Source organism: Strongylocentrotus purpuratus, unplaced genomic scaffold (genome assembly GCF_000002235.5).
Source record: "Strongylocentrotus purpuratus isolate Spur 01 unplaced genomic scaffold, Spur_5.0 spur5_scaffold_21, whole genome shotgun sequence".
In the NCBI taxonomy this organism is placed as follows: Eukaryota; Metazoa; Echinodermata; class Echinoidea; order Camarodonta; family Strongylocentrotidae; genus Strongylocentrotus; species Strongylocentrotus purpuratus.
The window spans coordinates 21,890,097-21,962,185 of record NW_022145607.1 but is presented as its reverse complement, the minus strand read 5'-3'; the positions used below and the strand labels follow the sequence as shown (position 1 = coordinate 21,962,185).

The following is a 72,089-nucleotide window of genomic DNA, read 5'->3' as shown; positions in this document are numbered from 1 at the left end:
ATGATATGATACTGTTATGATCATGCTGTATGATTGAAATAAAATGTTTTTATACGCAATTCAAGGCGTCCCGATATTTTTCTTTTCAGTCTTGCGTCAAACAGTTGATGATTGTTTTATGAAACTTAACTAAAATACAGGTTTAATGATTATTAAACGAAATGTCAAAAAATAACATATAAAACAGGGAAAATACAGAACTATTATAATCTATTTATTCTATAATGTTGTTGTAAAGCAGTTTAAGAAATTGATTGAATAACACTTTATGGTATTGTGCCTTGCAGTGTATGCCCAATATTATGAAGGATGTTGCAAAAGTTAAGAAAAAGAGAGAGAAAAAAATTCATTATAGAGGTTTACTGATTGTACTTCCATCAAATCATCCGGAATAACGTTTATAATAGCTGGAAATGGGTGTAAAACAAGCACACGCTATCACAGAAATATGAAAATAGGAGGATAAGAGATAGGTAGAGGAAAAAAAAAACAGATTTTATGAGTAGGCGAGAGAGAAAGAGAGAGAGAGAGAGAGAATGAGAGAGGGAGAGAGAGAGAGAGAGAGAGAGAGAGGGAGAGAGAGAGAGAGAGAGAGAGAGAGAGGGGGGGGGGGCGACAGAAGGCGATCGTGACTCTCGTTACCTCAAGATTAATTAAGTCGCATCCTTATTGGAAATATCCCAAAAGACCAACAATCAACAACACCGAAATCCCATGAGACCGTCGAAACACCGGAATGCATAAGAAAATGTAGAAAGAAGACGGTTCCAAGAGATCCACAAGACTGATATCACACGAGACCGAAAAGAAAGAGAAATACATAAGGGAAATATATCACATTACTGATGTTACATGTATTTATCCATTGCATACAAGTATTTAAATCGGCCCAACAGCCCCGATCATCTTTTAATCATCAATAGAGCATTTTGAATAAATAAATAAACAAATAAATAGATAAATAGATATATGAATTTAAAAAAACCTCAAAAAAAAAATGCGAGAAAGCCCACGAGAGAGACAGTTCGGCATCGTCGGTTTCGTGGGATACCGGTCCGTGGGCTGTATCCAGCCTTATTTCTATCTGTCATTAGTATGAATCAACAATGTATCATCAAACTTTACGACTGGAGAGGGGGTGGGAAGAGGATCCTATTTGGCACTGACAAATGATTGGACCGATACCTTTAAACAGCTGCCATAGGACGTGACAGTGATGACCACTTGGACGATGCTTAGCTTTGAAAATTAATTTGTTCTCAACTTCGAATTAACGATTTTAATTAATGACTGATCCCTTTACACGACTCCCTGCTTTACTGTGACAGTCCCTTTCTCTTACTAAATCCTCTGCTCTGAATTTCATGTCCACTGAAATATCCACTGGAAATAAGCTCTCGAGCTTTTGTGGGTTATCCTGTTCAAGCTGACTTAATTTTGATCTGTTATTATTGTATATTGTTGTATGTTGGAAGCTTGGCGAATAAAAATCAATCAATCAATCAATAAAGGAATAGATTTGTGTCATATATTATACAGGGGTCGTGTAAAAACATATGTGTGCATGGATGTTTGAAAAAGGCTTGAGAACATACAAATTTCTAATTTCTTTTATTAGTCGAGAGCAAACGGGAGAGGACTCGGAAGATACGTCACAAAGAGGCTGTTCACACCGGCAGAGATAGCGCGCGCTAGACCGCGCTATCTCCGCGGTTTGGAAGGTACAACGTCGTTTCGGTCCGCCCAACAGCGAGCCACGGCGAGCCAACACTGGAGCACCTCTTGGGGGTGGTCCACGAGAGATAGCGCGGGCTAGCGCGCGCTAGAAAAAAGGGGGTGCTACGATAGACCGCGCTATCTCATTGCGGTGTGAACAGCCTCATAGTTGCCATATTGTGTTTGATCGAATGCAACTTCAATCCAAAACTTTTTTAATCGGGCTTTTGCTCAAGTTTTCACTGGTCTGTTTCTCCTTAGTGTTTCTTCATCAATTTTTTACCGCTTTTAGAGAGAAAAAATATCCAAGCATTCAAAACTGAAAAATATCAGCAATACTGCCAATACAACCCTAAGTCGTTAACCTGCGCACAATAAATTAGTTATGCACAAACAAACTTTAGTACGCAAATCTATCACTAAGCACGGAAGTGCTTTCTTTTTTTATCTGGCCTTCTTACTATTGCCTTCCGACCCCTCCCAGTGAATTTCTTTCTTTCCTCTCTAAAGAAATACAAATAGACTTCCGATTACGTGGCACTACTCTTACCTTCCCATCCTTCTCATCCTTTTTTGTGTTTCATCACATGCTTCTTTTTTTCATTTCTTTTCTTTTCTTTTATTGTCATCTATTTTATTTTTCTATCGTTCATTATACGCTTGTACAAAATACTATTGGACCATCTTAGGCGTGTGTCCGGTTTTCGCGTGTTGTTCCCGGAGAGTCTCCGGACGCGCGGGTTCGGCTGCCTATGCCGGATCTTTGTGTTTCTTTTGTCGGGGCCTGTTCGGTGCGCAATATTTTATGTTGCTCGTTGCTAGGTCGGACAGACCTTGAGCTTGCTCGACCTGGCAACGGCAGACTGTTGTACGCTGAATGGGCCTTGGCGGGGGGGACCCGGGGATCTGGCGCGGGCGAGTGGGTTCGTGCGTCTCTGGTCTCTCTGGGAGCGGACATGTGTAGAATTTGATGCTCGTTGATGATGGTCCATTATTTAATTTATACTGGGAATCTCGCTCAACAAGTCTAGCTTTTCTGAGATTCCTTTTTTTCCCCTCTCAGTTAAATCAAGCAATTTAAAATATGTTGTTTAATTCTCAAACATAAATGTACTTTGTAAACTTATTTGATTACGAACATACTTGTCAGTTTTTCGTTACTTGTATAATTCATTTGTTCTATTATATATTGTATTACTGTATGGTTTATATATGTCATTTAATTTGTGGATATTTGAGTGGAAAATAAATAAATAAATCAAATCAAATCAAATCAAATCAAATCAGAGAAAAAAATCCGGCCGACCGATCTACGTTTTGGCAACTAAAGGGCAAGGGGGCGGGTGCATGTTATTACCCTACATGAGGATGTTACCTACATCTATTATTTCGGCCTATCCAATTGTAGTGTGCCCGCTATGGGTAGATTATTCCAAGCTTGTGTTCATGATTGCCAAAGTCATTTATTGTCATCCATGATGGCTGTGTCCTCGCTAGGTAAATCTACCCGTTTCCTCTTCATTATGATTATTTTGGCGGGAAACCTTGTTACCATTTTGTCACTTAATGTTTATCGTCTGCTTGATCTAATTTTCATGTTTAGGGGACAGAAACAAAGCACCCAGTGTTCACGATGGTGTGGGAAAAAATGGGCAGATGTTTTTTTCATGACACTTCGCTCGGAGACAAGAAGAGGACTCATGACACTAATGATGCGTATGACGTAGCCTTGAATCGAGACTTTCACACGCACAATAAGCTTCCTACCTCCTTGGTTTGTTCGAGGTTTAAACATTTACATCCAACATTGAAAATGGAGATTGTTATCTGACGGGTAACCACATGCGTATAGTCACGATTTTCCAAGATGGTTGACGCCTCTTGTCAGAATATAAACTTGGGTTCATGAGTTTCCCAAGCGAATGAAGCATACGAGGACAATTTGTTACATTATTTTTTATTTTAGTGACAGAGTGCGTATGTAGTATTCTTTTCAAATAGCCCTTTCGATTTAATTTTGTCAAAACTAGATTCGGTAAGGAATATGCAAAGAGACTACTGAGCTGCCAGAAAATGGGGTGACTGTTACCTGAATCTGACTGAGGTTGGGGGGGGGGGGTTGTATCTTAAACGAGAGTCGTGCGATGATGAACAGTAATGAGGGGGGGGGGATAAGATAGCATAAGAAGGGGGTGGAGGGAGGAAGAGGAGGTGGAGGAGGAAGAAGAAGAGGAGGAAAGGTAGGGAGTCGGGATAATAGGAAGGACGAGGGATGATAATGATTGGTAAACCGAGAGAAAAATAAGCCGAGAGGGTGATAGGTAAATCTTCTACTCTTAAATGTAGCGTTTTATATGTTCTGAGAGGGAGAGAGAGAGAGAGAGAGAGAGAGAGAGAGAGAGAGAGAGAGAGAGAGAGAGAATGAATGAGAGAATGAGAAAGAGATAGGGATGCATCCAAAGGGGCGATGTGAGGGGGGGGGGGTGTCTCATTGAAATCTAAATGCCCCGTTAGTTCACGTTTTAAACGTTGATGGCGGAGTTCTATAATTCCCCTTCAGTCAAAGTCAAGTTCATCCCTGGTTTGCCAGGCTCGTAAGATGTGGGGGGGGGGGGGGGAGAATTGTCAGACAATTTGACTGGTACAAGCGTGCAAGCGAACATGTTTGTATTTATTTACATATATTATCTTTACTTGCTTGTCAGAAAAAGCGTTCACGTAAAAAGAAGATTACCTCTGTTCGTTTGTTTGTTTGGAGGAAGGGATGTTTATTTAGAGGCTTGTCAGAGAATTTCGGACGATTGAAGAAAAATAAAGATTTCCGATCATGCGCGCAATACCTCGCACTCACCCCCCCCCCCCCCCTCTCCCTTCAAAAAGCTTTGAGAGATGCCATGACTTTTTAATACAGCTTATCTATCTCATCAAAATAATAAATTTTACGAACCTAAAGTGAACGGTCCAAAGCGAAATCCTAAGAGCATTTGGCAGGGCATTTTTAACAGAGAATTAAAAAGCAAGGGTAGGGGTAAATATCAAAATAACGCACAATTCATAATGATCATGGCCCGACTGGAAATGGCGGTATCCGGATGATTTGATTCTGAAAAAGTAAAGAAGCCTATAATAACTTGATTTTATATTTCATTCTCCGGTGTCATGTGCCCTATGTAAACAAAATCTACCCCAAACACTATCAAGAAGGCAAAAAGAGAGAAAGAAAGAAAGAAAGAAAAACAAAGAAAGAAATAATTTCATGTCGCCGCTTATTCTAACATACTCGGACCGCAAAGCGTTCTCCTATTCTTTTCCTCGCTATAAATAGAAACAGTTACTTAAAGTGTTATTATATACGTCAACAATGGCCACAGGTGCTCAACAGAAGCAAGTGTCTTTCTCGTTTCATCCCTTTGTGAGCCAGGTAAACAATTAACCGAGGTCCTAAACAGTAGCACCCGTTTGTAGCACCAAAAATTACCAGTGCGAGACACGTTAACAGCACATAGTTTACCCGCGTTACATAGCAACTACAGAGCGGGCAGGTAATCGGCTGGTATTTCTAGTGCCCACCCTCCCTTAACCCTGGTCTCGCAAGGTTAATATTCGATATCAAAACATATATTTTTACGAAATTCTTCCTTACTTATGATGAAATAATATGTAAACATATTAAAGAAAGCAATTTAATGTATTGGAAAGTGATTTTTTGTTATAAGATTTGTAACCTATTTTTGAGTATGTTTAATGCTAGGAGAGGGAGGTGAAAAGTTAGAAGAGATCACAATACACAGACGGTACGGACCCTATCCCATCCGTGGTGTGTAGGCAAGCGTGAAGAAGTATTACCCCTCATTTAATGAGGAATTCAAGGGATACTCGTCATGATTTAATTATCCGTGGAAGACGTTATATCGACTACCAATCGTCATTCTAACTTAATTTTGGAATTAATCAACCTTGGAGAAACTGGAAGGAATATAGTGTGAGCCAGATTAACTGAATCATCAAAACAAGCAATAATTTCTTCAACGAAACAACAGATTTGTAGCTGCGACGAACAAGCGAACGCTCGTCCGGTCGCGGTCTATGACGTTTTCGGAGCTGGTTTCGAGGTTTGTTTGAAACTCATCCACTCAAGTTGGATCTCAAATTGATATCATGAATACATAACCATGTAATACTTTATTAAGGAATAAATAAAATAGTCGGGACAGATTGATGGTTTTCGCGAAAACGATGCCTGTGAAGGGGCACTCGTACGCCCAGTCGAAATCAGCTCCAGTCAAGTCGCATGAAGCCGTCAACGATATTTACCGTACCGCGGCGGCGGGCGGACACTTCCCGGAGTTCTGGCGGTGAAAGAGGATGGCGTACTCCATACCAAGCCCCTGCCGCTGAAGTCGCATCAAGGTCTACAAATTCTTGCACGATCAGGCAGCCATTATAACTGCGCCTCACCGGCGAGGGAAGATGTTTTTCATGATAATTATGCCCGAAGAACAAAACAGCTGAATGAACAAGGTTATAATTCTGTAAATCATAAACCTTATCAGGTTTTAGGAGGACCAGTTGTTCTGGATGAAAAACAGCTAATTCTCTCGGCGCTAGGTCAACTCAAACAGAATGTAAGTACTATCAACTTTCCCCCTTAATCCATATTCTCTCTTGAAATAAATATACGCTTAGTTTGTTCTCTAATAAACAGTGAAACAGGTCAAAATGAATGAGTATAATTTATATTTAATCTAACAGACACATGCAATTGATACTGAAAATGAAGGAACAGCAAAAATATGATTTTTCAAAGTTTACTCCTTGCAGGATTCTAATGAATTAGAGTTTTTATATATTAAAGAACGAACCAAAATGAGTAATAAAACCTTAAATCAGTGGTCCCAGTGGTCATCATTTTACCTATATAAAGCTCCACTAAAGTCACCCAGCCAGCAGTGGCTTACAATGTTCATAGATCAGTTAGAACAAGAGGCTTACTCCTGAAGATGACAAGGTTTTTTCAACTCATTTCTTTTCTCCTATTTAATGCGAGTACACTACTTGTTAATAATTGTATCGTAGTAAAGTTACCACACTTTTATAAATATATATTCATTATGATTATTATGCATAATGCATATATTGTTTGTCAGTTTCTGGTGCAAAGGGAAGCAAGCTGGATTTCAGCAAACAAAACACTAGTCATGGTAAACATTAGCTATTTTTTGGCAGTTAAAAAAAATTATTTAGCATTCTCAGAGGATGGTTATTCAATCATATAGAATCATCATGTCATGTTAATTGATAATAAATAAATTAAATAATTGCCTGTAATAAATTTTTATGTTTCTTTCCAGAACTCATCTGCATCCAAGTCAAAGGGTGTGTCCAGTGAGAAGGAGGATGACCAGAGCAAAGATGGTCAAGGTGGAGATGGGGCGGAGGAGAACCCTGCTGCGGTCAAGCCGTATAAGTTTGTGGTCAGGAGGAACAACAACAGCCATAAGTCTCTTCATAAGGAGGTGTCTACTGGCAGGTGAGTACTGTTGTACAGCACATGGAAGTGTGGTAGTTAAGAACCCATTGCACTAGTCGTGTAAGAGTAGGGGGAAACCCCGGTGTAATGGTCCACCTGCATACCCAACCAGGCCGAGTATACGGCATCTGCAAGAATCTTCAGTATTGAAGGAAGCAGATTATCTTGAAGAAGAAGAAGATATAGTCGGTCATTCACTTGACTGACTCTCAAAGGGTTGAGGGTTTGAATCCCAGCCTGGCGTTAACAACTTTTGGCAAGACACTCGGCATTTGCCACTCTCCACCCAGGTGTTAATGGGTACCAGATATGCTTGTGCGGTACATATTTCGCCCCTTCGGCTATAATTGGGTTAATAATGTTGTATAGCTTCAGGAGCATCACAGCATGATGGACATGTGCATTAACAAGAAGCCGCCATTGTTATAATAATTATTATTAATTTATACGCTTTGCTACTTTTCTTGCACTAAGCAAATTAATACTTCTAACTTAAATTAGGAACCAGCGCAACACAATACCTAACCCTGATCTTGGGTAATAATATCGAAAGCAATCTTGAAGCAAATGGGGACATTATTACATCATACCATTCTGTTTAATGTGCTATACTATACTGGAATGTAACATAATATTAACTGATAGTATTTTTTTCCTATTCTTTTACCAGAGTGATGGTGAAATGTGCTAAACTGGGTCATGGGGTCTTCACAATGATCAGAGAGCAAGAGGAACTAAGGGTAAGTTTCTCCTTTTTTTGTCATAAAAAGTTAATTGGCATCCAGAAAGTTAAAAAAAAATTGTTTGATATACCCTGTACATTGTACCCATTGAAATTTTGACCAATAATACTGTCTGTCTAGAGCCAGAATGCATTGAATCATATCATTTTACACAAAGTTATGGCTCCTCTAGCTTCATTTCAAATGATTGTTCCTGTACAACATTTATCATAGATGATATTATTTAAGTTCTGAATGATTGTTCTCCTACAACATTTCTCATAATTGATTTTTTTTTTTCATTTCAAATGATTGTTCCAGTTCAACATTTTTTTCCCTCATGGTTGATATTTTAATTTCAAATGATTGTTCCTGTATAACATTTATCATACATTGTTCCAGTACAATATTTCTTGTAGATGATATTATTTGATTTTTAGTGATTGTTCCCGTACAACATTTATCATGGATTGTTATGTTCCCATACAAATTTTTGATAGATGATATCATTTAAATTCTGAATGATTGTTCCCGTACAACATTTATCATAGATGATATTTTAATGTCAAATGATCGTTCCCGATATATAGGTGAATGCAGAACACAATGAGAGAAGGAGAAAAGAAGAACAAAGGAAGACAGAATGGCAACCAGCTGTTGTCGTAGTATCAGATGGAGAAGAAACAGATGAAGAGCTGGAGAAAGAAGAAAGTCTTAGGTATGCTTAAAGTCCCACTGCGCTACTTATAGCTACTTGCGCCCTCTATATAGCAAACAATGCCTAATCGGTGACCGTTGGTCACCCATGGTCCCCTTTTTCTTATGTTTATTGAGAGCTGATTTGATGAGATCACCACCTGTCAGTGACCATGCAGGGAGGTCTAATCCCTCCTGGCCAAACTAGTGCTGATAGGCTTTAAAGCCTTTACTTTTGCAAGGATTTTGTTTTGCAAAGTTGTAGAATTGGGGTAGGGACACTAATCTAACAACAGCAATTACATGAAATTAAGCTGGCAATGCATGTGCAACCATGTAATGTAAACATAGCCTCTGATCATGCACAATTGTCTTGTGTCATTGTCATTTGGAAATGGATGTATGCTATTCAGCTTAATGGATAATATCTTATTTTAGATTTGAATTTCATGAAGTAAATTAAACTTGTTGACAATCCTGTCATGTAATAATTCGTTTTATAATGTATAATATCTTTCATTAAAGATGATAATCATGTTTGTCATGTTTAATGTGTTTCTATGTTTGTATTTCAGTGTTTATATGGCTCAGGGGGCAGAGAGCAGAAAAGAAGTGTCTTTTGCATTGTAAGTATAGTCATGATCGTAGGTAAATAAGGTGGTGTGACATACTGTCCCCCTTCCCCTCAAGAATTTTGAAAATGCCACTGTAAGGGCTATGTTGACCTTATATCTAAGGAGTGAGGTGTCTTATTAATGTTTATGATAAACATTTTCATTATAAACTTTCAAAATTGTTGTTAATTTGCAAATTGTTCCGGTCAAGATACTGTACATGTTGCAACATTTTAAAAACATCCTTATTAATTGTCCATGTGATATGAGAAAATTGTTACACTTCTCTACGTTCATTCGCTCTCCACATATGATATATAATGTGCAATATGCTCTTAACAAATTGATATAATTTTTTGTTGTATTTGTTTATTACAAGCCTCAGCTCAATATAAATGGCCTAAAACTGGTGAAATTTGTATTACAAATTTGTACCCATATGAGTAAACATTAAATTGTAGATATGTGATGTAAGCTAGCTAGGTATCAAATTCTTCCAACATTTCTTCTCTTTTAAAAAACATCCTTGATTCTTGTCCATGTGATATTAGGAAATGTTCACACTCCCCTATGTTCATTCACTCTCTACATATTATATATAATGTGCAATATACTATGCACTCAACAAATCGATTTTTTTGTTGTATTAGTTTATTACAAGCCTCAGCTCAAAAGTTTGTATTACAAGTTGGAACCCATAAAGTATACATTAAATTGTAGATATGTGATTTAAGTTATCCAGGTATCAAATGCTTCCAACATTTCTTCTATACACAGCGATGCAGCAAGTACTACAGCCCCTGACAACCTGACAACAGAGCAGGGTGATGCAACTCGTCTCTCCACCGCCGCCATGACAACCACTGCCATGGCAACAACACCATCCAAATCCATCCTGAGCGGGGCGTCGTCACCCACCAAGAGGAGGCGGAACAAGCGACTGGTGGAGCCGGCACGCCCTTACACTCCCTGCCATACCAACATCAATATTGATCCGGAAGGAGATGAAACGGACAAGTAAGGCTTGTTAATGATAATCAATAATGATGATAATATGGTCTTTTTTTCTATCCAATGTACAAAGTATATAGGTTTGCTTGGACAAAATATTTGTTTCGGTACTTGAGCATAATTGATATATATGTAAAGTTCAATTGAGGACATTATTTTGTTGTTCTGATGGCATTAAACAGAAGATCCTTATATTTTCACTGTCATGCTTGCAAGTTCAGTCAAACAATTTCATAGTGCTTGGACGAAATCCTTGTATGATCAATTTACATAAAAACTGTATGAGGTACAATCCAGGCATTTGTTTCGTTCTGATGACATTAACATTGAGAAGTCTTTAACGGAAGACCATCTTGTTTTGATCGATACAGGAAAGCCATATTTCGTCAGATGTGTGCCGTGAACTGGATCCTGGAAGCCATGATGATAGAGCCCCCTGCCGCCATGGAAGCCATCAGTAAATGCTGGAAGATCAAATACAGGTAGGAGCCAATCTTTGTGAACTGAACCCTACAGTGATAATCACATGTGACATGGTATACTGCCTCTAAAATTTACCATGGCAACATTGAAACCTTTAACATGTTTAATAGCAAATGGCAAGTGAAGGTTAAAAAAGAAAGAAAAAGTGCCCCTATTGAAGTCTTGTACTGTTATGTGTATCATAAAATACAGAATTTCATACACTAACCAAATTCTTTTCTTCAATCGTGGACCTCCCGTATATCTTTGATGAAATGCTGCCTGTTTAATGTTTAATAGCAAATGGCAAGTGAAGGTTAAAAAAGAAAGAAAAAGTGCCCCTATTGAAGTCTTATACTGTTTTGTGTATCATAAAATACAGAATTTCATACACTAACCAAAATCTTTTCTTCAATCGTGGACCTCCCGTATATCTTTGATGAAATGCTGCCTAGACTAGTTGTTGCCAGAACATATATATGTTAGAATATCGAAACACATACATGTACATCTCTATGTGTATATTATTCATTCAAAGATTTAGTTAGAATTTCACTAACTTCTTATGTTGTTTTTTTGTGTGTGTAGGGATATGGAGAACAGATCATTTTGTAAGACCACTATTCAGAGATTGAGGAAAGATAAGGCGTTGGACACGAGGTGGAATGCGTTCATATCAGCTGAGGGTGCGGGTCATCTGGTAAGAATCATTATATTGTGTTCACATGTGATCATGTTGCTCTTCCCTAAAGTGCCCCACGCTTTCCTCTTGTAGTAAATTAGACCATGTACAATATTTGTTAATGTTACTTTGGCAGCTTTAGTACGTAGAATATATTAGCGCCACAGCTGATAGATATTTAATGTCCTCTCCGAGAGACAGAACGGACGTAGTGTTTTTTACCGTAACATAGCCTGCATGTATGAGACATGGGAGGAGCATTTTAACACAAAACATAGGTTCGTTCATCTGCTTGGGTTGGATTTGAACCCATGACTTTGATTTGATAGACAGGCGCTTCTACTGACTGAGCTATCTTGTCTCCCTCCGGTTGATAGCTTTTTTAAATGTTGAATAAATGCATAAGTAGTTTAGATCTTAAAGCAAAGCTTGCATGATTATTAGCATGTTTGTAATATTTCATTGCCTATTCCTCATTGTATTGTTCTTCAATTGCACGTGCCTGAATCATGGATCAACAAATTAAGTCCTATAAGTTTATAATAATAGTAATAATGTAAAATATTTAGGAATGCTAAATATATATATATATATATATATATATATATATATATCTGTGGCATGTTGATTCTCCCTCGTGATATATTTATCGTCACCATTATACAACATTCCCCTTTTAGTGATATATATGTGTGGCATGTACTTTCCCCTCATACTATATGTTTACAGTATTGTCATTATTATTATTATACGTCATTCCCTTCTTCACCCCTCTCCCCCTGCTGCCCCCTCCTCAGGCTGGCTTGCCTAGTGTATTCCAGGTAAAACATGTTTTATGCTGTGAATGTGTTTGTACTAACTAGTACCGGTACATGTAGTGTGTCATTTGCATGAAACTAATACTATCACATTGCATGCTGTTGAAAGTTAATTCTCTAGAAAAATGAAAGACTGTCAATTTCCTGCATGTAAAACATCTTCTTTTTGCTAAGAATTTTGTCATCTTTTTATTTACATGTAGATGTTCTTTCTTTTCCGGTCAATTGAATACATGGTAAAGGATGTGTGGAAAACTTCCAAGACTGTCAACTTCTTGCATGTAAAACGTCTTCTTTTTTTTGCTAAGAATTGATGGTTTGTTACGGAAGGTTGAGAAAATTACAATGCAAAGAAATTCAGCTAGTTGGGAAAGCTTTTGGCAAGATTCAGACAAAAAGTTAGCACATATTAAGGCTATTCAAGTGCGTACAATTTCATTCATGGTCACAACTTGCTATGATTATGAGAAGGGAAGCCATTTTGATTGATTTTGTGTTTTGTTTCAAGCACTGGAAAGGTAAATAAAGAAAAGAAGTGTTTCCATTCCATGTGCCAAGTACAAGAAAATTTGTGTGGGGTTGTAACATACATGATGTATGTATGTCTTTGTTTTGGTAATCTGTTTGACCATAAATGTAGGACTTTGCACATTATATGTACACTTCTCTTTAGCATGTCTACCTATAAATGTTTTATTGTGTGCTTCTTGCGGTTGGGAAAACACATCCTTTTCTTTTTAAGATTAGTTTTTATCGCATGCATCTGACAACATTAAATTGCTAATGGGTTGGATTTATGATGATTATGGTGATTATGGTGATTTATAAGTGATCAATCAAATAGTCTTGGTCTGAAATTTCTCTTAATTTTTTTGCTTGCATGCACCCTTTCATCTAAGAACTCTTGTCATTTTTGTACGAACCTTATCACTTATATTAACTGAATTGTTTTGAACTTTTCTTTTGGGGGTATTTTTCTCTGACATTTCACATTACATTTTTTGCTTAAACAATTGTTGAAAAAAAATGTCCCTTAATCTCAAAAGCAGTTTCCTATTTTTCTAACAGTTCTTGTTTATTTTTTGTTAATGCGATCACTAATATTAACTCACTTGTGATGAATGTCTTTCTGCATACAGTTAATGTCTTAAGACATTGCACATAAAACGTTTGTCTGTAAATTTTTTGATAATGTTACTTATTCTAAGAAGATTTTTTACCCTAAAAATGTATTTAGTTACAGTGAATTTTTTTGCTGATATTGTAAATCAGTGGACTATAATAAACTCAACCCATTTTATTCTTTGTAAAGTCATAAATATGGGTACTGGCCAATGAGTGCAGTAAGGGTCTCAATAACAAACGTAATTGGTTAACCATCCTGACAAAGACCCATATTATTTTCTCCATTAACATTAAAGCCCCTCTGCACTAGTTTGGCCGGGAGGAATTAGACCTCCCTGCATGGCCACTGACAGGTGGTTATCTCATCAAATCAGCTCTCAATTACCATTAAAAAAAAGAGACCAATGGTCACCGATGAGGCATTGTTTGCTATATATATGTAGAGGGCGAATGTAGCTATAAATAGTGCAGTGGGGCTTTAAAACTCAATATTCTACAACATTTAAGTCACTCTATTTATCTTTCATGTATTTATTTTTTCACAGAAATCTCGCTCTCCTGCAAGGGGCTTGCTGTCTACTCAAAACTCAGGATTTACGAGAACGCTGCGTCGTCTGTCGGCAAACAGCACCGTCAACCGGGCGGCGTCGGCGATGGGTCACAGTTCAGTTGACCAAAGTCCTCTATCACCCAAGGCCGAGGATTCCGCCAGTTCATTCTTAGAGGCTGCTGATAAATGTAAGAAATAACGACGGACATTTTGCAGTTTGTTGTAGCACGGAGGTGTTGTGGTCTTGCGGATAAGTCACCAGACTATAGATCACTAGGTCTGGGGCACTGATTCCCTTTGGCAAGATGTTTCATCTACATTTGCCACAGTCCATCCAGATCTGTACCTGACAGTTTTTAGTATTCTAATTGTGCAGTTACTCTGATGGCTTGACTATAACCGTGGTAATAACATTGAGAGGGCCATGAGCATCAGAGTAATAATAATAAGTGGGGAGGGGTTTCCAAAGTCAGGGTACAGCAGGAGTACATCCATCTCCTCTTTGTTCTGGGTTCTTTAAGCCTTGTGGAAACAGAGCAACTCAGACCTGTAAGTATAGTAGTTGAAATGAGATGAAGATGAAACTGGAAAATATACGATGAGGCAAGGTTATGAAGTGAATGGTAGTTTAGCAGTAACATTTTATATTCATATACTGTACCATGATGGCTATAAAAATCCTTTTGACGACATTGCTGTGCAGTCTTGTCTGATTTTCATCATTGTGCTTTCCTCTCTTCTCACACAGTGGCTGATATTCAAGACAGTGTTTCAATACAGGGCAAGCATGAGGATGGTAGAGGGGACACACCAGGGAAACTGCAAAGGTGAGAGATTGAGCTTAGCATAGATGTACTTACTGTTTACAGGTCGTAACCCTCACAACAGTAAACAAAATAATAATAATAATTGAGAAATATGGCTTAAGATTGTAATTCTTAAAATGACACTAAATTTAATACAAAGAAATGTCCTTCTGTATTTATTTTTCCAATTGCCTTTTCATTTATCAGAAAATATTACATGTAATCTATAGTTTCTATGCTCTGATAATATCTACTAACTTCGGAGTTGTACTTTGAATTGTAATCACTGAATAATTTTATGGTATGTTACTAGCTAATTGTATGGATACATTTATGTCAATGTATATCTTGTTGTCAGAACACACTTCAAGATATTCCAAGCATCTGGACATATTAGTTACTGACTTGAGTACAGTGATAAGCAGTTGAAGTGTGCTAATAATATACATAATTTGTTTGCTGTACATATAATATAACTTTCCCAGTCTTTTAGTATCCATTTTAATATTTACACATATTTCAAGATCTGTGGAAGATATCTATATTATATATCCAGCAAATGAAGAGAAACATATTTTTTCCCTCATAACTCTTATAACTAAAATATTCATCTCTTCCACCATTTAGGTCTCCCTCTGTTTTGAGTGACAGAACAGCAACTCCCTCATCAAAGAGAAGTGGATCAATTGTCAATAAATTATCTGTAAGTATCAAACCTTACCTCGTCAATGGCGCTGCTTTGTGTATTTCACTTCGCTGATACAGAATGATTAGGCTATGAAACTCTTCGTTTTGAATCCATCATGACTGCACATAGATAGTTAGCTGTTGTATAAATACTTACCTGCTGATTTCTGTTTTCTTGTGCAGTTAAAAATGTTTAGCCTTCTCTTAGTAGTGCTCTTTCTCCTTGGTTTCTGCCTTGTGTCTTGAGGAAAGTTTACTCATACCCTTGTAGCCCATTTAAGACAGCATTCCATGGTTTATGGATTAGCAAGTTAACTTTTGATTTATTCCTATCAGCACAGACAAGGAGCAAAATATTTGCACAACATGTGTCAATAATGGGTGCCAAAGAAAATATCATTTGATGCAATAAAATTTGGAAAATGGAAAATACTGTAAGCATTGAAATCTGCAAATTGGCAATGCATGGGAAAGTTTCTACTAATTTATTTTCCACACACATTTGCACATCTTATGAGTTTTGTATGAGGAAGTGCTGCCAATTTACTGAAGAAGAGCTGATTCTTCTCGCCTTGAAAATTTCCTGTCCTTGATGGATCATAAGGGATGGCAGCGGTGGGATATTAACCATTAATGGCAAAATGTATGAACATTTCTTGCACAAAAAATCTCTTGTTTTATGCGAATTAGATATTTTTTAACAGACCAAAAATCATATGGAACATTTTTACTTGAATTCAAAGGGATCCATTGGAAATATGAAATTGATGAAATCATTTTTTGACCTATATTATTAATATTAATATATTTTTTAATAGAAACATGACTTAGAGGAGAAAGACAAGCAAGAAAGACCAAGAGAGAGGCAGGTTAGCACATGGGTGGCCACAACTAATAGAAAACTGCACCGGTCACAAAGGTAAGATAACAGTTTTAATGTACATTCCTAAGGTTCCTATTCAACTATCCAAATGATAAAAGTAGAGTAGATAATGAAGGAAAAATATCCTGAACTTTGTTTTTACTCTTTAGTGTCCTGGATTGGAGATCAAGTAGTCTGATTGATTTGTCTTATCCTTCCAATATGTACAGGCGTATGTCAAATCATCAAAAAATAAATTGGTGTGAAAACATCTTTATTGCTGGCAAAATAATTACAGTTATGGTAATATGATTCAAATACTATGTACTGTATATAAATATATTATATAAAAATGAAAATTCTCAGGTAATAATATTATCATAGCGCTATTTCAGTATTTCCATATGATTTCGATTGAGCTAGTTGTAATTTAAGAACTGTGATATAGAAAAGAAAAAAGTGCCTGGTTGACTGTATCTCTTCTTGATATGAACAGTTTTATATTTTGAACATTTCGTTGTTTTCATATTTGACCTTTGACATTTCCCCTTTCAGTGCTCCGATTAGAAACCAGGAGTTCAAGCCAATCTTTCCAAGCCGGAAGCATCTCTACCTAGCCAAGGAGCTCAGGACTCAGTTTGCAGACGTCACTGAAGACCAAGCACTCATGCTTCACGATAAGCTAGAAGCCATGGAAAAGTGAGTAGCTGAAACTTCTTGCTCTTTGTCTCACATTTGTCTCTTTTTTTTCCTGCTTGGAATGTTTATATTCTTGCCCCTCCTGTTTTTTTACTTCTCCTTCCTCTTTTTCTCTTAAATATTTCTCTCCGACTATTTGTGAGATTCTTCATATCTTGTCCTTATGTGTTCATGCACATGCACTCCATAATTTTGATTATCCTCCTTCATTTCACATGGCCTGTTTGAAAGCATAGAAAAAGAGAAACAGTAAACGTTCACAGTGTATATTAAAGGGAATCGCCCTCCCATTCCTCCCACCCACCCCTAGGATTCTGCTTTCTTGTTTATAAGTTTCTGGACACGCCATGATCTATGAAAACCTGATATATGTTTATTAATGGTTTTCATCTTCTTCTTCTTCTTCATCCACTCTATCGGATATGATATTTACATTTTTGTCTCAGATTATTATGTACACTTTCTTTTCTAGTTTCAAAGAACATTCATTTCCTCATTGGTACAATCTTCTTTCTTTAAAAGTATCTCTGATAATCCCTACTGGGTAATCTTATTTTTCATCTTTTCTCTATTTTGTCTTTTAATCATACCTTTTAAATCATCTCCTCCATTTTAAAGTTGGCTTAAAGTTGTACAAAACTGACTAGCCCTTCTGCAACCATGAAGCTGTATTATGTTTTCTGAGAAAGGCTCTGTGCAACTGTAAAGAAAACATGGGCATTTAAAAATAATTCAATTTTACTTAGCTGATTGTTGCCTGTAGAGGACAGCTACTTATGAATTCCTTCTCTTGTCTGCCTTTTTCAGGAAACGACTTGAAAGGAGCGAGAACAAGTTCCAATCGATCCGCACCAACGTTCACATCAGCTCTCAGCTGGCTCTACTCAAAGAAGCCGGGCAAGACAAAGATGAACTGCTAGCAGAAGAAAATAAACGAAAGAAGAAATTGGAAGATGAAAGCAAATGGTTAGTAAAATGAGCTCTCTTGGTTGAATCAGTGCATTGAATGTTATGATTATTTTGGGGTCTTAAGCATTATTTGTTTTAATCTTACAGAAATTAACAACGTGTAGCATGTGACATATGATACAAGTATAGGAAGATGAAAAACTACACTGTAGATTAAGGTCCCTAATGGGTTGGGTTCATCTCATGTTGAAGCTGCTGTTAGTAGTATAAATATAAAATATGGAGGGGCAAGAACATAAAATTACAAGCAAAACAGAAGGTGCAGGAATCGTCTGTTCCTAACTTTTTTCCTGGCTGCCAGTTCTATCTTACGAAGCTTGAGTCCTGAGATCTTAGGCTAGGTAGAAATGCTTACAGCTTGGAAAGTTAGGCTTGAAAATCCTGGTTATTAAGTGAGCACTAAAAGGAAAGTGTTAAACACTACTTTTCTCTCTAACCATGCCCGCAGGTACCAAGAGTTGGTGCGGAACCTTCCAGCCGATATCAGTAATGACAGACCTTGCATGGCCATCCTGGACAAGCTACAGAGCCTTGGGAAGATTGAGAGTAGGAAAGCAACACCGCAAAAGTTCCTCAATGTCTTAGCTGGTCTCAGGCATTGGGAGATCTGTTCACCAGACATAAGTGCAGCTATAGAGGTAATTCACTTATATATTTTATTTCCAAGATGATAACAATACATAGAAAACATAATTAAACAGAGTTTTGAAGTGGTACAACATATGCTTCTGCAACAATCTCCACAGTCACCTTCCTACACTACCGAATTCTTAATTTTAACCCTAACTTTAAATGTAGCCTAAACTAAAGCCCTAATAGTATACTATTGATGACATAAATCTCAGAGCAAATGTTAGATCACCTTATCTGTTAGATAACATGTCCATAGAATTATAGGCTTCATTGTTATGTTTGCTTCCTTATAGAGTGAACTTTCTCTTTCAAATGATCAAATAGTAAATTTATCCTTAAATGTGGGTGAGAATGTTTATTTTTTTTTGTTATATCCCAAAATGATATGACAGGTTGAGGGAAGGCAGGGTGGGCAGTGAGGGTAAAGCACATTCAACATCAGCTTCCCTATCCCTTCTTACTATTTATATACATATCTAGTATCATTCATGATTTACACGTACAGTTTGTAGTAATCTTTATTCTCTGTCTCTTTCACAGTTTGTTCGAGAGAAGGTTGTTGGGATGGCTGTAGAGGAGTTTGAGGCCTGGTACCAGGCTGAGATGCCCAACATCGCTCGATCCAAGAGTGCCCCACCTGCTACGACATGATCTCATCATTCAAGGAATAAAGATTTGCCCTCCCCCCTCCTTCCTTCTCACCTTGGAGCAGATTTGAAGCATGAAGTTTGTCTCATTGGCATTTGATATCAAATTAGAAACTCTTGTGACTTGACACTTTGATCATCAATCATAAAAGATGATCCTCTTCATAGCAAGAAAATTCATAATAATTGAAAAATTCAGTATTGTGAATCATAATTTACAGCATGGAACTTCTGATAACCTTGACCATTCGCAAAATTGATCCACTTTTGGGGTTTAACAGTAATCAGAAGCGGATTCAAAAGAAGTGACACTACTGCCCAACTGGAAATAGAATGGAAGACAAAGATAGATTTCTGTAAATGGAAATTATGTAATTATTTATCTGCATTTTGAGAAATCAGAGAAAATTGCAAAATCTGGACCACTTTTAGAATTCATCTAAATTTCTAGTTTTACAGTATTTAGAAGGAGAAATAGTGTTTGCCCAACTTCCAATTGAGAAGCAACAAAGTAGAGAATTCTAGAAATGGATGTTCAGCCATTTTGTATCTGCAGTGTGGGGACACCAGGAAGTATTTGAGAATCAAAGAGTGCCTTTGGAAATATCCTTCTTCTGTTTGAACTTCTAAGATGAGGGGTGAAAAAAATCCCTTGTTCTTCTATAGTGCAATGATATAGTGAGGACCAGAGAGGTGTTATTGATCTCATTACGTCTTTGGATTTTGACATGCGTGTATATGATATATCTACTGTTATACATGAAAAGAATCATGTGAAGTAGAAAGATCATGTGACAGTAAATATTCTTACTGATGCATAAACCTAATGGTATTAAATTTCACCTTTAATTCAACTTGTAGCAAAAAGAGAAGAAGAAATAATCATAATCGTGTTATCTAAACTGAAAATTGAAAACTGAAATGTGTGAATTTGCAAATGATGGTGCATTATCTGAATTTTCAATCAAAATGTAATATATCATATGAATGTGGATCAGAAAGGACTTCTGGGTATGAACATACTGCAAAGGCAAGTGTTTCTTTTCTTGATCAAAGACCAAAGTATATCAGACAGAAGAGTGTTTATAAATTTCTTTTGATAGTAATGGTAACCAAAAAAATAATATTAAAAGAGATCTTTTTTATAATGCTGAAGTTAAAACAGGGTATAGTATGTTTTATACAACACCTACGTGGATCCTTGTCATTTGATTGGACAATTGTTGGTCACATGATATTCAATAGATGGTATATTGCACGGTCGTGCATTTTTGGTTATATGCGCCGTGCATTTTTGGTTATATGCAGACTGCGTACCTCTCTGCTGCATGTGCGCGTATCCCTGCGTGTACCTGACGCGAAGGCAATCTGCATGTAATCGAGATCGAGAAGGCTCGACTCCAACTTTAATTTATCTTTATAAGGAGTAAAGCAAAATTTGTTGATTAACGTTCTATTAGGTCTTCTTCGATGTTGTATAAAGCAAATAATGAATGTTTTTCATTCGTTTAATAGTGCAAATATGTTCATTCGTTGAAAGATTAACGTTAATTCTATTCAACTCGGCTGACGCCTCGTTGAATAGAATGTTAATCTTTCAACTCATGAACATATTCGCACTATTGAACTCATAACCATTCATTATTTGTATAATAAATGATGCACCTTAAATCTAGTTTTTTTTTTTTTGTAAGTAAAAGTAATATTTTCTCATGTCTTTTTCTGTACAGACACAAGAGTTCATCATGCTAAAGAGAATCGTATTTTTATTAAAAATTGTAAACTCCATCATCATGTTTCTTTAAAAGTATATATATATATCACCTTTAATATATGAAAGGTCCAATTATTGGAAAGCTGTATGCTGATTTGAAACGTGTGCTAAGACACTTTTAAAAGTGCAGTACAAGAGTCTGTCACATAAGGTTTACTGTAAGCTAGTTTTCTATATGATACACTTCCAAACAGGGTTTACGCTGAATATAAGACAATTATGCAAGCTGAAAAACTGAGTAGTAGTCGAGTAAAGAGAGACAGATTTGCTCTTGGTGTAAGGGGTTATAGGTTGATTTTATACTTGCTACCTATACACAATTTATTATTTTCAGATAATTGGTACACTTGAATGATGTGCAGAATGGCATTATAGTTATACTTATAAATCAAGGCATTGGTATAAGGAAACATTACCAACTTAACCACATGCTTTCCAGTATAAATATATGCAATGATATGAACAAGATTTGCTGCTCTTAGAAGCAATTTTTTAGGATTTTTCAGTGGTAATAAATCAATTTTTGCAACGCTTGGCACCTTGAAGTTGGTTTTAATAAGAATTTAATCATGCTTTCCATTTTGAAATGCAATTTTTTTTCTACTTTTATAGAAACATTTTTTTCTTATATAATAAAGGAACAGAGCTATTAAAACAAAAAACAAATGAATATCTTGTCTCTCTTAGAGCCTGAAGGGCATTATAATAGCCTTATTGCTCTCAATCAACATACAATACATGTATGTACTATTTTTCTGTTACATTTAAAAAAAGAGAAAGTATACCTGTACAAATATTTGTTATACTAATGCAACTACTAGTACCATTGTTTTACTTTTTACAATTTTAAAGATCAAATATTTATGCAGATTTAGATACATATCGAGTATTCTTGGTTAACATATCAATTAAGCTACTTTCCTTTTTTGTTGTGTAACAAGGAAAAAAAAGGATCATTTACTGTTCACTGCACAACTCAAATGTATATCATCAAGGTGAGATGACATTCTCCCCGTTGGAATTGAATGTGAGGGATATTCTAATTCCTCTTAACTCTCTTCATCTGCTACGGATTGAAGTCCTTGACTGCCACATTATTGGGATGATATGTATATGTGACAAAAGACAATTTAGGCAAAACTACATTTTCTCTTTTGGTTTAAAGAGCGCCACTTATGTTGGCTTGTTTCAGCTACATGTACATGCAGTAGGGAGAGTTGTGGAGGTCCACTATGTGTCTCATTAGTTGTTGAAAGCTAGCTGGTAATGAGTTAACTGTATAGTGATTGAAGATGTACTGTATGTACATTATATTTTCAAGTATGGCAGAGTTTTAGTAAATCTAAGGAGTAAATACATGTGTGTGTGTATATATATTGTTTATTTTGAAATGGCTTCCAAGAAAAGAATCTAGTCGACCAAATCAAAGAGTTTTTTCTCCAGGAATGTACAGATGTGCACCTTCTATGCAATAAGTGTGAACTTATCACTGATTGATTGCGGAGAGTGTGCCTGCACTTGTAAATTTTTGAATATTAAACCTCTGAAGGATAACATTGTGCCTCTCACCTTAGGCTTCTATGAGTATAGTTGTAGGAATCAGTGGCAGAGAATGAATAGTTTAAAGTTGATTTGGGACCATCATGCTTACCGTACTAAAAGTGCTTCTGATTCAGAAAATGATGAAATGCATACAAATTGAAATTTAATTCAGTGAATTCAGTCTCAGTAGATGAACAGTATTAGGAACATTTTACACAAAATTGAACTCTCCATAGATATTTTCCCTGAACATTATGAATATGATGACAAAGCAACGTCTTTAAACAAAATAGTATGGTCATATTTTGTACATTATTTTAGAGCTGTAATTAAAAATATCTGATTATGGGTTAGGGTTTTTTCTCAGCAGAGATATAGTACATACTAGAGTTAATTTGCAACTACTTAATTTTTTTTTCTTGAAAGGGGGGGGGGGATGTTAATGTTCATTTTCACCAATATTCTATTCTTGAGATAACAAATGAATCAATGTCAGTTTTGTAGGTAACTCAATCTCCATAATTCTTTGCAATATAATAATTACAGTTTGGAGTTGATGTGAAATCACGTTTGTTGTGATCAAAATGCTGCACAGAGTTCGGGTAATTGTGTAAATAAAAATTACATATATATCTTTCTCTTTTTTGTCAATATGTAATTATGTAACGGTCTTTCAAATATTGTATCAATAACAGCTTATAAGAAGAAACTATATTGCTAGAAAAGATATTCCATAGGGAAAAAAAGTATATTTTGTAAGTCGTAAAAATGTACATCATGTGGCTTGATCTTTCGCTGTAATTTTTGTGTTCTTCCTTTGATGTACTACAAGGAATCTTATTTTTTTTTGTTCATACATAATTCCTATTTTTTTCATGCTAGAATGATAAGTTGGACAGCTATCACGAAAATAATGACCTTTTCTGTATCTAAAGTCTCCAATTTTTTTGTTTAATTCTGTAATCAATGTGTATCAAATTGTAGCAGAGTAAGTATAGTGGAACAATTAATGTACATGTAGTTTTTTTTAACCTTTGTTTTGATAAATAATCATTTAGGAAAATGTTGGACTTGTACATGTAAATTGTAATAATCATCCAAGTGATCTTTTTTACTTGTGGCTGAAATAAAAACAGGGTCTCTATATAAAGAGGAATTTGCTTTAGTATAACACAATAATATCATTATTTTCTACTTTTGTTCATGTATTTTGTCTGTGATAATATTATAGCTAGCCAAATTGTGAATAAAGTCAATATAGTAATTCTCAAAATGTTCATTCATATAATCCTAAAAAGATGGCATTTACAATTCAAATCATTGTATTATATTCTTTTTGTAATGTGGAGCATAAAAATGGTTATGCATGTGATTCTTATATTAGTATAAGATGCTGTTCTTCTTATGTTTCCTTATTTATGTTTAAACTACTTTGGTTAATATGTAATTGACAGTAAATGTTTAGATTCTGAGACACAAATGTTTATGCAAGAATTGTAATATGATAAATTATTTTTGCAGTTCTTGATTTTGTCTTGTACATGTGTGTAATTTGATTTCACTATTTGATCTATCACTCCATCGGACACCACCAAACACAAATAAATACTTTTGCAAGGAAACATATCACATGTGTCTTTTATCATTTGAATTCATTATGACCATTTCCCTTGACGTATAATTATCATCTTGTGTGTATATCTATTCCCTTTAGACCATGCCCCTTGTTAAGATCAACAGGATAGCCTACTTTTAAGAAACTTGTAGAATCTATTCTCTAGAATAGTTTAATAGTTTTCTCCATCATTCTCTCCTCATCATTCGATCTCGATCATTTTCTTTCTCTCCACCATTCTGTTTATCATTTTCTCAATTTATTCCCTCTCTCCATCATTCTCCCCAGCATTCATTTCATTCTCTTTTCATCATTCTCTCCAGCCCATGAAAATAACATTCTTTAATTTGTTTTGCATTAAACTCTACGCAAAATTTGGGGGCTCTTTTATGACTTTCGGGGGCTATTTTGCCTGAGCCCCCGTGTATTTTTTCCCTGATTCTCTCCATTTTAATTTCCATCGACTCTGTCGATCCATTCTCTCCTTGTCATTCGATCTCTCCTTCAAATGTTTAGATCATCATTCTCTTCTCTCTATCATTCTCTCTTTCATTCGATCTTTCCTTTGATTTTCTCTGATCATCATTGTCTTGGTCTCTCTTCCAACGGCCATATCTCCATTTTCTCAGATAATCATTCTCTCAATATTTTTAATTTCTCCATGATTTTCTCCTTTCTCTATGCGTCAATCGATCTCTCCTTCAATTTCTTTTATTTCTCTCCATTATTTTCTCCATCATTCTCTCCATTATTTCATCCATCATTCTCTCCATTATTTTCTCCATCATTCTCTCCATTATTCTCTCCATCATTCTCTCCATTATTTTCTCCATCATTCTCTCCATTATTTTCTCCATCATTCTCTCCATTATTTTCTCCATCATTCTCTCCATTATTTTCTCCATCATTCTCTCCATTATTTTCTCCATCATTCTCTCCATTATTTTCTCCATCATTCTCTCCATTATTTTCTCCATCATTCTCTCCATTATTTTCTCCATCATTCTCTCCAGTATTTTCTCCATCATTCTCTCCATTATTTCATCCATCATTCTCTCCATTATTTCATCCATCATTCTCTCCATTATTTTCTCCATCATTCTCTCCATTATTTTCTCCATCATTCTCTCCATTATTTTCTCCATCATTCTCTCCATTATTTTCTCCATCATTCTCTCCATTATTTTCTCCATCATTCTCTCCATTATTTTCTCCATCATTCTCTCCAGTATTTTCTCCATCATTCTCTCCATTATTTCATCCATCATTCTCTCCATTATTTCATCCATCATTCTATCCATTATCTCTGATCATAATTGTCTCCAGCATTTTCTCTATCATCTCTTTATCAAACGATTATATCTCCTGTAATTTTTCTGATCATCAACTCTCCTTCATCATTTTATGATAATTATTAACCAGAATATACTTCCAAGCATACAAAGGCGCATGGCTCCAATTGCATTATCTCTATATGATTCTTCCTTTCCTCCGTTTTTTTTCTTTTAACGATTCTCCTCTTCATCATGATTCTTTCCTTTTCTTTGATCTTTATCCACAATACCTCCTTTGAATTCTTGACCAGGCTTCATTTCTTCCCATAATATCACTTATTCCACCATGCATAATATATACTCCCTTCATTTTTTCTTTTGTAATCATATATCATTGATTCTCTCCTATCTCTTTTCATCCATTCTCTCCTGGTCAATGTTCTCTCCATTATTCTATATATTGCTCTCTCTCCCCCCTCTCTCTCTCTCTCTCTCTCTCTCTCCCTCTCTCTCTCTCTTTCTCTTTCTCCCTATCTCCCCCTCTCTCTCTTTCTCTTCCCACCCCCTCTCTTCTTCATTTTACGTCAAGTCTGCCCTTCATCCATAATTATTCTCTTTCTCTTCATCACTTTATTTTATCCTTATTCATCAATATCATCATTATCATTCACCTTTCTTGTTATTAGTGTTCTCTCCATCATCCTTTATCTTCCATCGTCATCATCAGTATGGACCTATTCATTTGTCATTTGTCATTCAGTGGTATGACTCTCCATTATAGTTCATTCGTACTTCATTCTCTCTTTTTTTTTTTTTTTTTCCATTAATGAAAGAAGTATGTCAGTGAGATTTTCCTCAATATTTCTCTATCCCAGTTTCCATTCTCTTTAAAAAAAAAATTGTGTTTGTTTGGTTGTTGTTGTTGTTCTTCTTCTTATTCCCCCACCCCCTAGGGGGAGGTGGGGGGGGGGGGTTAAGGGTTTTAAGGTTAAAACAACACAAAACAAGACGAGTGGCTGTAAAATAAGGCCGAGTTTGAAGACAAAGATACGTCCGCGAGTTTGCACTTCATTCGGGTCGATTCGTCTAGATCCCATGTCCGTAAACATGGCGCTGCTCAGGCAAATTGCTGGAAGGCTGACTTCCATGTCATTGCAGGAATTATCTGCTTCTCAATCAGCTCCGATTATACATGGATCCAGACGGTTCGCTTCTGCATTTAAATTTGTTCCTGATGCAGCCTCGCCATCGGATGGTAAGGAAACTGTGTGTGTGTGCGTGGAGTCCAAATGAAATCTTTAAAACTTGACACTCTTTCCAATAGGTGGGACCTTGATCATAGTTGTGGGGAGGGATGGGGGGGGGGGGGATAAGCTTAGCACTTTGTTTTCATAGGCTAAATCGCCTAAGTATGCTCTAATTCAGTGTTGATGATGATTTAGTTATTTGTTGATCGGCATGATCTTGGTTCTGCATATTTTGAATGAAGATGACATGAAAAATCGGGATCAACATGACCGACAAATGACATTAATTAACGCAAAATATCAAATTATTTTGTAGGTCTATCTTAGACCGAATTTTCCGTCTCTTTCGTTCGTTAGCCTCTTATTGGGGTAGGGTCGGCTCTCTCTTTAGAGACGGAAGCCGTTTATACACATGTCCTTGCTAACGCCACGGCCAGTTCTGGTCGTAGCGTTTTGCCCCCAAAATCCCCCAAAATGTCATTTTACCTCGAGCATGTTATATTGTAAATTAGGCCTAGGCTATAATAAATCAGTTCCACTTACCAACTTGACTGAAATAATCAGTTTAATAGTCCCTTTTTAGGAAATTATGGGTCAAAATCGGAATCCATGTTGAAAAAGATTTTCAAAATGGATTTCGATTTTGACCCATAATTTCCTAAAAAGGGACTATTAAACTGATTATTTCAGTCAAGTTGGTAAGTGGAACTGATTTATTATAGCCTAGGCCTAATTTACAATATAACATGCTCGAGGTAAAATGACATTTTGGGGGATTTTGGGGGCAAAACGCTACGACCAGAACTGGCCGTGGCGTTAGCAAGGACATGTGTATAAACGGCTTCCGTCTCTAAAGAGAGAGCCGACCCTACCCCAATAAGAGGCTAACGAACGAAAGAGACGGAAAATACGGTCTAGGTCTATCTGTGTGATCTGTCATGATCAATTTGATGCCTGGTAATATTTGTTTTACTAAATGAAAGGTTCCTTGAGCTATGTAGTACGCACAGCTCACAGGTAATAAATGGTTACCAATCTTGATTTTATGGCAGACTAGTACGATCTAGTACGAGTCGAGTTGAGACTTGTAAATTTCACCTCGACTACCAATATGAAATGAAATCTATACAAATGTTTTGCCTTATTTGGGGGGCGAACCTCAATCAGTATATTAATATTCTTGTTACGGTAAGTTGTTACTTAATAAGAGCTTAGTTTGGCACAATTAATGTGTCACACTGCACATATTTGTGCATAGCTTATGGATCCTGATGAGGCCCAGATGTTTTGTTTTCCTTCTCTCTCTCACCTGGACAATTTTACGTGTAAGACAGAATTTTTGAATAAGGATGATGAAATATTGTATGTCTGATGTCAATACATTTTTTAAATTATCACTTTGATCAAAATATAATTTTTATGCTCTTTTTGGCTGGTGATTTTGTTTCTTTGAAACGATCTTGTAAGTTTGAGAACGCACTCTCGCCTGTGATAACCTGGTATATAATTGTGAGTGGTCCCTGGCTATCGGTTCTTCTTCTTACATTTCTTTATTTTCTTTGTTAACTGTTATGTTCTGTAGGAGAAACAACAAAGATGAATCTATTCCAGGCTCTCAACAATGCCATGGATGTAGCCTTGACTTCAGACTCTACAGCAGGTGATTTTTTTTCTTCTTATATTCTCCTCAATTCTTTGTCAAGTCATATTATTTTAACAAAATGATATGTTACATGTAGTTGTTTTGTTGTTCTTCAGTGAAATACAATCTTTAGTTTTTATCACAGTCTTGTTTGTGTAAACTGTTTCTTGGTAATGCTCTTCTCTTTTGGAGGAGAAAAAAAAAATCAAAAATATGAATGGGAACTGTTGACGAGTTAGCTCAGGAAAGCTTCAAAATACCTCTGGTATTAATTATGATAGTTAAATACTGAAATATCACATATTCAGGAATGTTGACTGTCTCCAGTGTGTATTAAAAGAACACAAATGAAATCTACTGATAATGTGCTGCAGGTTACATGTAGATGCTGTTTTCTCAAGATGACTGTGATGCACATTCATTAGCCTACGGTGCGTCATAGAAAAGTGTTTTCTACAAACCAGAAACTTATGTCATTTTTAGATCGATGAGTTTTTTGGTTGCGATGCATTCATTGAGTGCCTTAAAAATTTAACGAATCAGAATCACTCACAAAATTCATTTTGCAAACCTTTCATCCGCCAGAAGGTTTCTGGGTTGACAGTGTTGAAAAAGAAAAAGTGAGCTCAAAAGTGAAATACAGTTGTCAAGCATATCCTTGCTACTTCTCTACTCTGAAATATTGTTTTCTTTTCTTTTTTCATCCAGTTATATTTGGTGAGGATGTTGCCTTTGGTGGTGTTTTCAGATGTACTGTTGGATTAGCGGATAAACATGGTGAGTAGGGGATTACATTTTTTTATCTCTACATGAATGTTTTAATTTGGGCAAACATTTATGGATACCTTTAGATTAATTCTATGGGGAGGGGAGGGGGGAGGATTAATAGTATAAAAATAAAAATGTCTTCTGTAGTCTGTACCCAGTATAGCTTCATTAGTGCTAAAACTGTTCTCTTTGAGGACCCTGCAATCATATCATTTCACTTGCTCTAGCCTGGATACTATGATAAACCACACAGGCAAACAAGTATCTATATCCCTCCACCCCTTAGAAAAAAAGGATTTGCGTCAATTCAAAAAACAATATATATATTTTTGCTTTTGTGAGCAAGCAGAAATGTCTTTGGTAATATGAAAATGAATATCTTAACTAAGGCTGCGACGGGTAGTCGAATGCTCGAGTACCCGCACGGTTGACAACTACTCGGGTACGATTTCTTGTACCCGAATATTCGGCCGCAAAAAAAAAAAAAAAATGTCCAGGCCCACGCTTACCCGTGCCAGGGAGAGCGGCGTCCGCTGGCATGGTACCGTCGGTAAAAATGTTTCCCAACTCAAGCACTGTCAAACTCACCTTTCAGAAACTGGGACTAAATGTCCAGATTTCTGTTTGGACTTGGAGGAAAATGGATTATTCTGCCATCTTTGGTTTTTAAAACAGCATTGTTTACTGTTATTATTCTTATTAAATCGGCGCCTTCAACTGCAACTCAAAGTAAAGTTGCATGCATTTTCAGCAAGGGACCTGAGAAACTGCCGAGTGGAATGGTAGTGGCAAAAAAAGAAGAAAAAAAAGGGAAAAAATCCAAAAATTAAAAAATTAAAAAAAAATCCAAAAAAATCCAAAAAAATTCAAAAAAATTCAAAAAATTATAAAAAAACATGGCGTCCGAATATTTGAGTATTCATCTGTGAGCCTGGGAGTGTACTCGGGTACCTCATTACACTGTTTTGCACAGCCCTAATCTTAACCTTTTTATGTTGATGCAAAGTCCAAGCTATTTTGTTGCATATATGTTTAATACTGATCGCATCTAACTAGGTTTGTTGGTTGGTTGATGGGTTGTTTTTGATTTGTTTTACCTGACTGCTAATAAAGCACACATGTGCTTGTAAGTAAGCTATCAGGGGACTGACAGCTTTAAGTCCTGTCTGAGGGACTATAACTCTACTAGAGCTTGCATCAGCCCCAAAATGAAATAAAAATATAAAAAAAAATCATGCATATTGAATCCTTGGTACTTGATAATGTATTGACCCCATTTGTCAAAATACCATGGAATTGTCCTTTCCTCATCTAATTGTGATTGAAACCAAATATCAGGTGTTGCTTTTGATTCATATCTTTGATATCACCATCTTTTGACAGGTAAAGATAGGGTATTCAACACACCACTCTGTGAACAAGGTATCGTAGGCTTCGGCATCGGCATGGCAGCCGTGGGAGCTACCGCTATCGCTGAAATACAATTTGCTGATTATATCTACCCAGCCTTTGATCAAGTAAGCCATGGACTGCAACATTTTTCTCATTCGCATAGGCCTGATGGAAGGACTATCCGGGTCTTTAAGTTTTAGGCAAGGGCAAATGAGTTTACAAAAGCAACAAAGGCCATTTAGAGTTGAAAAGTGATCACAGGGCTCCCATTGATACCATATCTGTGAGATCAGGGGGAACTGGAATATGTTTCCTCTTCTCTAGTTAGGGATAAGACTTCGAGTTTGAGAAAAATATCTATTAATCATTGGAAAAATCAGGAAATTTCATTGCCCCCCCCCCCCCCCAAAAAAAAAAGTAGTCAGTCTCCTACATATCATGTTCGAACAGTGATCTACTGAAGATAAGCTTAACTGGGTTTTTCAGTGTTTGAAATGCCCCCTGTTTATTAACAATAGAATTTTAAACAAAATCAGAGAATAATCTTTTTTTTAAATTCTTGGTATGAGTTGATGAAAGACTTGCTAGGGATGTTTTTTTCCTTGCAATTATTTTTCTTTCCCTTTTTCAAAATTAATTATTACTTGATTGGTTTTGGCTGTTGTTTTCTTGAGTTGATATCACTTACACTGTATGTCGTCATTTGAAATTTGGACAATGTACCTCGGAGTCATATTTCAAGCACATTGATCAATAGCAATTCAAACAAAAATTAATTTCCATTGGTATATCAGGTTTTTCCTCCAAATTAACTATTTGGTTTCTTTCTCCAAATTAACTATTTAGTTTCTTTTATTCTTCCATTATTAAAAATACAACCTGTTATTTAGCTTGGTTTGTTACTGCAGACAATTTTCAAATATATAATTTTCCTGAACTCCTGATTTCTTTCAGATCATCAACGAGGCAGCAAAGTTCCGGTACAGGTCAGGCAACATGTTTGACGTCGGAGGTCTCACCATCAGAGCTCCGTGGGGAGCGGTCGGGCACGGCGCCCTCTATCATTCACAGAGTCCAGAGGCCTTCTTTGCACATATCCCAGGAGTCAAGGTAAACATTGAATGTGCCACTGACGAAGACTCCATTCACACTCACTTAAAAGTCTGAAAAGACGTTCAAGCAGAAAGCAACAAATGAATAATTTTCACGCTTTTTCTCTCTAAGGGCCCGTTCAGGTATCACACGGCTAAAAAAGGGCGATGGATTTTTGTGCTGACGTAGAGTGTAATACACGTTATGTTTTTGTAGCTTATAACACAGAGCTCATTGAGTGCACGCAGGACCTATCTTGCTCACACTGATGCAATTAATTTGCACGTAAAAACGGAGGATCTAGCTTTTTGCGGCTGTCTGACGAGTCATATCTGAACAAGCCTTAAGAAATAATTCCTGCTCTAAACATAGCTTCCTAACCCTTTGTTATTCATAATTTATAGTTTATTGATCCAGCTGTTCCACACAGGAATTCATCTTAGATTAGTGTGATGAAACAAAAATTGAACAGAAAAGAAAGACAGTGTACAAGGTGTTTAAAAAAAACAAAAAAAAACCTCAAGTTTTTTCCGGTCAGCATCTGTCCAAGTATGATTCAAACCCACCTTTTGTTGCAAAGGCAAAATTTTCATAAACTGACTCACATTACTTTGTTTCTTTCTCTCTGCCTGTCTGTCTGTCTCTTTCCCTTTCTTTAATCTCTCTATCTCCATATCTCACAATTTTGCTCACTCTCTCTTTCTCTCTATTGCTCTCTGTCTCTCTCTGTCTCTCTCTATCTCTCTTTCTTTCTTGCTCTCTCTCTCTCTCTCTATTGCTCTCTGTCTCTCTCTTTCTTTTTTGCTCTCTCTCTCTCTCTCTCTCTCTCTCTCTTTCTATCACTCTTCCATTCAGGTTGTGATCCCACGTAGTCCCATCCAAGCCAAGGGCCTGTTACTGTCTTGCATACGAGATCCAAATCCATGTATCTTCTTTGAACCTAAAGTACTCTATCGTGCAGCTGGTAAGTATCCCTATCTTAAAGGTAAAGACCAGTATTGGAAATGCCCCAATTTCAAAAAATGAAATGGAAGCTCTCATTACCAATCATGTGAAAGAATATGTTTTGACTAATACATGATGATACAAAATTTGCCGGGAAACCGCCTACTAATTCATATATTTGGTAAATTTGTTTCTCTCATGGTCTGTGAGAGATATAGGGTAGTCCCATATACATATTTCTGTGTATAGTGCTTGTAACTTTACGAAGAATGGGCCAAATTTCTTATCATTTTGATGATTCCAGAACCTTGCAGATGCTAGATGCTAGATGATCAACCTTTTCTGATCGATTCCACAACGTTTCTTTCACAATGCAATCGCATGACCATAAATGGTCTTTACCTTTAAAGGGAGAGGGTCGTCAATTTCCATGTGCAGTAGGTCATAATTCGCTGACACCAGACTTGTTGGAAATACCATTAATGGGTGTACAAGTCTTGCAGGCAGCAAACCTGTGGTCCCATCAAGATATACCCCCTCGTCTCTCATATGGTGTTCGATAAGGGAAATGTAAGATAATTACTCTTTTCATATAGGGCGAGGGGTGGAAAATTCATAGCATTACATAAGGCCTGTTGATAAAAACTGAAGGCTAATCTTGAGGATTGACAGCACCTGTTATTGGGTACACACCCGAATGGTGTCGAATTCCTCATGAGAGCCCACAATATGTGTGCTTAATCTACATTTGCTATCGATCTCCACCTGGGCGTAGGTATCAGTGACACATGTGTGTTATCTATCCATCATGTACTATTATTGTCTTTCATTATTTTGATATTTTTGTTGTTTTTTTCCCATTTCATTTCTTTCATTCTCTCCGTCTCTGTCTCTGTCTCTGTCTCTCTCTCTCTCTCTCTCTCTTTTTTCCCTCTCTCTCTCCCTCTCTCTCCCTCTCTCTCTCTCTCTCTGCTTCTCTCTTGATGTGTTACAGTTGAGCAAGTCCCAGTCAAGGATTACATGATTCCATTGTCAAAAGCAGAAGTACTACAAGAAGGTAAGTCTTAACCCATCGACTACTGAATTCTCTAATTCCCACACTCCTAATACAGGGACCACCCAGCATTAGGCAATGCGTTTAATTATAATATGATGAACTTTAACCCTTGACCCCCACATTTACAGAAACTCACCATAACTTTAGTTTTAAAACTTCATTCACTTTCTTTTTCGTTGTCCAATTTCATTCGAGTTGGTTTGGATTGGTTTTGTCACCAACCTATTTCACCAATATTTTTCTCAGATTATGTTTTTGCCCAATTGTGCTTGTTGGAAGAGTTGATTGATCTTTACTACTTAAAAACATTTCTTGAGAAATACGATTCAAAACTTGCTATCATCTAATATCTAAAAAATAGTTCAGAAGATGATAGAAAGCAAGATTATATGGGTGCTGGCAACAGTACAAAACTCTGCTTGAATTGCATCTCCCCATATGTTTGGAGCCTGTATGTTGATAAAACTTTTAATAGAAGGATATGAATTAATACCCTTCTGGCTTGGAACAGACAAATCATATGATTGTTATTTCTTCAGTATGAATTAAAAAAACAATTATTGTATAAATAAATGGATTTCAAATTCTTTTAGCCCAATAACAGTGGCCATGTTACCTGATTAAAAAAAAAAAAAATCATTTAGTTCCTAACATATTAAGCTCACAATGAAGAAATTTATGATCTAAAGACTGTTCTAAAGGTTTAGTATGTACATGTAATGTCAAACCTGTCTATAGCGACCGCCGAGAGAACACAAAAAGTGGTCTCTGTAGACAGGTTCCTTTTATCAGTACATGTTTCAATGAGAAACCATTTTCAAGGGAAACAAAAATGTGGTCTTTGTAGACAGGTGGTCTTTGTAGACAGGTTCCTTTAGTACATGTTTCAATGAGAAACCATTTTCAAGGGAAACAAAAATGTGGTCTTTGTAGACAGGTGGTCACTACAACAGGTTTGACTTTAGTACCTGTAACAAGGCTCCAGCAATGTCATAGGTTTTATGACATCAAGTGAACTTTGCTACATAATCACTGAGAGAATATATGTGAACTACAATTACAGATAGAAAGATTAAAAAGCGATTTCGACTTCAAAGATTTCCCGACATAATTGCTCCTGTCAAAATATAACAATAGCATTTACGGTACATGAGCAAAATATGACATTTTGGTATTATTTTGTTTGTTATCTCTGCGCTACTAAAGATGTGTTTGTATAGTAAGTGTGGGTGTGATGTCTAATTGATATATTGGGGTAGGGCGTGTGCAATGACATTGATACAAAAAATAATCGCTATCACAAAAATTGACGCAAGAGCCAACACAAGGGTTCATTCACACATGATGTGATAAATCACAGCTGTTTTAAAAAAATGTTTAAATGGTGTGTGTTGGTTAATAAAGTAGCTGCCCACAATGTACGTACATGTATGTATCTTAAAGGTAGTGTGTCCCTTTTGCAGCCAACATCAAATTCTAAAGTAGCTGCGCAAAATGTATGTATGTATCTTAAAGGTAGTGTATCCCTTTTGCAGCCAACATCAAATTCTGTATAACTTGCAGGAATTATGAATATGTCACATATGCCCTATCTGTGAAATTTAAACGTTAGCAGTGTCCTAGTATTCAAATTATGCAAGGAAACCCGTTTACTTTCTAGACTTCACTGTCGGACACTATTGAGTGACTGACTGACTTCTTTTTTTCTTTGGTAATAATATACATCAAATGAGCTTAAAAGGGTACATGTACATGAGCATTTCTCTACATCAATAACCCACTTCTTGTAATGGCCAAAATTAAACTGATTGAATCTTTACGCGACACAAAACGTGGGACCATTCGGTACAAGGGTCTGAAAATTGGACTATTTAATTTATTAAACGAGCGCACTCTCTAAATTCGCTTTAACATTTAACGCTAGTTATCGTTCCCCAAAAAAGACATTTTCAAGCCGCTTTATTTTGAGGGAAGTTTCATATTTGTATTTTCTTTCAATTGCTGTTGTAATTTAACCTTTTTATTTTTTTGGCCTGCAAATAGGACATTTAAGAGAGTCAGAAATATGAAGCGCATTACGCTTAAATTATTTTGCCTCGGCGGTTTAACTTGTCGTTTTTTTGCATGCAATTTGTGAACGAGGCTTCCGAAAAGATACAGCTAAGTCAATACCCTGTCATTCATTATAGATTAGATGCAAACATGTGGTCTTTCACATGATAATATCCAATGTTTGGTTAATAGATTAAGTATATATTTAGCACTTGTCCGACACACACCGTTTTTCATTAAAAAATTATGTTTACCATAAAAAAAAATTAAGTGTTTGACTAATTCAGCACTTGTCAGACACAAATCATTTTTTTGTTTGAAAATTATGTTTAGATAGAAAATGAAGTGTTGTGTAAGAAGTGTTGCATATTTTTTATTTCGTAATTGACATTGACTAATGTAAACAGACATGAGTGCTGTACAAAAACCCACTGTTGTTGTTGCTGTAGTAAATGTTATTAATACAAAACATGATATCCTTGTACTCTGTATCATATTGACATTGCAGGTACAAAACTCTGTCAGGCATAAATCCTTGACTGGGTCTTAACTACATGTATTTGGAGTGTTACAAACTTTACTGACATGTCATTTGTGTCTTGCATAAACACAAATCTAAGTCAATTTTTTTCCCTTTTTTGTTGAGATTTGTAATGAAAGGATAAAGAAAGGATATAGAGAAGTTATAAACTATCATTTTAAAGAGCAGTTTGAGTTACGGGTTTCATTGCACAAATTTAACATTGATGATGGTAACTTTGCCATTCATGGTAGCTTCCATGAAAACCTTGATTTGTTTGGCTGTTAACTGATGTTGTCATAGTTGTTAATATTGATGGCAAAGTTACCATCAGTGGTAAGTTTTATGCAACGGTGCCCTGGAATGATTGTGTAGCTCTCAAAATTTTGTTTATCAAAGTTTATCAAAGTAGTAAGGAAAAGGATCACCTGTGAAGTGTCTTCATATTCCAAACATAACAGATTAAAGTGTAGTTTGGACCAACTTATAATGGCACAAGTGTACAGTGTATGCTTAGTCCCATATACCCATATATATGAAGTGCTTTCACTTACATGTATGTCATTTTCAGGAAGATTGTTTTGTTTTGTTTTTGTTTTGTGTATATACACTGTATTGTGCAGTTGCGAACAATAGCTACTTCAGCTATCAACATATAATTGCTGCAGCTGAGATAATGATATTTTTCACTTATCCATTCAAAACAAAAGTAACAAAACATTTCTTACACATTTAACGTGAGAAATTATTGGATCACACAATTTAAGAATGTGGAAGTGTGTACTTATATTGGAGAAAAGTGGCATTGCAAGACATAAAAGCAACTTCATGTACATCTATTAAAAATTGATCATCTTCGACTTACAAGAGGTATAGGAAGATCATGTTGGAGATATTGTTTAAATCTTGTTCGATGTACCCTTGAATCCCTCTCAAGGCTCTTTAATATTATATGATTATTAGTTGTATAAAGGTTTTGAGGCAACCAGAAAATTTGTGATATCTTGCTCTTTGAGCAGAAGTACCAGGATTACCGTGCAGTAGATTGTAAAAATCCCATGATTTGGTGTGCGTAAATGAGTAAAAAAAAAAGGTGAATATGTGTTGCAATACGCTCAGGCTAAGACAATGGATGTATGCGCACAGCCCTTGTAAAATATGGGTAAGGACAAAAGGAGTTTTTCTCTGGGTGTGTGCAAGGTAATACAAACACATAGGTGGAAATTGAGATACTAGGTTTCATACAATTAATAATAGTAATATTGAATGGCTCTTCTTTTGTGGGACACGAGGTTATATCGCTCTCGCTTTGAGAATATTTCACTCATGCTGACTTTATGTGCAATATGTTCTTCATTCGGTTTGCGCCTTTGTGGGAAATACCCTTGACTTGTATCCTTCTGAAGGCCATTACATATTATATAATGATTGTTGTTTCCTTTTACAGGCAGTGATGTGACCTTGGTAGGATGGGGTACCCAGATACATGTTCTGAGGGAGGTTGCTCAAATGGCCCAAGAGAAGCTTGGAGTCAGCTGTGAGCTGATCGACCTGGTCACCATCTTACCCTGGGACAAAGATACTATAATCAAGGTAAACCCCCTTCCCCTGTCTGTTCCCCCCTCTCCTCTTCTCTTCTCTTCTCCCTCCTACCCCCGTTACCCTGCCCCTTCCCCATCAACCTTGTTACCATCTTAATACCATGGGACAAGGATAATATACCGGTAGTTAAGCTGAACAAATGTTCCCCTTCCCCTCTCTGTTTCCCCCTCTTCCCACTACCCTTCTTCCTCCATCCCGTTACCCTGCCCCCTCCCCCATCAACCGTGTGACCATCTTACCCTGGGACAAGGATACTATAATCAAGGTGAACAGTGCTACCTCCTTCCTCTTCCCCCTCCAGCTCCCCCTCTGCCTTTTTTCTTTCCCCTCCCGCTCCCCCTCTCCCTTCCTCCATCCTCCTATCACTATAGACCGTGTTACCCTGGGACGAGAACATAATATCCAAGGTGAACAACTCTACCCCTTCCCCCTTCCCCTTTCCCCTTTCCCCCTTCCCCCTTTCCCTTTCCTCCTTCCTCCATTCCCCTTTTTGACAATTTTTTGAACAACTCCCCTTTAACAAAGACGTTGATTCAGATGGTACCAAAATAACTGCTCTAAGGTTCAAACTACCGGTACCAGCTGGGCAAGCTTGGTAAGCTGGCAACATGTTGAAGTGAATTGCATACACATCTTGAGTGAGAATTCTCCAGTGGTCTTAGTTTTCCTATCAACCATAAGATCACTCAGGGTTTAAAACTCTGAATAAATTTCAAGTTTTTGAAAGTGCGAGCATGTCTTCACGGTCCGTAACCACATTATTGATAGCCTCAGTGTTGAATCTACGAGCTAAACTTAAGTAAACAGACTTTCGTGTGAACCTAACTAATATGATACGAGATTGCAGCGAGGTCAGGGCATGTAATTCCTAAAGTCAGTCTTCAATGTGATATTGATGCTGTGTACATTTCTTTATATTGCCGCTGTTTACGTAAACCCTAACGGCAGTCCTCAAAGTGATATTGACGCTGTTTACATTACTTGAAATAGATTCTCTATTGTTTATTCTGTTGACCCTGGCTTCCTTTGTTTTATCGAGATGTGATAAGAATTATAATGGTTTTGTGGTATGTAAATGTGTTTTTGTTTTGATTTAGTTAATAGCTTGAAATTGTTGTCTCTTTCTTTCCCTCTATGTCCTTCTCTCTCTCTCTGTTTCACTCTTTCTTTCTCTCTCTATTTCTCTTTCTCTCTCTTCTCCCTCTTTCCCCTCTCTCTCTTTAAAAAAAAAAAATCATGATTGGAAGAACGTGCAAAATCTTGAGAGATCCACTACGCGTGTATTTAAATAAACTGCACCATTTGCCAATTTTATGTTCTGCAAAGTGACAATTTAATACCCAACTACCAAAGACAATCGATAGCAGGTGCATTCCACAACACCCAGTAGCTTAGAAGGCCTCAAATTTACAAACATGGGCATCAAAACAATGTGCTTCTAGAGGCAACAATGGAAGACCATTGTTTTATATAAAGACGTTATTGGCATGGGGCCCAAGAACGTGAATGATGAATGGTGAGAAAAATAGTTTTCGTTGTTTTGAAGCCTCAAGCAGACTGTTGATATTGGCTGACATTTACAGAATGAGATAATATAAGACCTTCGCGTATTCAAGTAGATCAAATTGGTCTTCTTGAAATTCAAATGGATATTAAATGTATCAGGATAATTACCCCCTAGACAATTACCCCCTAAGTAAGACCTACACTGTAAGACAATTACCCCCCCCCCCCCCCCCCCCCCCGGACAACCAGCCGAAAAACAATTATAGTTTTCCATAGTTTCCATAGTCCATTTCTCTCTATACAAAAAAAGTTTGCACCTAGTACATTGCTAATTATTCTAAAAAGCATCTATGAACAGTAAATTATTATACATCTTATGAAAGAGTGTTTTATCCCAAATTATTTGGTATCATTTTTGTTTGGAATGTGTTCACGCTTGGATGAACAGGAGGCATTGTTTGCAAAAATCGATTTGCGCCAAAGTTGCTTGTGTGATGTTTGAATAAAACAATTGGGATTAGGGTATTAATTCGGTCTTTGCAGATCCAGATAACATCCCTAACAAAATTAATCATACCACACATATCAAATATCAAATATATCAAATATCAAAGAACATTTGTGCGCGTATGTGCGTGTGTGTGTGTGTGACTTTGCTTCTGCAAAAAGCATACGCAATGCATTTCATCTGATACATTCAATTCATTCTCTCACTCCGTTAATCCCAACCTAATACATGCTGTAGGCATCACTTTGGCGCAAGTCGATTTTTGCACTCTCGCAAACAATGCCTCCTGTTCATCCTAGCTTGAACACATACCACACAAAAATGATACCAAATGATTACGGATAAAACACTCTTTCGTATAATAATTTACCGTTCATAGATGATTTTTAAAATAATTAGCAATTGTCTAGGTGTAAACTTTTTTTTGACTCACACAGTATATCTCTCTCTTTTATGCTCTCTCTTCCTCTCTCTCTCCCTCTCTCTATCTCCCCCTCTTTCCCCTCCCCCCCCCCCCCCTCTCTCTCTCTCTCTCTCTTCCCCCCCCCCCTCTTCCCATCTCTCTCTATTCTCTCTTTCTCTCTCTTTCTCCCTCCCTTCCCCTCTCTCTCTCTCTTAAATGTTGTGTAATTTTGCACTGTGTACATTTACATGCATATTGAATATATATAGTTCCTTCCCAATATCACGCTTAGATTTTTATTACTGTGGTTCAATAATGCAGAGATTATTCGATAAAACATTTTCTAAACAACAAACAAACAAAATATTTAAATTCTTGAGAATTGGTATCCATTCATCCATCTCATAATAATGTATCCAATTTTTATATGTTATACAGATTTTAATTTTTTTGAAATGATAATTGATATATTGTCTCGTGCACAATGCCACTCTTCACTTCAGATTAATTGAATTTTATTGATTTAAGCAAACGACAGAGTGTCAACATTCATCGGATATGCCATCATCGATTGACAGCTGAATAATCTTCATGCGACCTTATGTCAGTGACCTCCATGTCTCTATGAAAACTTGTACAAACATTTTTTTATAATTATCTTTTATTGTTAAAAAAGGTCTTATGATATTTTCTGCATCGAGCAAGAAAGGTGTTAACTGATCTCATACCCTCTAACACAGAGTTAACAATAACACTCTTTTCATTCTCAACCGCTAAACAACACTCAATATATCTTTAGGTATATTTTCTTTTTTAATTTAGCTTTATTTTTAAATTTCTTTTGTTTGTTTGCTTTGGATTTTTTGTTTTTTTCGGGGGGGGGGGGGTCTTTTGGGCTATTTTTTAGTGAGGTCATGACAAAAAGAGTGGTAAATAATCATGTTTTCATCCAATTGTTTATGGTATCTTGTATTGCAGTCGGTAGAGAAGACTGGTAGACTACTGGTAGCGCACGAAGCACCAATCACAGGTGGATTTGCATCAGAGATTGCCTCCAGTGTACAGGTGAGAAAATATCCCAACCTTCAACGTTATTCCAAGTATTCCTGGATTCATTCATAAAGATCATCCTTGTATAATCTGCTTGTACTTAAGTTTCAATGGCAATTGTGTGCCTCAAATATTGGAGCATGGTCATGCCAATATTTGAATATATTTGCTATGAAATGTGGATAAAGTACTGCACATCCACTTCTTACAATACAAACCTTTACCAAGTTGTGTGGTCTTTGTAGACAGGTGATCACTAAAGCAGGTTTGACTGTAGTATGACATAATGGAGACATTCAAAATGTCAACAACAGTAACCAGGGAGTTGACGTCATGCAACCTCGAGCCTATATTCCATGTTCCAAAGCTTTTCATTTTTTTTTAACCCCTCTTTTTTTTTTAATCACTCGTGTGATGAGAACAGCAATCACAGCAATTATTTTAATCACCTATTTACAAGTAAAACATCACATGCTTTGAAAAACATTTGACATCAGCCCTGTATTTTGAAAATCATGAACTCCTAGTTACATTGTGGTTTCCTCATGGTTTGTTTGGTAATGAACTGATATCAAACAAATATTATTTGAAGGTCACTTCGACAAGATAACCTTACAATTATAAAACCTTCAAGTTTGTTTCATCTCCCGGTTTGAAATATTTTGAAGCCACCGCAGAGAAGCGATAACATTGTTTGGATGGAGTAGCAAGTTCAAAGGACGCTGCATTGCTCTCTCTCTCTCTCTGACCCTCTCTCTCTCTTCCTCTCTCTCTCTCTCTCTCTCTCTGACCCTCTCTCTCTCTTCCTCTCTCTCTCTCTCTCTCTCTTCCTCTCTCTCTCTCTCTTCCTCTCTCTCTCTCTCTCTATCTCTCTCCCTCTCTCTCTCTCTCTCTTCCTCTCTCTCTCTCTCTCTCTCTCTTTCTCTCTCTCTCTCTCTCTCTCTTCTCCTTTGTGTCTCTAAAACAATTGATATTATCATTGTATGCAAAATGACGAGAAAAAAACAAGGGGGTAACATCGTAAAGTTTAATCACCTCAAAAGTGTCACATAGTGAGGTTTAGTAGATACAAGTATACAATACAATGGAAATACCTCCGAGGAGATACCTCCGAAGCAGTTTCTGTCATTTTGCAAAAAATACAAAAATAGAGATAAATATGAAATATACTGTGATTGAAGGGGGGGGGGTATGAAAATGTTATGCCCTTGAAAGTCTCAAGGATATCCCCCTACCGCTAGCATACAATACCCATGAAATTCAGGGATGCACAATTTGTCGTTGTTAAAATAGCTATTTAGAAACTTTCTTAAACATAAACAAGTGAGTTTAATGTGGAGTTATTCTGTCATTTTATCACAGGGGAAACTATGATTCCACCAGATAAATACATGGACCTGTTTGTTTGTTTTACCTGACTGTTAAGAAAGCATGTGTTTGCTTTAAGCTTTACATGTAAGGCCAAATAAATAAAAAAAACATGTTTAGCGTCCTGTTTTTTTCGAAAAAACCTGACAGTCGGGCTATTTTTCAAGATGGCCGCCGACATTTTTTTTTTTTTAATCAGAAAAAGATCCATCTTAGCAGTGTTTTTCTTCTTTTTTTCTTTAAAGAAAAAAAAAAAATAGGAGGCGCCCCCCAAAAAGGAAGCGGGCAGGGACGCTAAACATGTTAATTTTTTTACATGGCCTAAGTCCTCTTCGAGAGGCTCGGTAAATGCCTTACCAAAGGGCACTAGCGCATAGTCTGGTTTTGAACACGGGACCTACCCGTTATGAGACCATTGCTCTACCACTGAGCCATCATGCCCCCTGCATCTGTATCAACATGTATCAGATAATTGATAATCTACACAAAATTAACACTTATTCTTGGGGAGACAAGTAGAGAAGGAACACTTGAATGTGGTTTTCCCCTTTCTGTTTCAACACTTCACATCACTCATGATATGATTGCACCATGTTTTCCCCAAACACTTGGAAGATATCATCTGTCAAGAGCCAGGACAGTGTAACTTTAGGCCTGTCCTCATCAGCTCGAGTTTGCCAAATACATGTAACCTACCATTTTCAGACTCTGGATATTATCCCGAAGCTCGAAATTACGACTTCACCAGACTGATACGCTCATCACAAACTAGTTCTGACATGTGCAAATTAGCCCTCTATTTTTCCAAATACCGGTAGCAGGATATTTTGGAAACAAGACCAAGATTTCTCGGGATATTTTCTCGACCAAACATCCCGCTAATTGCAACTGTGGGCTTATGAAGACTCAAACCAACTGGTTAATTTGAAATCGGGATAGTTAAAATAGTGGGTAATTTGGTAAACTTGAGCTAATGAAGACAAGCCTATAGGATCAATGGCTTTCATTACATGCTCTTCTAGTAGCTCTTACAGACTTTACATATCTCATGTTAAGTGGATGGAAGGAGTATGTTCAGGAAATCTTCTTGCCAGGTCCGTCACGTAATGCATTACAAGAGGATGTTTCCCTGTAACAAAACATGCAGTAGAAGAACAAAGGGGAGTGCACTTTTGAGAAGCTTTTGCGAGGCTCTCGACATTCAAGGGACTATTTCATATTGACGTCAACTTTGACGCAACATAATGTTTGAAATTTGCGTTGTAGGGCTGGCTCTACGACAATCATTGTTCTGTGGTAATTTCCTCCCGGCCCCCCCACTCAGTGTTATTTAGGGTACGCATATGCGTGTTCCAACCGACCCCCCCTTTTCAGCAAAAGTCCGGTGTGTAAAGTCAATACGGCTCGACCTTTTTCTTTTGTATACGAGCCTTTTTCCGCACCCCCCCCCCCTTTTCAGCAAAAGTCCGGTGTGTAAAGTCAATACGGCTCGACCTTTTTCTTTTGTTACGAAAAGGACATTTTGGCAACACGCATGCGGTCATTTTGAAACCTGAGTGGGGGGGGCCGGGAATTTCCTACACCTATGGAATGTGTAACTTCAACCCGGACCCAACACTATAACTAACTAACCCGGACCCAACACTATAACTAACTAACCCTAACCCTAAACCTTATGGCAACCCTAATCTTAAAGTCTGAATCAGTTGTTGCCGGAGCAAATGCTTAGGCACCGACAGGGCTCCACACCAACCTGTTTGGAAGGGACTCCAGGTCCCTGTTTCATGAAACTTGTCATCAATAACAAGTTACAATATGCTACTGAAATCACGGTATTTGATTGGTTGCGAGCATGTTTGTCATTGAAATTGAGCAGTTGTTATTGATAACAGGTTTATGACACAGGGCTCTGATTTAACTTTTTATAGTCTGTACATGTATCATGCATGAGCACTCATTGCGTGATATGCCTTAATACGATTTATGTTTTCATAAATATTTATGTTTTTACAATGTACAAAGTTCTGCAATTCAGCCATCTGGCTGCAAATGAATTTTTAATAAAACCATTACCATTACCATTATCATTACCATTACCATTACATTAATATGAATTGAATGAAAACGTACAGAGGAAATCAAATTTCATTAAAAAGTGCAACTCACTGTATGTTTGGGACTGCTTGTAAATCATTCACTTTGGTATGATGTTTACCTTGCGAATTTATTTTCCATCATTAATTCATTATCAAAACAGAGGAAGTTAGGATTACCTTAATAATAGAATTGACAGCATGCATTTAGCTAGGAAGAAACGATCTCAGTCTGCAAATGTAAACTTTGATCTTCCTTGAATATGTATACATACAGTTAGAGCATTCACAGAGTATATGATAAAATCCCCCCCCCCCCCAACAACAAAAAAATAATAATAATAATAATAATAATAAATAAATAAAAAATAAATAAATAAATAAATAAATAAAATAAAAATAAAAATAAAATAAAAATAAAATAAATAAATAAATAAATAAATAAATAAATAAAAAAATAAAAAAAATGCACATCTTGTCCATCAAATTATTTCTAGGAATTGACCCTGATGTTATCCTAAGTTCCTGACGAAATATTATTGGTGTTGTAGGCACCTATGATAGATAATTATACTGCTATCGATCGTTAGCTAGAACTGCTTTATACTTGTTTCAACTGAAATTAAACTTGATGTTATCCCACTATATATGTCAATTCCTCAGTATAACATGTATTTGTCAAGGCAGACATTTTTTTTTATGTTTATACTGCATACACTAATGTTACATGGGAGGGAAGAGTAAATTGACATTAGGGGATGTTTATCGATGCCTTTGTTTGTTCTTTGTGTACAGATGCATCATTTACAGTATATACTAGCACATCAATGACACTAAAGCACCCTGGTATCTAATTATCATTAGGGTCATCTTCATTTTGCCAAATATTTGAAGTAGCCTATTGTTAGAAAAAATCTACATTAACCTGAAGTAGTCTACTTTTTATGTTTGTGCTCTGAATAGGGGCTTGAGCTATTTCTCTCGAGTAAGCTAGGGTTTCTTCGTAACTTATTGATGAAGACACGCTTGGGATTGTGACAATGCTCTCTGAGGCTTAAGTAAAATCTCAGATCAAATATGCCTTGCCCAACTCCGTCTATTTCCTTCGGGAGCGTTGACATGGTAAAAGTTACCCCATATATCCACAGACCTGGGCCCCGTTGCACAAAACTTACCATTGATGGTAACTTTGCCATCATGGGTAACTGCCATGGAAACCTTGATTTTGATTGGCTGTTGAGCCCTGTTACCATGGTAGTTGCCATTGATGGCAAAGTTACCATCAATGGTAAGTTTTATGCAACGAGGCCCAGAAGTCCCACTTCAATTTTGTGTCTTTAGAATAATCACTGCCATAGTAGTTATGGAGGTGCATCATGAAATCTTTTGTTTGAGAAGAATCCACCTATATATCACAGAATGTACGGGTACTACATACATGAATAATGGTAACATAACTTTAATGAACAAGTATCCAATGTTCTTCTACATGTACATGTATGTGCGCTTTATTAATTCTGTTTCAATGACCTTTATCTGCCCAGGTGCAGATGGTATCTACAAACTTATATCTCAAGCTCAATGTTCTTCAGACTAATAGTAAAGCACCTAATGTATCGAGATGAAACCTCAGTCACACCGGCTGCCAAACCAATCAATCCTCAGCCATTCAGAATAATAACAATTGTTGTCCAGTCTGTTGTCAATGTGGTTTACATGTAGCTCATTAATACTGTTTTCACACTGGCACAAATTTGCTTAACCCCGGACTAGAGATGGGGTTAAAGTGGGTCTTAGCCCCACCTATAGTCCCAGGGTTAAGCTTATTCCAATTTCTGTTCAGACAAGTAATTACCAAAGTGGGCTAACCCCACCTATAGTACGGGGTTAGCTGGCCCTGCAAAAAAGCAGGGCTCACCCCGCAATTGTGGTGCTAACTCCGCAATTGCGTTGCCAAGCAAATGAATGAGAACAGAAATGAAAAATAGTCCGGTACTATGCAATGGACCGAATTAATGAATGTTCACGCTATACAGCTACATGTACATGTAGTACGGGGCTAAAGATTTGCAGTGAGAACAGCATGAATTTTCTTATTCCGGGGTAGGCGCTTCGTTCGGGGTTAAGCAAAGTATGAGGCTAAGCAAAACAAGTGTGAAAAGAGTATCATAGAGGTGTGCCGGGGTTCAGATACAGTACAGACCCTACAATATGCTGATCTAGTAAATGCTTTGTAGCAGAACCTTGAGCTAATTTTCCATCAAAATACATGTACGTACATGTAAATCGATTTCTTTTGTAGTCATATGGCACTACATAAATTTACACGTATAGGTGTAGAGTTTAAGTGGAAAAGGAAAATGGATCAATAATTCATGGTTCAAATTTCAGACCTATATTTTGCTTTGTTTTAATCTGCCTGTCCCATTATATACCTAGATGAGAAAAATATCTACTCAGTTGGTTCCTATCATGAACGATTGCTATGGCAACATGGTGTTGATGCAAAAAAATGTGTGTAGTGAGCATTTTATTTCAAGCGGATGTGGTGCCTTACAAATCTCATATAATATTATTAATATTATTTTAAAATTTGCATCTTTAGTCTTTACAATGAATCGAATGATTTATAGCTCTGATGTCAAAAACAATCATTAGGAATATCAGAGATGGTGCACATGCAGCAGAACAGTGAATCTGAATATTAGAATATTATACAAGTAGTGTTATGATAGACTGCATCCTCAGCTTTGGGTGCATCTTTGTCTCTTTTGTAAAAAGTGTTTAAGTGCTGGACATTTACTTCTTGCAGGTTTAAAAAAACAACGAACAACAGTACTGTATGTTTATTAACTGTTGTCTTTGAAAGTATTCTTACTGTTGTCAATAGAACTACATTTCAGGCGAAAATAGCATTGTTTCTATAATTTTTATTCTGACTTTTGGTTGTTTCATGGAAAATTCTGTTTATTGTTATCATATTTACTTCTTGGAAGTTTTTAATAATGAAGAACTACAGTACTGTACGTTTAGTATCTGTTGTCTTTGAAAGTATTCTTATTTTTTTCCATATAACTTTTTTCAGGAGGAAACAGCATATTATTATTCTGAATTTGGTTGTTTCATGGAAAATTCTGTTTATTGTTATCACTAGAACTCACCACTTCCTGTAGCTATTTATCTTCCAGGGGGTGTTTCACAAAGATTCTAAGTCGAACTCGACTCTTAGTTGGACTTAAAAATTATAGAGAGCCATTTGTAGCCTTAAAATGAAATATATTCAAAAGCGAGAAATGAAATATTTTAGACTTTTTATAAATTCCACATCAAGAACATTAAATCTCTTTGATATAAAAAAATATGAATGATTTGAATCAACATTATATGCCTTTTATAATAACTTTTAAAAAGTATTTTCATTGATGCTGATGACTTTCCATAATTGTTTAAGTCCAACTTAGAGATAAGTTCAACTTACGATCTTTGTGAAACACCCCCAAGAGTGTTTCCTTCATCTAGAAGCCCCTATCCAGAGGGTCAGTGGCTGGGACTGGCTTTGTGCTCTTCTACATGTAGCAGAGATGCCAACTGTTCCGTTTTTGCCGTATTTGTTCAGTTTTTTCGCTATGAATACGGCAGTACATTTTTTGTATGTTTTGTTACGGTTTTTTAGTTTTTTTTTTTTTTTTTAGTTTTTTTTTAGTTTTTTTTTTAGTGACGATTTTCTTAATTTCTGATCATGAGCTATGTGTCGTAAGTGTATTATGCATCTACATTTTTGCTCTTAAGAATACTTTTTTTTTTGAAGAAGGTTGGCATCTCTGATGTAGTACCTCCCCAACAAATGGTAGGAGAGGGCTCGGGTGGGGGTTAAAGTCCCTTTGGCATAAAAAGGGGGTATAAATTCATGGTATATTTTTGATGGTTTGTCTGACAATTCCATAAATCATCATCACCAGAACTCACCACTTTCTTTACCTTGCTCTACCTTTCCAGGAGGAGTGCTTCCTGCAGCTAGAAGCCCCCATACAGAGGGTCTGCGGCTGGGACTCGCCCTTCCCTCATATATTTGAGCCCTTCTACCTCCCGGACAAGTGGAGGTGTCTGGACGCCATTAAGAAGATGATCAACTACTGAAGAAAATCTAGCAATATTTATGGTGAGTAATGGTGTCTAGCCTACATGCTAAATTCTTATTTTGTCTCCCAGGAGGAATGAGACTCATCCCCACCCCTCCCCCTCTCATCTCTTACCCCCCCCCCCCCCCCCCCACCCTCTCGGTTCCTTATCCTCTTTCCTCAATCAGAGTTTGTTAATTCAGAATGTATTATAAAAATCACTCTTACGTCCCACCTGAATGATAGGTTGAGGGCAGTCACTTGCAACTTGCGACTATCACTTTTTTTTTTCTCCAATAGAGAGTGTGCAATAGTTTCCGGTACGATCAATTATTCTCAAGTTCACAATACAAAGGTTTGCATGTGGAGGGCACAAGTCCGGAGGAAACATCTGGGCAGAAATTTAGGATTAGCATTCCAGCCTCATTTCCAAAATCAATTATTTTACAGAATGTTAGATTCTTTCCTCATTTGCTGCATGATTTCCTGTAGGAGAATTAACCCAATTTTGACAGTTCTAGCATTTCCTTTCATTTAATTCAATATCAAGCACCTCAAAATGAATAAAAATTAACTTTTACATTACTGAACTAGATCTAGGAGCAAGTGGGAATGAAAGCCTTGAAGGCCTGTATTCTACTAAAATTGATAACCCAATGCAGGGTTTAAGATGTTTTTTCCAGAGGTCAAAGGTCAAAGGTCAATTCTTTCCTTTTTTTATGTACATGTATGTGATTGTAGACCAAGGGTCAAGGTTAACTGTAGTTTAGTAGAATGGGAACTGTGAATTTTATTTGTGTCCAGCTAGAATGTATGAAATCAAAAATAAGTGAACAAACAACGTTAATACCCAGCAATCTATGGGCTAAAAGTCACTAAAAAGGAGTATAAAGAAATGAACTTTTAAATGTAAAAGTTAAACACTGCACACGTGACCCAAGTCGACTTTGGCTCTGTGTGGGTCCTTATGGTGGGTTCTTTTCGATGCAAGCCCATTAGGATGCAATGACTAGTGTACAACAAGTCGTGTTATGTTAATTCAGAGAGTATTTAAACTTGCAGTACTCTCTTTAAAGGTAATACAAAGTTTTGGTATGGGGTCGTGAATTTGGTTCAAATGAACATATTAGAAGCATACATGTATGTGACCCTACAATATTCAGTGATCGTTGTCGCGGTTGAAATCAATTCTAAAGTTATGAAATTATAAATAATAAACTCTTTATGTTGTATAGCTCCCTCTCAAGGTCAAGATATTAATTAAGCTATAAAACAATGTTTCTTGACTAATATCGACCGATTAACTATTCCCGTTTGGAAATTATATATCACAACTACATATTCTGAAATGTTCATGGTCGCAGCTACCATTGTACGGCCGTACGGCACTATTTGAAATTTATCAGAATTTACCTGGAGCACCGGTAAATTTTTATATTCAATTTTTCTCGAAAGCAGAAGTGTTTGAGGGGTTAAATTTTCTAGTGCTTATATTACATCCATTATATTAGACCGCTCCAGAGGAACGGGTCTTGAGGAACGGTTTGCGAGCGTTCACACTCTGAGCAGTTTTTTATGGCTCAAACCGCTCCACGAGTCAAAGTGGTCTTGTTGCTATGGCAGCTCAGGTCAGCAGGTCAATTTTTTCGCGCGCGGAATACAAACCGTATGTACCGTACTACATGTTTCGCACGGAACGTCACTAGCTCATTTTCTGGTCAAAGTACGCTTCCGTTCACATTGCACGTTAGAGCGGTCCAAACCGCTCTTAATAAGACTCGTTCTTCAAGACCACCTCCGGAGGTGGTCTTCTGGAGCGGTCCAGAAGTCCACTTCCTGGACCACTTTGACCGTTCTCACTCACCTAAGAACTGCTCCTGAGGAGCGGGTCTTAGTTAGACCGCTCCAACGAAGTGAATGAGAACGGGGTCATACAGTGACAATATAACCTCTTCTACTAGGAACTACCATCAAGTAATTAAAGCAGTAAACATATCCTGGTTTTTTGCGTGTTGATTTTTTGCTTTTCCAGGACACAAGAAACATAAACCCTTTCCGGTGTATACATGTACATGAATATAGTGTTACATAAACATTTCTAAAATTACAAGACAGTTTGTTTCCTTGTTCTGAACATTCTTTTGTCAACTAATTTAAAAAACATGAAGATCTTTCAACTTAATTGACAGAATTGAACTACTTGAATGTAATGAGAAAGGAAAGTGCAAAGTGTGAATGAACTATCCTTTCTACCCAACTTGTGTAAATGTGTGGTATGTGGTATCTGGTATGTGGTATACCTCTTTTCTTTTTTTCCTGCATGTATTTAGCCTTCCACAGGGTTTCTTTATTAATTATCAACATAGTCATTTTCACAAAAGATCGATACATGCACTATTCCATGACTAGTCATCTAAATATTCAAACAATAAAATATTACAAAATAACCTTGGCTGCACAGCAACATAAAATATATTAAACTTGACAAAATATAATTTGTACACCAATTCTACAGTGTATAACATAAAAACAAACAAGTAAACTGTACATAGATACTCGGAAACATTTGGTAAAATGAAACAATTTTTTTCACTCATTTTTTTTGTTTATGATTTGTTTTTTGAGCTATTAATCTTTCCTTATCACAATAACTGTTAACAGCTGACAAACTTTTTCAAACTGTGGTATCTGATTTTTGCATTTGGTTGAATATATTTGTTATCTTACAATAATTGAGATACAATTCAAAGCGTTTGTATGACCTCAATCTAAGCTAAACTGTGTGGTATACATGGATATTATTTGTTTCAAGTACTTCCTCACATATTGACATTTGGATACATATTTCAATTAAGGTTTAAAACTTTTCAAGTGGATAGTTGATGCTCCATTTCAATTAATGAGAATTTATATTTCTTTGTTAAGAATTGAATACAAACTACTTTCTGTAAGTGTTTTGAATTGCTCAAGTGCATGGATATATTACAATAACAGGTATATGGATTTCATATTCAATTGTTTAAGTTAAACAAAAGCCTTGAAATGCGTGCATAGAGTATAAAAGATTTTTTTAAATTATTATGTGAGTGTGGGTTTCATAAAGGTTTGGATTTCACACTGTACATGTAGGTGTATGTTTTGAAGTGGCGTGTAGTATTCAGTTTTGACAATAGGTGGGGGAGGGAGGGGGGGGGGGGGTGGGTGGAAAAAAATTCCTTAACTGCAATGCCATTACTAGAGATGAGGGTGGAAGTAAGAGGGTAGGTTGGTAGGGAGAGGGGTGTATTCAGGAGGTCATACCCGCCCCCCCCCCCCCCCCCCCCCCCATCCTGAACATTTCTGCTATGTGCAATATTTGGCCATAACAAATAAAAACAACTTTTCTGGTGGATGTAGTTTTGGGGAAGAGGTCTGGTATAGAGGAATCACCTGGGCTAAAATGAATAACAACTCTATACAGAAAATTATTGCTTATGTGGCTATTTTTTAAATTTTTATCCCGAATTATTCAAATTTCAGCTGTCATTATTTTATTTTGGCTTCATCTGAGTAAAAGCAGAAACTTTCTTGATATCAAAATTTTGTGAATCATAAATGACAGCCACTCTCAAGGCAAGAAACTTCAATGCATTGTTAAAATTTAATTTGGTGTCTGTTGTGATTAAACTTTTGCTAGGAGTGGAATTTAAAAAAAAAATCATATTCAAAATGCCCCATCCATTGAATCATTCAAAACCCTTTTCAAAACCCATATTTTGAAACAGTTATAGTATACTGGAGGCACATGCAAGTAGTTAATTCCATTCAACTGAATTGTATTGTATTAGTAATATTCTATTTTATTTTGTTGCCTTTAAGCTATTGAACATGTTGAATAATTATACCGAGGTAGACAGTACCACCTGTGTGCTTTACACCTGTGTAAGGTGCCCTATAAATGTAATTATTACTACCATATTATTATTATTATTATTATCATGTATCCAAATCAGGATCAAAGTTGGTGACCATTCTTTGTGTGTATACAAAAGCATCACGTTTTACAATACTCATAGGGGATGTTGAATAATCCTCCAACATTTTTATCCATTTAGAATATACTTCCTCGGTGGCAATCTGTCATTGAATGCTAATCCCCAGATGGAATCTTTCCCAGTGTTTCAACTCTTCTGAAAGATATAATGAACAGATAGTATGGGCAAAATTATATCAATTAGATGCAATTGCCTAACAGACATCTGTCAGAGTGTGAGCAAGAAAAACCTGATAATTTGATAATTTAATATCAATGATTTGCCCTCTAATAAAAGGCAAGGGAGAAAAAAAATCAATTGGACAAGCATGAACAGCTGTAAATTGCTGACCACAATTATTTGTTTGAAGAGTAACAATCACAATGGTAGCCATTAATCAATATCTGTAGTTAGCTGATTTTTATATTGGTTTGACCGCAGTGGGTAAGTTCAAGTTCGATGTTCGGTGTAGGTGTTGAGAGCTTGGAAAGGCTGCTGAACCGAGCTCCAACACCAGCGGTCAGTTTAGAAGGACGATACTGAACACTGAGGGACGTCACACCTTCATGCAAAATGTCTCAATGATGAAAGGAAAATTAGTGTAAAATATAGCATTCAAATTTCATCATACAGAATATAAAATCTAAAGTCATATTGAGAAATCAATAGAGGTAATATAATTTTCTTGAAAAACATATATAGCTCCAATGATTTACAGCTGTTTTGACTGTACAATGGATTCTACCTTGGCATGATCATGAGATTCGTGCCAGATGCCTGCATACAGTAGTTACCTGCGGTATGCTGCAACACCAACAACGAACTTGAAATCAAAAATTTTCCATTCTCTAGGGGTTGGTGAAAGGGGAAATTACATGTAAACATCAACACCGATCGCGAGCATCGTTACAGCAGACGATATTGAACATCAGCCCTCAACACAGACCAGGCGCAGATTTTCGAACCCTTGTGTATAGTGTGTAGCTACATAAGTTTGTGATGCGTCATTTTGATGCGACATACAGATTCATTGGTGGCATGAAAAAAAGTCACCCTACTTGAAAGTCTACAAAGTGCAGAGTCTACAGACGCTGTACTTTTTAACCTCAAGTGACAAACCTAGAAGGGTTTGTATGATCAGCAAAACTAGGTACATGTTCACCAACATCTTGTCAAATGTTGTGTATTAAAGTTAACATGATTTCAAGTTTTAAACAATATTTGTGCAAACTTGTAATTAACGGTTTTGTGAAACTATGCCCAGTTGCTTTGATACCCAGTTTAGCAACCCAAATGACAAGGCAATAGAAATCAAAAAGATTTTTGTTATTATGAAGTCCGGCCGCCAGAGGTTTTAACCCACTCTAGGCAGGACATTTTTAGAGCTGGATTGATCACCTTTCCCTTTAATATCAAATTGGCAATACCGGTACTGGTATTTTTCTCTTTTTTGTTGTTACATATTTCTAATAAAAAACACTGTATATTGAAAGGAATAGAAAGGAATACATGAAAAGGTAAAGAGACTGCCATTTCTTATAGGAAAAACAGGGATTCTGATCTTTTCATTTCATTTCTGGGACCAGTTTGAGAATTTAAACGCTTTCTGTTGGAAAATTCATGAGTTAAGACCCTATATCTGACTCTTCATGAACAAATATGGACACGGTGCTTATAGAAGTGTTAGCACTTTCTATACATTTCATGTGATGTATATTTATTATACAGCTCTGTTATTGTGACACCAAAGTTATTGAGCTGCACCACAAAATGCTGCCAATTTTCCCTAAATGAGTTAAACTCATCAGTAGATCAGACAAGTATACAGTCATTGGCAGCAAGGTCAAGTTGGTGTCATCGAGTCCACATTACCCAGACAACACAAGGAATGGAAATCTTGTCATCTCTGCAGTTCTATTTTCCAGATGTTAAGAGGAGTCAGTGTGGAATGGGTATTACTTTTTTCTCTGTTTGTTTATTCCTATGCGTGAAGAAGTGACAATTACTTCTCAGCCATACTCGTTGAGTGGAGGCTTCGTGCATGTATCATGGGAAAATAATTTCAGTAATTGCCATCAGGATATCTCTTGTGCTTTAGGGTTATGAAGAGGGACCATAGAAAAGGTCAACATCGAAGTGGCCTTGTTTTTTCTCTCAAGGGCAAGATTGGCAAACTGTTCAAGTACAACATTTGTCTTTATCCATTCATTTGTACAGGACACCATAAAACAGAATCGCTGTCAAAAGAAAAACAAGGAAGCATGATTGCACTAGTTTGAGTGTAGTATCTCACAAATATTGTGTTGAGATCGCAATTTTATGTAAACAGAGCTCTTTTAATGTATAATGTGTGACTAGCCAACTGACGTATTTGAACAGTCATATTTTGGTCTTAGGGCGCGTTCATGCTTGATTTTGAAGGCAGAATGAGCGATTTGTAACGCTCATCGTAATCGCAGTTCCACGGTGCACTGTTCATGCTCACTTCTCCAGGCAATTCTCCTTGGGTGGCCTTCAGCTGGATTCGCAAATCTGTGTGCGCATGCTACGTAGACCCACTAGAGGTCAGTGCGTTGACCCCATTTAAACGCGTTTACAATTGTAAACGCATCTTTTTGTGAGGTTACGATCGGCGATCGTGATCGCTGTTTTTCGGTGATTCTACAAAAGTGAGCATGAACGCAATCGTGTTTTAAACTAAACGCGTAACAGATGCCTGATTCTGGCCGTCAAAATCAAGCATGAACGCGCCCTTAGAGTATACTGCAATATTGCTTGCGAAGCAGGCAAGCGGTTTGCTCTTAGACCCGCAAACGGCTGCTTCGCAAGCAATATTGCAGTGTGCAGTAATCAAAACATGTTTCAGTTTGGTTTGAGTGGTCTGCACCAGTGTTCTTCAAACTCTTCCGCATCTGTCTTGCTTATACTATTTTACAGGCAATTATTGTATCATAGACCTCCTCTTAACCTCTTGTACACATGTTTAAGGACTTATACAGTCTGTTTGTCTGTTTCTGTCTGTCTCTCTCTCTCTCTCTCTCTCTCTGTCTCTCTCTCTCTCTCTGTCTCTCTGTCTCTCTCTCTATCTATCTCTCTCTCTCTCTCTCTCTCTCTCTCTCTCTCTCTCTATATATATATATATACATGTATATATATATATATATATATATATATATATATATCCTCTGCTCTCTTACTCTCTCTCTCTCTCTCTCTCTCCTTATTCCTGGTCCCCTTTCATATTTTGTTCTTCTTCTTTTTTTTCTCATGTTTTTCTCTCCTTTATTACTTCATAAGAAGAAGGTGAAGGAGAAGAAAAAAACAACAAACAAACAAATTAATTAAATAATAAACAAAGAGAAGGAGGGAGAGGGAGGGAGGGAGAGGAGGGAGGGAGAGGGGGGAGGAAGGCGAAAAAGAACAAGAACTAAAACAAGGAAAGAGGAAAAAGCAGAAGAAGCAGGAAGTTCAGAAGAAAAGAATGTAAGGAAGAAGAATGAGACGAAGAAGAACAAGAACAAAAGGAGAAGAACAAACAAAGAGGGTGAGAAGAAGGAGGAGAAAGAAAAAAATCAAGTAGAAAAAGGAGGTAAGAGGTCACCAAAGTCAAAGGGCCAACTCTGCATCAGTTATTATCACTCACTGCTGAAGAAGGGAAAAGGCTAAAAAAAAATTGCAAGTTGTTTTGAAGAATAAATTGGCCGTTGACAGGTAGGATGAACCCTTTCCTCTTAAGTGGGCCACACAGTGTAACAGCTGTGATCCTCGCTGCTTGCTTGCGCTTCCAGTTGTTTACAAAAGCTACATTCACACGTACCAGTAGCTTTAAACTTTACATTTGCGAAACTTCAAAGTAAAAAGATGATCACCAGGGTTAATATTAAAAAGGGACTGAAACGTCAAGTATTTTCAGTTAACCGCAAGCTGGGGAAAGCATTCATGTTAAAGGGCAATCCAACCCTTGTAATTAGTTGATTTGCATGAAAGCAGAAAAATAATAGAAACAGAATGGCAAAAGTTTGAAATGAATCGGATCAATAGTAAGGAAGTTATGAATGTTTGAAATGTATGATATCACTAAGTCTATGCGAATCTCAAATTGGTATGGTAGTTTGGTTTGTAGTGGATTGTGACGTAGGACGTGAATAAATCTCCCATTTGCTGGGTACACAAATATCTCTAATTTCTGTTTTTCTCGTAAATTCCGTCTCTCTTGGGGCACCACTCAAAATACGTTATTGCTAGCATATTATTATAGGTCCTCTAAAAGGAATAGACCCTCCTGAGCCCTGAACTTTTGAACAATTTAAATTTTAGTAATTTATATGTTGAAACAGATGGGAAAGTAGACCTGCACTACTTCACATTGACGTATAGTGATTACAACTTTCAGAAATGTATAGCTTTCTTACATTTACTCAGATTTAATTGAAACTTTTATCAGTTGATACTCTGATGTTTCTGCTTTCGTTTTAAATAGAATAGTTGTCTATTTGGGTTGGATTTCCCTTTAACTACAAGCTGTCTTAACCTCAAAGTTAATTTCATCTGCATAGCACATAGCGTAGCTGTCAATGTTTGTAACCTCAAGGTCCCTAACTACAAGTTCACTTTGAAGTTTAAAACCACGACCTCAACTAAAAGTTAACGGACTGTCGAGAAAACCTCGCTAAAGTCAGATAAAGAGAGTTCTGGTCATGAGATTCCATTGTGAAAGAAATTGGCTGGAAGCAATTATGAAAAAGGTGACAACTTAGTAAGTGAGAATCAATGTACACTGAGGTTTTTGTATACCTAGTCAAATAAATGAGATCGTAATTAGGATTTGCGCATGGGCAGATAAAGGTAATTCGTTCTCAAATTGTAAACCCATTGAGACAAATCCTGGTATCGGGCTCATGAAAGTTATGTAATCAGTATGCACCGACAATACACTTATCTAATACACAGCTAGAAGTATTCTTCTGAAGAGGCAAACAAAAGATATTCATGAAGCACCTCCATCACTTTGGCAGTAATTATTCTAAAATGTACAAGTGAAATGTATCCATCGTGTAAAAGATCTGTGGATATTTTGGGGTCATGCGTTCCGAAGCTATTTACGAACTGGCTTATTAAAGGAAATTGACACAGTCTTGCAGACGGTCACATGGACTGCACATAGAACCATATATGGACTACACATGCATGTATGATGAAAGTCTGCTCCAAACTTTTGAGCTATTTCTAGTCATAATTAGAATTCTTTTCAGTGGAAATTTTTACTATGATATTCTTTCAATTTAATACACAAACAAAAATAACTTTTCTTTGTTATCAATAAAATTATGTGTTCTTTATGTAAGTATTATTCAATAAATAAATAAAGTGGTAAACAAAACCAAAAAAGCTGAAAAATGATATTTCATTATTACCATAACTCAGTCTGCTCTTTAGGTCGGTATCTCTTCTGCCCCCTCCCCCTCCCCTCATTTGTACACCTAACACAGGTATGAATTGTCGTCTCTTGCAGACCATTCCTTTCTATTTCATCTTCTCTACCTGGTAGGCATTATTTAACCAGTAGCAGAGGCCTGTTTCTAAAAAGATAGCTACAACGTAATGTAGTTGAGTTAACTAATTTGCATCCATTTGCATAGGGTACCACTACCAGGTGCATCAGGTAGGGTTAGGGTTAGGGTTGTGGCTATTTTTAGAAAGACCAATTTAAATGATGCCTACCACTGTACTTGCTCTTGTCCCACGAAACTTTAGGCCTGAAACTAGTAAACTACACAATTCAATTTTCGTAAATGTCAAATTAAGAGTATGTGTTTGAAGACTACCAGTACCATATTGAAGTCACTTCTATCATTTTCTGAATTGGAACCCATCTGTCATGTCATATGTACGTGGCCAGGTTCACATGAGAGCCTATAAATATTAGGGTTTAGCTTGTGGGTTAAAACTGTGAAGGTTCATAGAAGGGAGATGAGAGTTGAGGTAAGGACCATATGGACACACATACATTTAAAAAAAACTTTTAAATAATATTCCACGTTTATATAGCGCTTAATAAATCAACGATGTCTCTAAGCACTTTACAGATATATTATTACCCCAGTCATTGGATTCAGGCTTGGCCGCACACTATGTATGCACATTCTCCACTCCCTGGGGAGCATTCTAACCAGGTGCCATTTTACAGATGCTCACAATGCTGAGCAACCGACATTAACATTTAACACCTGGGTGGAGAGTGGCAAATATAGATTAGCGCCTTGCCAAAGGATGTTAGTGCCGAGCTTGGATTTGAACCCCGTTCCTTGTGATCTACAGTCCAGTGACTTAACCCCTAGACCACAACACCTCTACAGCATTCTGAAAGATTTAAGCCTTGAGTGAATATGGTAAACATGCAAATTTTGAGCAACATGGGATTCTCACTCGGTTTATCCAGCTTGGAGTTATAATGACTGCTTGCTGGGCTTGTAGTAATAAACTTCAAGCACTCATTGTGTCGATGTCATTTTAAACCCATGCCGTTTCTAGTGGGTTGTTTAAACTTGGAGGTTTCACTGACTTAACGTTCAAATTTATCACAGTGCTGTGCGAACATTGCTAATGATAGATGGTGGTTGCAGACTCCAAATGTCAATAAACTTTTTCCTCCATGCATCAGTAAAATTCTACCAATAACATACTGCAAGCATTAACCAGGTTAAACTTTAAAAGCCTGCTTTTTTATGAATATGGGTCATGGTCTCTTGACATAGTCTTTCCTCTGACATGATTCATCTTCCTCATCATGGATGACATTGGAAAATATGTAAAGAGGCCAGGGTTTGGGGTGACCTTTAAGCCTGTGGAGAATAAGAATCTTCTAAAAGTTTCAATGAATTAGATCCTCAAATTGGCACCGTTTTCTTTTTCTTTCACTCATACATCCTTTTAAGACTCATACGATGTTCATGTATACTTAGTTAATTTTCAATTGAATTAAAACTAAAAGTATTTCAAAATAATTGCCTATTTGTACATGAAGTAGATTATAAATTGCATTTCATATTGCCAAATTAATGAATTCACCAATAGGGACTCAAGTTTGTCTATCTTTGGAACTCTTTCTCGTCATACCGGTATGTGTAATTCATTGCATGCAGAATCAAAACATATTGCAAAAACGTCATTAAAGGTGAGGTTGAACTACTGTGGGTTAATGTAGATATCTGCTTGCCGGATGTCATCCGTATCACCTTGCGTTCAGACTTCCAGCATTCATCGTATAGCAGCAATACGAGTCTTGTACGAAATTTGTCCGAGTCTGAATGTTGTATCAAGAAACATCCTATAGAAAAACGTATGTTCGAGCGTAATTTCAAATGAAAAATCTATATAGAATCGAGGTCCTGCTCTAGTCTCAATGTTGTAGGGTATGAAAATCGTACAAGTGGGCAGGGCTTATCGTGAGCACGCACTAATGATTGGCCAGCTGTCGTGTCAACTGACCTCGTCAATATCAGTTTCTTTTTACAACATTGTTTTGCTCCTTTCATTATATGATGATTCTTTATACAACGTTACTTTATGCGACGTTACTTTATATGACGTTTCTTTATACAATGTTTCTTAATACGTTTTTTGTATGTGATCCGAACAAGCTGTCAAACAGGCCAGGACCAGATGGTGTTATGATGCGGGCCGATCTGGATGAAGTGATGGCTTCATACCACTGCACTCCACTAGCTCTCATCGTAACTGTGACGACAGCCAGATAGGAATCAAATTGCTCGCTGCATCCACACACTGCCTGGTTCCAATCCTCTTGCGGTTTGACGTCAGCTTAGATTGATGAATGTTGAAAAATTATGTTAAAATTGTGCTCAATTTTGATAAGTTGCCACTTGGTGTCTTTAGTCACTGTCTACTTAAGTCAAGTGGATGTTGAAAAAGTTAGGCAATGTAGCCTACAACCTGCATATGATGAGATATACATGTCAGGGATGCAAGTTTCCAGGCAATAGCCTGAATTCAGGCCCTGGCAAGGTATTTTCAGACCATAGTTTAGGCTTTTTTGTGTACAAAATAGCTCATTCTAGGTGATTTTCAGGCCCTCTGATCAATTCTAACTGGCATCCCTGATGTAGTAGTGTAAGAATTAATCTTGAGAGCAGTCAACAAATGAAGAAATGCATGGAAGCGGTGAGCCAATTAGCTCTGGTAATCTATAAAAATAAAAAAATAAAATACTTAAATATAATGTGAGAAAATCACATGTCTGTATACAACACCAAATCCTAAAAGAGCTCCCACAAATAGGAAATGAATTTTCACACTGGTGAGCACTCTCAATAGGGCATGCATACCTCTGCACAGGTGGTTCCTGGTGCTTCCAGTAAAAGCTCAGTCCTACCGCAAAACTGACCCTGGGTTATAAAATGTTTTCTTCAAGTTTATGCTATCAATTGAAGAAGAAGAGTTGAAAAGACAGGAGGAGGAGGAGAGGAGGAGGAGGAGGAGAAAGAGAGGAGGAGGGGGGGGGTAAAGGAGGAAGGAGGAGGAGGAGGAGGGGGTAAAGGAGGAGGGGGAAAGGAGGAGGAGGGGGAAAGGAGGAGGAGGAAGGAAAAGGAAGAAGAGGAGGTGGAAGGAAAAGGAAGATGAGGAGGAGGAAGGAAAAGAAGAGAAGGAGGAGGAAGAAAAAGGAAGAAGAGGAGGAGGAGGAAGGAAAAGGAAGAAGACGAGGAGAAACTAGATTGTATGAACATGGTCATCTTTTGGTTCCATCTGACCAGAGATGGTTTTTAGATATAACCAGTTGCTCACAGAACCATAACACATATATCTCTTTATCCAGCCCCTAATTAAGTCACTCTATATCCCCTACTTGTGATGCTCAACTCATAGTTTTCAATGTAAGCAGGTCAAAATACCATTACTGACCTTCTCTTAAAAAAAGATTTCATTTCAATTTTCAAGCACACATGAAGATTGCACATTAGCGATACAATGTATATATATATATATATATATATATTCAGAAGTTAATTGGAGGGTGACTGTGGCCCATGTATACCAACCTCTTCATAATTAGATTTAGACCAGGGCACCATTTCATGAAACTGTCAAACATATACATGTACAAGTTCACTGACATCCCATTGAAACATGTGTTAAATTTGTCTGCAAAATTGTACTTTTGACGGTTTTATGGAATGCTGCCCAGCTTGATAAGCATTGCTTAACAATGTTTCCAGTTTTACAAATCTGAGATGCATGGCCCTTTGGTTATCAGTGCCTGTGATATGGTGTAATATTGAAGCCCCCCCCCCCCCCCCCCCCCGCAAAAAAAAAGCGCTTCAAAATGATCAAGAAGTGCCTCAAAAAAGTAAAAATCTTTGAGTGTCCGGTTTTACCATACTCATTTTTCCCAATATAGTATATTGTTAACAAATCGTTGGGAAAAAGGTTTTTAAATCTTCTAATTCCAATCATAAATATCTTGATAATCAGATGGGTGAACGGCTTGTAAAAGTCTTGGGACTCCTGACTGACCTAAAGGTTTAAAATTATTAATTGCAGCATGAGCTAAATCTAGGATTTTTTTTTAGAGTCTGAGGCAAAGATAGTTAAGATACGCAATCCCTTTTAAGCTTCAGATTCTTGTATTTATTTTAATCCATTGACATTCAGAATCATGTACCTTTTCTGTGAATATTTCATAATTATCATGATTGTGAATACACCTAACAAAATATCTATATTGTGTAATAATTTGAACAGGTTGCATGTATAATGTGCATGTTACTTGTTAGAAGTAGCATACGGTTCCATGCATTGTTTGATTGTGGCTATTTCTTTGTCACTTTTTCATTTCAATTTGATGTTTCTCTTATTTTTTATGTGGGGGGGGGGGTGGGTTGAGTAAATTTATAAAAAATAAAATTAGATTGCAAATTTGTATATTTCTATACTTTTACTATACTTGTACTATTTTTTCTTATATTTTAAGCTACCGTATGCAGATACTTCAATTTCCTCCTATAAAGTTTGAAATAGTGCAAGCACTTTTTAATGAACCCTAGAGAGTGGAGTATATTTCTAGATATTTTAAGGCAAATAAAGTAAAGTAAAAATAACACATGGAAATTGTACTAGATGTACAAAGAAAAAAGCTGTATTGTTATTAAAGAAAACAAGCAATTAACCACAAGATCAGGATACTATTTTGTTGTACAAGTGTCTCCAAAGTAACTTGAATGAAAAATGTAAATAATACTACTGGATATTCAATATTGACGTAGCTAGAGATAACATTCTTTTTAAAAGGGAAAGGAACTTTTATTCCCTTGAAATACTTAGTTTTATACTTCACATTTATTTATGGTCGTAATTCACCCGAGATTCTGGGAAAATGCTATGTTCTCAGCAGTCGGGCTTCCAGCTCAATGACTATCAAATACTCAAAACAATAGTCTCTCCTTTCTTGTAAAGTAACTTGCACAATTGTTAAGATCAAAAATATGGATTTATATACGGTGGGTCGACATGAAATTGCATTGCGTGATAAATCGCAATAATACAATCAAGGCAAGGCTTTTGGGAGTTGCCAAGTCTTGTACCAATATGCATATGCATGGGGTCTCATTGTATAGACTTATCAAATCATGCTGTTAGAACAAATATTATGATAGTTTCTTTTATTGAAATAACAAGTGTTCTATTTACAGAACAAAGTTCAGCTCTGTTTTTCCATTGTTATCGCAGTATTTTTTAACAGCATGCCTGTAGACTTTATAACAAACGTTTGATGTGAGTGAGTGGATTTGCGTCATTAGGGGTATTATCATACTTATATGTTATGCCTGCATGGTGAACAAATATAAAGGAGGCACGATGGCTCAGTGGTAGAGCAGTGGTCTCCTAACCAGGTGGTCCCAGATTCTAAACCAAGTCAATGCGCTAGTGCCCTTTGGTGAGGCATTAATCTTCATTACCGAATTCCCTCTGAGAGAACTTACAGCTGTATGTCCCCTTGTTGCTTACTTACAAGCATACACATACTTTCCTAGCAGTCGGGTAAAACAAATGGTCAAACCAAACCATATTTGCTCTGGTGATTATTGCTTCTGGCTCTATTTCATCAAAGGTATAGGGTTAAGGTTAGGGTAGTCCAGATTCCGTCTATTTTATATATATTTTCTATTCTTCAATCATCTATGTCCTTCTCCCTTACACGCATCCCACACAGATTGCGCGACCCCCAGAAGTTTTTTTTTCTTTCTCTCAGCTGAATGGGCGCTCGACACAGAAACAGTCCAGGCAGTGGACTAGGGTTAGGGTTGCAATAGATTTTTAGGGTAGATTTAGGGTTAGGGTTAGGGGTCCAGGGCTGAAATTCTGTTAATGGATAACCTTCGAAACAGACCGTGGAACACCTGGTGCTGAAGCATATCCATATTACCATGGCCTAATACAGCAGGCCAGGCATGAGAAAATATTGATAACTCAGAAAGATTTGCATTGAATACACCTCCAGAGAGTTTTAGTGAGTTAGCCGTCAGCCCCTCCCTTTTTTTTCTTCAGGTGGCACAGGAAGAAGATCGTATGATTGGTTTCTTTCAAATGTTTACCAGGGGATTTCCCTTTACACTTTCTATTTCACAATATTCTGAGAATGTTATCAAACTGGTGATTTCCTGCAGGTACCTTGTCAACAATTAAAGAACCTTGTACTCAACCCAAATATGTGCCAGGAGTGTAATTTAAGACAGACATGGTACATTACAAATGTTCATTATAATTACTACCGGTATTTGAAATGAGTTGACATTTTCTCAAAATGTTTAGCTTTCTTTGTTTCCCTCTCTTTCTGTCTCTCTCTTTCTTTCTTCTATTTTTCAATCTTTTTCTTTTTTTAAAGTCCTGATCAAAGATGTCTGTTCCTGTTATCACTGTTCATCCAGTGAATGTATTTAATTCAATCTATTTCTGCTAACTGTCATTAATATAATATATTTCTTTTAGTCTCTCGGCCTGAACTCATGAGCTGTAGATCCTGTGGGCTCTCGGTCTTCGAGGCCGATTTAGTTTATCCGTACTTTTCATTTCATTTGTTTTGTAAAGCGCTTAGAAACTGTACTTGTATACCAGCGCTATATAAATCTTAAATTTTTTTTTTTTTTCTAGTAAGACGACTTTTCGCAATTATCATCTCATTGCTGTATTTTCTTTTTCTTTTTCTTTTATGCAGATCAGAGATGTCGGTTCCTGCCATCGCTGTTAACCCTGTGAATGGATCTCGTCCATTCTATTTCTGCTGACTGTAATAAGATATATTGTCTTTGTATTCTCTGTGCGTGTGAAGACATATGTGAACATACTCCTGGGGAAGTTTCAAGGACCTGATGGTGGAAAAACCTTTAATGGATCATGTATAGGTGTAGACCAAAAAATCAGTCTATTTCGTCTGGGACTACATCTGGCTTCCCTGAATTCCATGGAGGAGTTTCAAAAGACAAAACTTTTTTTTTAAACTCCTCCCAGCAGACATATTTTTCAGTCTAGTATTGGTGTGTTGTTATGTTTTCTTGTAATCTTTAAGATACCATATATTTTTTTTTTTTTTATAGAAACCAACTTGTAAATGCACATTGGTTGATCCAAGACACAATATAAAACCCAACCTGTCATGCGATATATACTAGAAAAAAGTGGGCTCAAATTTGTGTTTGTTTGCCAACTCCCACCCCCCCCCCCCCCCCCCCGCAAATTGTATACCAGGTAGTAGAAGTAGTAGAGGGGAATAGTCAAGGGACTATCATTTCCCTGATTTATGTAGAAACATGAGTGAGATTAATTTATTCTTCTCATCTTCTATGATCTGGACCGAAAGTTCTTTAGAGCAGGGTAATATTAAAGAGTCTATCACTTTTCCTAATTCATTTAAGAACATGATTGAGATTGATGAAGCCTGTGATGGTCCAGTAACTTTATTCAAAGGGTCGTTAGTGATGATAGGTCGTTAGTGACGATAGCTCATTTTAAAGACAGATGCTCCTATAACAAGCTCTTTAACCTATAGATACAGGGTTGTCATTATCATGTAGAATAATAAAAGGCAATCTGTCACACTGTTTTGTGGAGAACATCTAGTTTGATGACATGTGAATATGTAATATATACAATATCAATTATTTTGTCATTTACACCACATGCATGTATGTAAGTGCTCTTCAAATTGATAACATTTGGTGAACCACGATGTTGATAGTGGCAAGACTTATGGCAGGGGTCCAAAACAAATAGTGAGGGTCTATATGTACCAATACCGTATTGACATTTTGATATGTTGGGCATCTTGGCAGATTCTTACATTTGTATTTGTGTGTGGGGGTGTGGGGGGGGGGGGGGGAGCTGTGTGTACCTGTACAAGTCCTGCAAGTTTGGCCTAATTTAACAATGAATCAAGCCATCGCCGGCTGGTAGCAAGTAAGTAGGAGAAAGGTCGCATATTGCGTTGTGTGGTCACTGTGGTGGAGATTTAAATAGGCCAGATTCTGGACTAGTCTGGGGCCTGTTCATGAAAATTGTTACAAATGAATTAAACAACGCACAAAAATTACAGTGATAAACAACTGATATCCTCACATATGATTGGCTATGAGCAGTTTGGTCATAGATCCATGATAGTTGTTATAGAAAACTGTTATTTTTAAACAGGGTTCTGGGCTCATATTCATAAAACCTTTCTACGCCTACCGGTAGTTGTCAACTAGCTATGTACTATATAGCCTTGGTAATCAATTGACAACTAGCTCATGAAGGATTTATGAATATGGACCCTGGATTTTAATTAGCTAGCCCAGTACATCCACCTCCAGTCAAATTCTTCTTCAGGGTATTTAGGAGAAAATGAATCCAAGATCCAAGATCCGACCCCTTTGGTATCAAGGTCTTTTAAAATGCTTTTTTTTTTGGTTGTACTCTCACACTAAGAAAATCGCTTTTTAACAATATGTATATTTATATGTGGAAGTGAAAATACAGAGTTTATGTCTAGCACTTGCGCTATGTCTATCAAATATTGAGTTGGATATATCCAAATATATTTTTTGATATGTACACAAAATACGATCATTATTATTGCTGGTTGTATTCAGTAGAAATGAATGTGAAGAAGCAGTCAAGCATTTAAGTGGAATGGAGTTGAAAGATGGGCTGAAAAATGGGCTGAAAGATAAACACAAACAAAAAAATGAGGACTATTGTCAACTTATCGGAATGATGCATCTGCAATCGAAGCATATTTGCCTATGGATGACAGAAATTGAAAGGGTTATATGTTTACACTAGACCTGCATACTGATTTATGTCAATTTACATACAGGGACATCACACTGGTTCAGTTTAATGGTATGTATTTACGTTTGGATTCAAGGTTCGGTTTGTACAAGTGTGTTATGACGTAGGAAATTGGGAATTGAGGATGTTAACATGCTGCAAATATGAGAGTTGATATAATTTGGGATATCTGGTGTGTAAAGATTGTGCATATGACAAAATCAAGCATTTCCTAGAATTTATATTTGAGATTTTTTTGCTGATAAGCAAGGCATACTTGTACATGTTTAAATGATATTATACGGTGCACTTTCTTTCAAGACATGTTGAACTTTAAGGCATGTTTTTTTTTTGGAATGGTTCATAATAAAGAAATATCTTCATTCACATCATGGTGTTTTTTTGTTTGATTTTGTTCTTGTCAATAGTAAGTTATTCAGGAATTGTGTTGTGAAGGATTAACAATGCATTTTGCAACATTTCTCTTTACTTAAACCCTTATTCAGGTGTATTACACAGTCCTTGAAATAAACAGGCTTTTCAATGACACCAACAACAATATGATAAACATTAAAGTAACGTGAGATATCAACGATTAAACTTGAATCGCTGAACTTTTATGAGGACTTTTCAAGTGGTATTAAAGAGGTTAAGTCTATCATTTGTTGTTGTTGTTGTTAGATTATGTTTTAAGGCAATTCAGTAAAAACTGACTATTTATGCCTTAAGTCAGTCAAAGAATCAGGAAATAAAAGGAAAACACCAAAGCAATTGGGAAGTGCTTTCTTCATTTAGAATAAAGCTATTTCCTTGCTCTAAGCCAGAACAATGGATATATTGTTTACCTTGTATTTCTAGTTATTTAGGAATAAATTATGATGAATACAAATTATTGCCTTTTCCGGTTTCCTTTGTTTGTGCATTTATCATTTTATATTGTTATTGCTTGATATTTATTGCTTGTAAAATATGATATTTTTCAGAAGGCATCATTATTTGATAAAAATGTGCTACCTCAAGTCAAGAAGCTTACAAAATAAATAAAACTGGTACTGCTCTACTTAGGCAAAAAGGAGAGTTCATGTGACATTTGAACTTTGTCAAGAATTACTAGTTAAAACGCCCCAGAATGAGAAATAATGGGAGAAATTAAATGGAAGACGTGTGTATAGATTCTAAAAATCCTGTACTTTCTGTACATTGTATGAATCCATCTGATTAGGTAGATATTTGGGGGCCTCCGATATGTCTTTCGATGCAGAAAACTGAACTATATACATTTTGTGCAAGAAGGAAGAATAATAAAAGCAACAAGGCTCGGTCCGAAGTAGAATGAAATTTTACAAGCCCTGACTTTTATATTTATTAACAGAGATTAATTGAAAATTCTTTATCTGCGAATTTGCCATATGTAGAGTGACATATGTTTTTGAAGGCCTAAATGAGTTTGTTCATAGAAAAATTGTTTTATAAAATCTGTTTATAGTATGAATGGCTTTCAAATATTCAAAATGTGTTTTTTTTAATTCAAATTCATCAATGAATTTGACAACATTTTACTGGACATGTGTATATTTTCTTAGTGTACTGTTGTTTCTGTAACCTGACCTTGAAAAGGCAAGCTAAAAACTTGTGTTTCAGTTATTTATTTCATCATTGGTCGTATGGAGCTCATTTTTCCCTTATTTTTGTTTTTTTTTTTGCTGAACAAGATCTCATATAATATGCTTCATGGAATGTCCCACGCACTGCTATTCACTGAATTGTAAACTGTACCAAAGTAAAGCACCGAGGTGTATCAATGGGATTCCAATAGACATCGTTCTCGGGTTATATCTTGTAATAATGTTCACACATTTCAGTACAGGCGATAGCACGGCTGTTGAAATTGCCTGATGACAAGTTATGTTGATTTTTCGAAAGTCTACTTTAATCTGTAGAGCGACCCCCCCCCCCCCTTCTCCATTAGGATGAAGGGGGACAGGGCAGGGACGGATCCAAGACGGAGGGAGCCAGGCCCCTCCCTAGTAAGAAAAAAAATCCACCTCCGACCCCCGTTGAGCTAAATTTAAAAATCCACTCCCCCCCCCCCCCCCCCCCCCCCTGCTTATTCGGCCTGCTGGCTGAGTCGCCGCTAATATTTTCTCACGAATTGGGCCCCTCCCTCGCCTCCGCTGGATCCGCCCCTTTGAGAGGGACACGTACACTCCGGTAGCTGCGTACCACTGACATGACAAACATTTATTACTCTAGGAAAGGAATCGCATTGTTAAGATTTCAATATAAACTCCTTAGAAGGGCAAGCGTTTAATTCGAACCAGGGACAGTCCCTGTTCGAACTAAGAATGTTAATTTGGTGTACAGCATTAATTTGTTTTAACTTTCTACCTCGAGAGTTACGAATAGTCCACCCGAGGACGGAGTAGATGGGTGGTATAATGGTATCAATTACTAGTATAGCAGGGTTCCAGACATTGATGGGGGCACCGGTATCATAATGAGGGGCGGGTCACATCTGCGGGGGCACGGACTTAATCGGTGGGTGAAATACGAATCAATGGCATAGCGTGGGAGTGGGCGTAGACATTTTTGTTCCCTTTCCCCGTAAACCTTTTCTCTCATTTTCTCTTTCATGATTTCATTTCATTTTCAGCAGATTAGGGGGCACGTCCCCCGTGTTCCCCAAAGCTACACCACTGAGATTGATTATATTACCAGTCTGACCTGTCTGTAGTAGTCTGTCTTGGATGAAACCCGATGTTAGTATAGATGATACATCGCTTGAGATCATGTTACCAGTCTGACCTATGTGGTAGACCTTAAGACCCTTCCACCATCCTATCCAGAGGCCGATCCAGGAAGTTTTTGAAGGGGGGGGGGGCAATTCCGAAAGTTGTCAAAAGAAGAAAGGATTCATTACATTTTCAGATGCCCTTTTTAGTGCTAAAGAGAAGGGTGTTTTTAAAAACACAATAAGGGGCACATTTTTGCTTTCGGTGTATACTTATCATGCTTATAGATAATGCCGGTGAGGGAGGGGCGCTGTGTTTTTTGCGCCCCTGAAATATACCAGTGATGCGATCTTGAATGGTTGAACATGATCTGTATGTTACCAAGGACGGCGCTAGAACATTATAAAGGGAGGGGCTTTGTTTGACCATAGTTTGACCTGGCATTTTTACGTGCACACAGCTTAGTATAACACATGTAGCCCTTTTTAAAACCCGCTGTTGAGCAGCAGTACGAACAGACACCATCGATGGAATGAATGTCCGTACAATAGAAGAAGGAAAGAAGAAGGGGACCAAATTAGTGACTGGCAGGTTATCCGAAATTTTCCAACAAAAGAAATAGCCCCGCACATTCTAGTATGTCGACACTGGGTAAAACCTTGACATCATGGTTTTCAATGGGATACAACGTCACAGTCACATATAGGTCCACACACAAATACCGCCCCCCCCCCCCTTCTTTTTTTTTTTTTTTTTTAGCGAATGAAGTTTATGAACGGGGATGGCATTGCCCCCTTGATACCCCTTGCTACGTCAATGTGTACCACCGATTCTTTTTCCCCCAAGAAAATATTCAATCTTCTTAGTTGGTTCAGTAATCTTGAGGATAAAGTGCTGCCTTCAATTCCTTTAGAGTTGATTTTTAAAGCTGTTTTACCTCCATTAATTTCGCGGGTGAAAAATTTAAAAGTCTGAAATTTAATCGAGTTCAATGCATCATAATGTTCTTCTGTTGTTGTTGTTTTACCATATAGCTACTAATGTCTGAAATGAAATGGAGTGGAAGTTACCTGACTGTTTCCATGTCATTTGAAGGATCCCGATGATTACATCATGGAGTAGGTTCATGATTACATAATCATGATTTTGACAGGTGTACAAAGGTTGTTTTTGTAATGGAAATTATATATCAGGGTTACGAATGACTCTAATCACTATATTATGGGTTTTTTTGTTATTATGACAACTATTTAGGCTTACGAATGACCCTAATACATAATGAGTTCGTTTTTTTAATGGTAACAATTTTAATAGGATAGGGATAGCATTTTATCAAGAAGTGTGGGGGAGGCGATGTGATTAACCATTTTTGGACAGTATTGGGAATGTTTTTCTTTCCTGACAGGGGTAGTTGTCTGTGGCTACTTGTCGGAGGTGGGGGGGGGGGGGGGGGGGGGGGGGGGGGGGGGGGGGGGTCAGCCTATTTCCGGAACAGATTTCAGGGTCTGTGGTGTCCTGTCTGTGTTCTTGTTCTTCTATTTTTTTTTGGGGGGAGGGGTATATTCAACTATTCAAGTTGCTTGAAATCTAAATCGTTCCGGAATACTGGAATCTAATCGACTTGTAAAGTTCCACTTGTTGTTAGGTGTAATAAGCACGTCTATTATTTATTGATTCAGCTGTGCCCATCTCGGCTATACTGTACAGGTATATCATGGCATTTGCTTTTAATATCATATTTTTTTATTTGATGATAACAATCCATGAATTTAATATCTCTATTGACTCACGCCTACCCCTCATCCACTAATAAAGATTAATGACAAATGTATTAATCCCGTTTGAAAGATAAGTATATCAATTTCTTTTAAGCGGGACTGCACTACTTGTTGCTGCGCCCTCTATATAGCAAACAATGCCTAAGCGGTAGCCGTTGGTCCCCCGTAATCCCCTTTTTCTTATGTTAATTGAGAGCTGATTTGATGAGATAACCACCTGTCAGTGACCATGTAGGGAGTCTAATCCCTCCTGGCCAAACTAGTGCAGATAGGCTTTAAATCATCATTTTGAAACCACCTTCAAAATTTGGTTTAATATTTCCTGCGGAATGATTTGATATGACGTCTTATTCACGTGATGATGATTACTGTCCAATTGTCTAGATACACAGCAAACTGTTGTTCAGAATATTTGTGTCGAGGAAATTCATTTATAAATTTTTGGTGAAA

At 36.9% G+C, this 72,089-nt stretch overlaps 2 protein-coding genes across 2 annotated transcripts; both read left to right on the top strand.

Moving 5' to 3' along the window:
• The first annotated feature begins 4,248 nt into the window (after positions 1-4,248).
• LOC764890 (coiled-coil domain-containing protein 60) lies at positions 4,249-20,342 on the top strand. The gene is made up of 18 exons (XM_030994233.1): positions 4,249-4,310; positions 6,014-6,341; positions 7,068-7,246; positions 7,917-7,986; positions 8,559-8,686; positions 9,240-9,290; positions 10,056-10,295; positions 10,661-10,771; positions 11,340-11,451; positions 12,231-12,254; positions 13,922-14,114; positions 14,675-14,753; positions 15,360-15,435; positions 16,238-16,338; positions 16,837-16,980; positions 17,788-17,946; positions 18,398-18,587; positions 19,123-20,342. Exons 1-18 carry the CDS (start codon positions 4,249-4,251, stop codon positions 19,231-19,233), a joined length of 2,358 nt encoding a protein of 785 aa, XP_030850093.1. The 3' UTR covers positions 19,234-20,342.
• A 6,158-nt stretch (positions 20,343-26,500) lies between these two features.
• LOC592151 (2-oxoisovalerate dehydrogenase subunit beta, mitochondrial) lies at positions 26,501-66,482 on the top strand. The gene is made up of 11 exons (XM_030995361.1): positions 26,501-26,689; positions 28,264-28,341; positions 29,032-29,100; positions 30,475-30,608; positions 31,438-31,593; positions 32,431-32,539; positions 33,515-33,577; positions 37,597-37,742; positions 41,147-41,233; positions 48,676-48,838; positions 65,040-66,482. The coding sequence occupies exons 1-10, from the start codon at positions 26,530-26,532 to the stop codon at positions 48,814-48,816; spliced, it is 1,143 nt and encodes a 380-aa protein (XP_030851221.1). The 5' UTR covers positions 26,501-26,529; the 3' UTR covers positions 48,817-48,838; positions 65,040-66,482.
• The last annotated feature ends 5,607 nt before the right edge of the window (positions 66,483-72,089 follow it).

Bases quoted from the DNA above. Each gene is read 5' to 3' on its own strand.
- LOC764890 (XM_030994233.1), top strand. From the start codon at position 4,249: ATGGCGGAGTTCTATAATTCCCCTTCAGTCAAAGTCAAGTTCATCCCT. The intron at 4,311-6,013 runs GTAAGATGTGGG...AGTCGCATGAAG, and splicing joins ATCCCTGGTTTGCCAGGCTC to CCGTCAACGATATTTACCGT. The intron at 15,436-16,237 runs GTAAGTATCAAA...ATTTTTTAATAG, and splicing joins CAATTGTCAATAAATTATCT to AAACATGACTTAGAGGAGAA.
- LOC592151 (XM_030995361.1), top strand. From the start codon at position 26,530: ATGTCCGTAAACATGGCGCTGCTCAGGCAAATTGCTGGAAGGCTGACT. The intron at 33,578-37,596 runs GTAAGTCTTAAC...TTCCTTTTACAG, and splicing joins AGCAGAAGTACTACAAGAAG to GCAGTGATGTGACCTTGGTA. The intron at 37,743-41,146 runs GTAAACCCCCTT...CTTGTATTGCAG, and splicing joins ACAAAGATACTATAATCAAG to TCGGTAGAGAAGACTGGTAG.